Below are 72,089 nucleotides of genomic sequence, written 5' to 3' on the forward strand. Positions count from 1 at the left end.
AACACGATTTCAGAATGTGGAGATTCGCGGAGTATACCTGTCTTAGGGTGAAGACGAGTGTAGGAATCAGGTAGAGCTCGAAAAATCAAGTGGAATAGAGCCCAAAATTGTTCAAATCGGATGATTATAGAGAGAGAAAGGGGGGCGAATTATAGGGGAAATCGGAGGGGATGAGAGTTCTAAGGTTTAGATCCAAAAAAGGTCGGGTTTTGCCTTATAATTCTGTTTTCCGAACACGCATCGATCGATGCGTTTTTGTTCTATAACGCATCGATCGATCACATTCTTACGGCCCGGGCCATCTTGGTAATCGATCGATGCGTTTTTGTTCTATAACGCATCGATCGATGCGTTTTTAAAAAAACATACAAGATTTTCCGAGGAAATTCCGAGGAACAATTCAGATTGTCGATCGATCGATGGGATACTCTCATCGATCGATCACAATCTTACGGCCCGGTCCATCCTAGTAATCGATCGATGCGTTTTTGTTCTATAACGCATCGATCGATGCATTTTTAAAAAAACATACAAGATTTTCCGAGGAAATTCCGAGGAACAATTCAGATTGTCGATAGATCGATGGGATACTCTCATCGATCGATCACAATCTTACGGCCCGGTCCATCCTAGTAATCGATCGATTTGTTTTTGTTCAAAACGCATCGATCGATGCGTTTTTAAAAAAAATACAAGATTTTCCGAGGAAATTCCGAGGAACAATTCAGATTGTCGATAGATCGATGGGATACTCTCATCGATCGATCACAATCTTACGGCCCGGGCCATCTTAGTAATCGATCGATTTGTTTTTGTTCAAAAACGCATCGATCGATGCATTGTTTTAAAAAAAATTATATTTTGAAACCCCAAACACTAGTTCGTCGGAATTTCCTCGGAATATTCCGAGGAAATTCCGAGGAAGAAAAGGGTTTCGCCGTAAGATTGTGATCGATCGATTTGTTTTTGTTCAAAAACGCATCGATCGATGCGTTTTTTTAAAAAAAATTACGTTTTGAAACCCCAAACACTAGTTCGTCGGAATTTCCTCGGAATATTCCGAGGAAATTCCGAGGAAGAAGAGGGTTTCCTCGGAGTTCCCTCGGAATAATCCGAGGAAATTCCGAGGAAATAGGGTTTTTAAACCGAAAACAACGTTTTGCCGTTTGAATAACACCTATATAACCCTTATTAAGTGTCTTACGTTCATTATGAAGTCAAAAATTTGTTCCTTACCGTATAATTAACACTTTTCCGATTGTATGAACGAAATCTCGCAACATAAGAGAAACACTTATACCTTTTAATGAACGGTAAAGGGAATACTTTCAATTAGTTTTGAAATTTGTTATTTCATGGTTTATGCTCATGTATACAAAGAATCCTCAATGGTATGCATTACAATTGTATAAGAAATGAAATACGGCAAAAAAAATTGATGTTTTGAAACCCCAAACACTAGTTCCTCGGTATTTCCTCGGAATATTCCGAGGAAATTCCGACGGATATTATACTATCCGTCGGAATTTCCTCGGAATATTTTCATTTTACCGGGCAAATATTTCGCGAAAATTGAAATTAGAATTCCGACGGAATTCCGACGGATAATGTCCGTCGGACCCTAGGTTTTATAACCACGAGCCCCTTCTTCTTCCCCATTTCTCTCTTCTTCCTCTGCGCGACTCCTCTCTTTCTCTCCGGCGATTTCCCCCTGAAATCCGACGATATCTCCGGCGATCTCCCTCTTCTCTTACACAAATCATGTAAGGACCCTATCCCACTCTCTTAGGTTCTATTTGTTAGGTTTTTGTGTAGTTTTGATAGATTTTTGTTAGGGTGATTGGTTAGGATTGTGATTTGGTTGTATAATAGGTTTAGAATTGTGATTTGGTTGAATAATTTGTTTTGTTGAATTGATTTAGAATTTTTTTATAATTTTTTTATTTTTTGTATTTATAAAATCGATTTTTGTATATAAAATCGATTTTTGTATTTTACAAAACGATTTTTCTATATAAATTCGATTTTTTGGATTTTACAAAAAAAAATTTCTTTATAAATTCGATTTTTTGGATTTTACAAAACATTTTAAATATCTATAAAACTTTTTTTGTGATTAAATACTATTATTTGGGATTTAAAAATATTTTTCATATATATATATATTAAAACTATTTTTTTGTAATTATTAAACAATTTTTATTTATTAAAACTATTTTTTGTTTATTAGAACTATTTTTATATATTTATTAAAAAATTTAATATATATAAATTTTTTCTGTGATTAAATTATTTGGGATTTTTTTTTAATAAAAAAATTAATTTATATATTTCTGTATTTATTAAATATATTTTTTTAATTTACAGGTCTCATGATGATCAGACCCGGCCTCGACAGCGTCGTGGTCGTGGTGGTACGGGGAGCCAGTCTCGGGATTCCAGCCATTTTCAGGATTCCCCTTCGCCCCACAGCTCCAACCATACATCTCCCTCTGCTGCACCCGCTCATGCTCCTCTCGCTCCCGCTGCTGCATCCGCTCCTGTTCCTCCGGGTCCTCCGGGAGTGATGAGGGTTGCGGAGTTGGTTCAACAGCCCGGTCGTGACCATCTTCCGTATCTCACTCCGTATCCACATGGACGGGGTCAAACATGGTAATTAAACATTTTTTTTTCTTTAAATTTGGATTCATTATTAACCGTTTGTTCTTTTAATAAGGTTCAACCGATCCGGGAACGGGATCAGCGCATGGATCAACCGTATGATGTACTCGGCCCTCGACAGTGGACATCCGACTTTCACTCACTTCCCAACCGACAAGCAGGTTCTGTGGTTTCGTCAGTTTGCGGTAAGTATTCTAATTTTTTACTTATATTTTTAATCTTTAATATAAATTTTCTACTAATTGTGTTTTTTTTTCAGCAAGAGTTCAACTGGAATTCCGATGAGACGCTCTTTATCTATCACCACTTCGTCCATAAAGTAATGGACAACTATGGGAAGCAGATCCACGAGTGGAAGAAGAAGTGGGAAATCAATAAGGTTCGATTTAATTTATTAAACAATTTTTTAATTTATTAAACTATTTTTTAATTTATTAAACTTTTTCTTTTTTTTAAAAAGGTCCCAAAGTCGATGAACGACACGGTCTGGAAGGAGTTGTGTGCGCATTGGGATAAGGAGGAGACGAAAGAAACTTCTTCCACCAACTCCACCAACCGCAGGAGCGACCGTAAAGGGAAGGGCATCTACAAGCATAACTTGGGTGCTCAATCTATTGCCACTCTCGGAGATCGCATGGTAAGTTCAACCGCTTTTTCTTCAATTATTTGAGTTTCAGAATTTAAATTTATTGTGCATTTCTTCTAATTTCTAATGTTTCTTTAATTTTATGTTTTTTTTCAAGGCGGAAGAAAATGATGGCGAGCCGGTCGATGATCTCGCCCTAATGAGGAGGGCGTATACCAACAAGAAGACCGGCCAGATTGATGACGGTCTTGTGAGGGACGTGGTCGACCTGGTCCAAACTCAGGTGGTAGACGAAGTGTCTCAGCTTCAAACCGAGGATGACGCTTCGACGGCTTCGACCAACTTGTCCCGGTTTCGAATCAACGAAATCGTTGAATCCGTAAGTTCTTTTTTTTTTAAGTTCAATTCATTTATTTCTTGTTTTAAATTTCTAAATTTGGCTTTTTTCTATTCAGTCGGTTCCAAAGAAGAAGAGATGTTTGTTCGGTTTGGGTCGTCGCACCCGGTCGGTTCCTCCTTCTTCTGCACCACCGCCCTTTGTTGATCCAGAAGTACTTACGGCTCAGTTGAAGGACAAAGATGATCGAATATCTTTGTTGGAGACCCAGATGGCGGCTCAACAGGCGGGCTATGAGGCACAGAGGAGGCTGAACCAGCAAATGATGGAGATGATGCAGAGGATGTACCCGAACGAGGTGTTCCCGGACGTGCCAGACCCGTAGTTTTTTTTTTCCCCAATCTCGGAATGTTTTATTTTTATTTGTGAAACTTTGAATATTAATTAATATGATTTCAATTTTACTTTTAATTTCATATTTTCGAATTTAAATTTCAGAAATTTTATTTTTTCAAAAAAATTAATATTTTTTACATTCCGAGGAAATTAATTATATTTTTCACTAGATCGATCGATGCGTTTTTGAACAAAAACGCATCGATCGATCCGTTTTTTTTTTTAAATATAGCGAGGGACATTTCCCTCGGAATTTTCCGAGGGACAACTCCCTCGGAAAATTCCGAGGAACGGATCCCTCGGAATATACCGAGGGAACAGTTCCTCGGAATAAACCGAGGAAAAAGTCCGTCGGTATACTCCTATCGATCGATGTATATATGTCCAAACACGCATCGATCGATGAACTTCCGAGGAATTATCCCGACGAAGTTCTACCTCGGTATATTCCGAGGACTTTTCTGACAAACAAAGGATCCTCGGAATTTCCTCGGAAATTTATTTCCTCGGAATTCCGTCGGAAAATTCCGAGGGATTTCAGAGGAAAAAAGAAATTCCGAGGAATTATTTCCGACGACGTGTTTCGTCGGAATTTCGTCGGAATAACGATATTCCGACGAAATTCCGACGATTTTTTCCCTCAGAATCCTTGATGTTTTCTTGTAGTGTTCTTTTGTTGGACCAGTGCGTCACATCCGGCAACGATCGAAGTCTGGTAGTATCATTGGGCCATCCGCAACCCTTTGTGTCACCGTTCATCCCATCAGTTCTCTTTCCTTATGGATCGAGTCCATATCTTCCCTTACCGGTCGAGTGTTCGTTTCTTAGGGTTCTTCAAGGAGGCTCCTGAGCAAGTCACGCACCACCTCCGTGAAAACACGGCCATAGATTTGAAGAGAAAATAGATCTGGCGAGCCTTCAGTCCTAAACGCCGACTCTCTCAACACCCAGCGCTCCAACTACCTCGCCTCTACTCTATACCCGTCGGTCACTGGAGGCCTTGAATCCTCGCGAGCAAATCTCCGGCGTTAGGATTCTGGCGAAGACAGAGTAGAGAGCATATCGGAAGGAGAGAAAGAGGTGTATAAGAGAGCAAAAGAAAAAAAGAGGAAGGAATGGAGAGAGGGCCTCCGGCACCGGCAAAACGCCACCGAACCGGAGCGGATGATGATGGAGGCTAGGGTTTCTTCAAGAGAGGTAGAGAGAGTTTTGGAACGTTTTTTTTATTCCTTCAAAAAATCACTTCTTGAATCTCTTTTTAGACAGCGACAAAAAGAAAATCAATGGATATTAGAAAATAACAACTTACACCAGAACAAGAGATATTAGAAAATAACAACTTACTAGAACAAGAGAGAACCGGTAAAGTGTTTTTTTCATTTCACTTTCTATAAGAAGAAAGTAGGGTAACATAACTAATGAGTAGTTGGCCACTTGGCCTACTGGTTAACACTTTAACCTAATATTCTCTCCGTTTTATATTATTTGTCGTTTTAGAGTTAAAATTTTGTTTCATTTTAATGTTTTCATTGCAAAATTTAATAACAATATTCCTAATTTTATTTATCTATTGGTTGAAATATGGTTAGGTGTATATATAATGATGTTTTATTTTAGAAATATGCAAAATTAATTTTTTTTAAATCTGTGTGCATAAACCTAAAACGACAACTAAAATGAAAGAGAGGACCTAGAAATTTAAGATGTCACAAGTTTAAGTCTAGTTGGGAGGCATATTCTCTTCAAAGTAAATTTAATTTAACATGCTATGATCTCGCCCTATGAAATCTATTGATTAACGGAGTTAAAACCTCTTAGTCGTTAAAAAAAGTAGGATGAAATAATGTCCAGTCTACCTATTTTAGTTCTAAAGGTTTTATGAAGACATTTGTGTTTCTTAGCCCGCAAGTAAAGTGGCTTAGCTAGAACTCCACCACATTTTACTTCTTGAATCTCTCTTTAGACAGCGAGAAAAATAAAATCTTTGGATATTAGAAAATAACAACTTACTAAAACAAGAGGGAACTGGTAAAGTGTTTTTTTCTTTTCACTTTCTATTAGAAGAAAGTAGGGTAACATAAGTAATGAGTAGTTGGCATACTGGTTAAACTTTTAGACACCTAGTAGAAACTTAAGATGTCACAAGTTTAAGTCTAGTTGGGAGGCATATTCCCTTCAAAGTAAATTAACTTTAACATATTATGGATATAATCACCCAATGAAATGTATTGATTTATGGAGTTAAAACCTATTAGCCATTAAAAAGGTAAGAAAAAATAATGTCCCGTCTAGTTACTTTAACTTCCTCTTGATTCTCATTAGGTAGACCTAAACTAGTCTTACATTTCCCTAAGTTTGAGTAAACAGGGTAAAGGTTCATATGTTCAGTTTTGATTTGAATGTTTTTTGGTTTGGTAAAAGTTTTTTGTGTCGTTTGTTTTGGGCAGCACATTCGGATACAACCGTGGCTACGATGCTGGTGGGAAACAAGTGCGACCTAGAAAGCATGAGAGCGGTGAGCGTGGAAGAAGGCAAAGCCCTAGCAGAAACTCAAGGACTATTCTTCATGGAAACATCGGCTCTCGATTCAACAAACGTTAAAACTGCTTTTGAGATGGTGATCCGAGACATCTACACGAATGTTAGCCGGAAACAACTCAACTCCGACACATATAAAACCCAACTGAGTTCCAACAACAGAGAAAGTCTGGTGAAGGACGACAATAAGGGATCCAATCAAGTGTTCGGTTTCTCTTGTTGTTCTTCCTCATGATCTCATTTTGGTTCTATCTATTTATTTATTTGTTACTACTCTCTAAAAGTTTCATAATATTCTTATTCTGTTTTTTTTCTTTTCATAGAGAAAGCAAGGATCATACTCATGTAGATTCATATTTGTTATTTTCCTTCAACTTTGGATCATACGGTAAGACTTTAAAACGATACATAATCGTTGGTATTATACTATTATTTGATTACTTTTGGAGTGAATCGAGGAACAAAGAATTGTGTAGAAAAACGGAAAATGTATTTTTAACATTTCAAGCACACTAGTATTGTAAAACAAAGTCAACACAATCATTTTTAGACTTTTAGTCTTATACACTTGACTCAACCAGCAAATGCCATTTATGAGAGCAGAAAACGGAGGCAAGAAATCATCAGTGTACATCTACAAATCCTCAATAGAGGTTCATGTTCATAGCAAGAGATGCTAATGATGATGCACATAGTTTAGCAGTTACTGTAATTCTCAAAATATATGGTCGGTTTTAATAAATAGAAAACTTCTGATTGACAGTAAATTTCACTTTATGAAAGAATGGTCGTACAACCTGATGAATGACCTTTGCTGATCTATGGGGAAAAGTGTTTATTTTGACCTCAACAATTTTGGTTGTGCCAAATACGATCCGAACAATTGATCGGTGCCAAATACGATCTCAACTCAATTATAATTCAAAAAAATTACATGAACTTCTTAAAACGTGCATAAATCAACATTGACTCTGTCAGAAGTTAGTCAACCATTAACAAGATAAAACGACGTTGTTTTGATATACAAGGAAAAGTGCCAATTTGACCCCAACAATTTCAGTCGTGCCAAATAGGACCCGAACAAATAGTCAATGCCAAAAACGACCTCAACTCAATTATAATTTAAGAAAAACTATCCAAACTTCTTAAAATGTGCATAAATCTATATTGACTGTAACAGAAGTTAGTCAACAACTAACAAGAGAAAACGACGTCTTATATATATATCCCTGTTCGAGATCGCGCTAGGCGTAACGCGTGCGGCCGGTCCGGGTCTAGCGAGCTGAGATAAAATCGGAGATTAATCGTGGATTAATCGGGGAGTAATTTTAAGTGTTTTATAATATATATCGGTGTCTGCAATGACCTAACAGTTAACGTTGCGTAGTCTGGCGGTTAGTGCGCCTTTGTCTCCCTTAAAAGTTGCAGGTTCGAGCATCCAGAAGGTTGGTTTACCTGTTTCGTTTATTTTGTCTTTTATGAATACATAATTACCAAAATACCCTCGTCATCTTCTTCCCCAATTCCGACCTGCAAACCCTAATTTCCGACTTTCACCATTTTCTTCGCGTTTCATCACGATTTCAACCTATTTTCTTGTGTTTTTTAGTTCAATTGTGATAGGATTTCAACTATAAATAGAATTTTAGCCTAGAAATCGAAAGAAAATAATTTTTTTTCAAAAGTCCGAGTTCTTGAGCGAATTGATCCAATCCGCCACGGTTCACACCCGATCTACGTTTACTCGCCGATTAAACGCCCGAGTTGCCCGTGTTTTAGAACAGGGTTATATATATATATGTATATTTAAAAATTTGTTCATTCCGAAACTCAAACCCGTGTCAGGATACCCTTTTAAGGGGGGCACTAGCAACTAAACTAAATTAACTTTTTGAAATATTATTACAAATTAAAATTCCCCATTATATAAACTATTATTCTTCTTCATCTTATCCAATTTAAAACTTTGGTGATTGCTTTTATATATTTTAGTTATTGTTTAATATATCTAATATTTTGTACAAGATATCTTAGTGAAAGAAAGGTAAAAAACCTCTTAACATTTTTGAACAAAATATCAAAATATATAATATTAACCTTGAAAAAAAAAAATGTCCACTTAAGTTTTAAAAAGTTACTTATATAAGAAAAGTTTATAAATAATTTCAAAGTTTTAAGTATATTTAAGATCGTATAATAATAAAAATTTATTATTTATATTTTAGTAAGATATAATTTTATTACAGATATGATAAATAAAAAACATGTTAATGTATTTATATAAATCAGAAACAAATATCACCAAAATTTTAAATTGATAAGATGAAGAAGAATACTAGTTTATATAATTTTAAAATTTTAATAATATTTCAAAAAGTTACTTTTATCTAGTTGTTAGTGTGCCCCTTTAAAAGGGTACCACAACACGGTTTGAGTCCCGGAATGAACATATTTTTTTCTTTAAAATATATATATATATATATATATATATATATATATATCAAAACGACGTCGTCTTATCTTGTTAACGGTTGACTAACTTTTGTTGGAGTCAATGTAGATTTATGCACGTTTTAAGAAGTTCATGTAGTCTTTCTTATATTATAATTAAGTTGAGGTCGGTTTTGGCATTGACCATTTGTTCGGGTCCTATTTGGCACGACTGAGAGTGTTTGGGGTCAAAATTGGCACATTTCCTCGTATATCAAAACGACGTCGTTTTATCTTGTTAACGATTGACTAACTTTTGTTAGAGTCAATGTAGATTTGAGCATGTTTTAAGAAGTTTGGGTAGTTTTTTCGAATTATAATTGAGTTGAGGTCGTATTTGGCACTGATCAATTGTTCGGGTCGTTTTTGGCACGACCTAAATTGTTGGGGTCGAAATTGACACTTTTCCCGCTGATCTCTGTATGAGATCAAAAGTTCAATATAATTTTTCCTAAAAATCTAAAACATCCCAAAAAGACAAGACACAATGTGTGCAGTAATAAGTGTTGGTTTGTGTCATCTGATTTGAGAATGCCAAGTAAATGAAGACTCTCGTTCAAAGGAAAGGTTTCACTCAAGTTTCTAGTTGCCATGAGGAAGTCACGTGAGTTGGAGTCTTTGATTAAATGGAAGCAAGGTCAAAAGTGTAATTGATCTGGAGCTGAAGATATTAAAACTTCATCGTCATCATCTTTACGAATAGTTACAACGAGAAATCTGTAAGAGCATGTTTAATGGAGGTTCTTAGCGGAATATAAGAACCCGTCTCTTAACTTTTAACTAAAAAAGCTAAGAACCGGTTTAGTTTTTTTAGTTAAAAGTTAAGAGACGGGTTCTTATGTTCCGCAAAGAATCATATCCTAAGAACCCCGATTAAACATACTCTAACAGAATCTGAGAAGAGAGCTGAGAGAGCTCGAGACGGAGAGCGAGAGATATTAACTTCATCATCATCTTCATCTCCGTCCTCGATATCATCCATCCCCATTTCCCCATCAGACCCATCATCATCATCGTCTTCATTACTCTCGAGTCCATTCCACTCATTCTCATAATCTACTTCCGTCTCCTTTGCTGCTTTTGCGATAAATACGGGAAAGGGAATAATGGTATACGTTACTTGACCAAAAGGAGAGAAAATGGATCAAAACACAACATACCAGCTATCTGATTCTTATATGCTACTAGAAGATCAAGTGTTGCCCTGAAAACAAGCTGCCGCTCTTCCTCGGGGCATTGACCAGCCGGGAGAGCAAGTAACGAAGTCAAACCCAAGCAGCAAACCTTTTTACCGTGTTCCCTGGTATAAATAGAGCAACCTCTTATCAGCTAATCAAATCACAGTAAGAAAAAAAAAGTCCCACCATTACATTTATAAGCTTACCGTGAACAAGATGAGACATAATAAATAGCATCAAAGATACCTTTTGAAATTTGCTGGCAGGCCATTCTTTCTTTTTTGTTGCAACATCTGGAACCAAAGATCAAATACTGTTGAAGCAAGTCCCGTGTTGTGCAATACACCAAGCGTCAAACCTGGATTGTAGTAAAGCATGTTTGCCACCTGCGAATAGAAATCATAATTTTCTTTAAGAATTTGATAAAGATAGCAAAAAATTTAAAATGCAATAATGGTGGTTCACTAGCAAAGAAAGTTCCCATCGTAACCATCAATTCAATGCAATACCGACTGATTCATAATTTCATATAGTGATATTGAGATAGTTAAGTAAATAAAACTGTAAGTTAAATCATGCTAACAAATTCTGCAGACAGTTCTTACCACTTGAATAAGAAGAGATTTTACATACGAAGTCTCTGCTCGTTGTAACCGATCAATCGTGAGCCGCAGATGTAGACGCCGGAAAACCGGACTGATATAAACGATAAAATAAAAAGCGATGTTAAGGAAATAAACGAATGTAAAAGACGAATACAAGAACGATAAGAAATCATATTCGCGAAGAGACATGGAGTCGAGATATGATCTCTTTCCTTAACTCAAAATATTCGCTCCGTTAGTGAGACAGGACTGTACGAATATAGATTCCCAGGATACAACCATGGCAGACGAATCACGCCTCACTCGTGATCGTCCTATCGAACTATAAACTCTACGGAACACTCTCGTATTTAAGACTTATGCTAAGGAATTTTCGCTGTTGGTTTGATATGTAAAACAATCCAGAAATGAGAAGAGAGACGAGTTGTATTTAAAGAGATGGACGAGGAGCGACTTCCCGTAACTGTTGCATAAGGTGCGTTCGTTAGTGGGGATTTGGCAAAGATCTCGGGAAGTTCAAGTTACGAACTTATTCCCCAAGACTCGCTATCTCTCTCTTTCTTATCTCGTTTAAATATCTCGAGAGGATAAACAGCATGACGTTTTTATTTTCTAGACAAACTGCTTGTCGTTTCAAAATAAAATGCATGTTGTTTTTTGAGATTTTAAATGGCAAAATGTTGAGCTTAACTTGGTCCAAAAAGAATATTCTTATTGGGCCGGAGGCCCTCCACCAAGACCCAAGCCCCAAGCCCAAGCCCAAGCCGAGCCGAGCCGAGCCGGCCGGACGGCGACGGCGGCGCGGGCGTGGGGAGCCTTCCTCTCTCTCCAAGCTGTTTAACACATGATATCAAGTGACCATATATAAACACCTCTCTTCCTCTTGTTCCCACCGATGTGGGACAAGTCTTTTAGTCTCATTATTATTGTTTTGTGGGCTGTTAAACACACATGCCCAAATTATTTATTTTCACAATTTTCATTAAAGCCTAATGGCTATAAATGGATCCAACAATCCCCCACATGAATAGAAATGACTCTAGACATATGCAGACTATATGCAGACTCGATAGACTCTAAAAAAAAAACTATACTTATTCTAATCCTGACTAGACTAGACAGACTAATCGAGAGTGTTTGCAAAAAAAATCACTGTGTTTGAGTTGGTGGCATTTTTAAGCCTTGAACCACTCATAGTTAATATCAGTTGGGTTTACTTTACCAGATGGTGAACATGATGTCTTGAACCAACCGGTGTTTTATGTAGACCGAGACAACAGGCATAACGCAGCTTCATTTTCTCGTAGAACTTAGTTCTCTATTGTGTTCATTGTGGCCCTGAACTATTCCTGGTTTTCATGAGTGAACTTAGAGAATATAGTCTTGCATTCATTCTCCTAGAAACGGTCCCATTTCACACTCATTAGGTGATTGACCATGACCAGTATTGAGTAATACTCCGCTTTGGAAGCTATGGAATAATTAAAAGCTTATGCTTATCCTTATCATATTTGTTAGCACTTTTATCATCTTAGGAGGTGGGAAGAGACTACTTTGTCTCAAGTGCTTTGGTTAAATTCAGTTTGATTTTGTTTTCCCTTTGAACCTACGTCTTGGGATCTCCAGTCATGATAGGTAGGGTTGCAGTCAAGCATCCTCATTCTTTATAGGCTTTAAACCCATTCCTTTTGATGATTTAGCAACAACATCTCATGACAAACCTTTTATAAATGGATCCGCTAGGTTGTCAGCCGATTTGATGTAGTCTATTGTGATTACACCAGTTGACATAAGTTGTCTAATGGTTTTATGTCGTCTTCTGATGTGACGAGATTTACCATTGTAGAGATTACTCTGAGTCCGAGCTATAGCTGATTGACTATCACAATGTATGCGTATAGCTGGCACAAGTTTCTCCCACATAGGAATATCTTCCAAAAAATTTCTAAGCCATTCAGCTTCTTCTGCTGCTTTGTCTAAGGCTATGAACTCAGATTCCATGGTGGATCTGGCTAACACTGTTTGTTTGGTAGATTTCCATGATATTGCTGCTCCTCCTAATGTAAAGACATATCCACTTGTGGATTTTGAGTTTATAGAATCTGATATACAGTTAGCGTCACTGTATCCTTCTAAAACTGCTGGTTCTTTACCATAGTGAAGCCCAAAATCTTTGGTGTAGCGCAAGTAATTGAGTACTCTCGTTATAGCTTTCCAGTGTGTATGTCCTGGATTACTTGTATATCGACTAAGTACGTTTACTGCATGCGCTAGATCTGGTCTCGTACAATTAGTCAAGTACATGAGACTTCCGATCACACGTGCATACTCGTTTTGTGAACCCGCTTCACCTGAATTCTTTGTCAAGTGCATTTGGGGATCTAACGGTGTTTTTGCCGTACTCTAAGAGTAATTTTTAAATCTCTCTAGTATTGTTTGAGCATAATGAGATTGGGTTAAGATAATTCCGTTTGAATTTTTTGTGACTTTAACCCCGAGAATTACATCTGCTAATCCCAAGTCTTTCATCTCAAATGTCCCTTTGAGCATGTTTTTTGTTTGATTGATAATTTCTTTATTGCTTCCAATAATGAGCATATCATCTGCATATAGACATAGCAAAACATACGCATTTTTGGTAGTTTTGTAGTATATGCATTTGTCACATTCATTTATTTTGAAACCATTTGACATCATTGTATTGTCAAATTTTTGGTGCCATTGTTTAGGAGCTTGCTTAAGTCCATAAAGTGACTTTACAAGTCGACATACTTTGTCTTCCTGTCCGGGAACGACAAAACCTTCAGGTTGTTTCATGTAAATTTCCTCTTCTAAATCACCATTTAGAAAAGCGGTTTTTACATCCATTTGATGGATTTCTAGGTCTCTTAAGGCTGCGATTGCTATCATCAGTCTTATTGATGTTATTCTCGTTACTGGAGAATATGTATCAAAATAGTCCAAACCTTCCTTTTGTCGGAATCCTTGAACTACAAGCCTAGATTTGTATTTTCCACCAGGTTTTCGTGTCATTATCCATTTATTTCCTAATGAGCATATCATCTACATATAGACATAGCAAAACATACGCATTTTTGGTAGTTTTGTAGTATATGCATTTGTCACATTCATTTATTTTGAAACCATTTGACATCATTGTATTGTCTAATTTTTGGTGCCATTGTTTAGGAGCTTGCTTAAGTCCATAAAGTGACTTTACAAGTCGACATACTTTGTCTTCCTGTCCGGGAACGACAAAACCTTCAGGTTGTTTCATGTAAATTTCCTCTTCTAAATCACCATTTAGAAAAGCGGTTTTTACATCCATTTGATGGATTTCTAGGTCTCTTAAGGCTGCGATTGCTATCATCAGTCTTATTGATGTTATTCTCGTTACTGGAGAATATGTATCAAAATAGTCCAAACCTTCCTTTTGTCGGAATCCTTGAACTACAAGCCTATATTTGTATTTTCCACCAGGTTTTCGTGTCATTATCCATTTATTTCCTAATGAGCATATCATCTACATATAGACATAGCAAAACATACGCATTTTTGGTAGTTTTGTAGTATATGCATTTGTCACATTCATTTATTTTGAAACCATTTGACATCATTGTATTGTCTAATTTTTGGTGCCATTGTTTAGGAGCTTGCTTAAGTCCATAAAGTGACTTTACAAGTCGACATACTTTGTCTTCCTGTCCGGGAACGACAAAACCTTCAGGTTGTTTCATGTAAATTTCCTCTTCTAAATCACCATTTAGAAAAGCGGTTTTTACATCCATTTGATGGATTTCTAGGTCTCTTAAGGCTGTGATTGCTATCATCAGTCTTATTGATGTTATTCTCGTTACTGGAGAATATGTATCAAAATAGTCCAAACCTTCCTTTTGTCGGAATCCCTACAAGCGTAGATTTGTATTTTCCACCAGGTTTTCGTGTCATTATCCATTTATTTCCTAATGCTTTGCAGCCAGGTGGTAAATTTGTTATGTACCATGTATAATTTTGCATGATAGAATCAAATTCACTCCTGACAGCTTCGTTCCAAAATGAAGCTTCAGGTGAAGCCATGGCTTCTGCCAAAGTTTTTGGAACATTTTCTACTAAAAATGCCATTAGGAAATCTTCACCAAAAGATTTTTCCTTTCGAGCTCTTTTGCTTCTTCGAGGTTCATCTTTTTCTTCATTTTCTGAAATATCATTTATAGAAATCTCGACATTTGTCTCAGTTTCTGAGTTTTTGTCATTGTCTCTTTCTTCTCGAGTTCGTTTTGAACCTTGTTTTTCCTTATATGGAAAATTATTTTCGAAGAAAGATGCATTTCTTGATTCCATGACTGTATTTTCATGAATGTCTGATATTGCAGATTTATGTAACAGAAATCGATAAGCATTATTGTTATGTGCATATCCGATGAAGATGCAATCCACTGTTTTAGGTCCAATAGTGATCTTTTTTGGTGGCGGTACCGCAACTTTTGCCAAGCACCCCCACACTTTGAAGTATTTATACGAAGGTAAATTACCTTTCCATAATTCATATGGAGTTTTGCCAGTTACTTTGTGTGGAATTTTGTTGAGGATATAGTTAGTGGTAAGCAACGCTTCCCCCCACAAGTTCTGGGGTAACCCAGATTCCTGCAACATTGCATTCATCATCTCTTTTAGAGTTCGATTCTTGCGTTCAGCAACTCCATTAGATTCTGGTGAGTAAGGAGCTATAGTTTGATGGATTATTCCATGTTCTTTACAGAATGCATTGAATGGACCATCATACTCGCCTCCTCTGTCGCTTCTAACTACTTTAATAGTTGTTTTAAGCTAATTTTAGACCTCGAGTTTAAATTCTTTGAATTTTTCTAAGGTTTCATCTTTGCTATGTAACAAGTATACATAACAATATTTTGTGCAGTCATCTATGAAGGTCACAAAGTACTTTTTCCCACCTCTAGTTTGTATGTATTTTAATCACATAAGTCGGTGTGAATTAAATCTAGAGGTTTGTTAGTTCTTTCAACACGAGGTGATGGCGTTTTTGTGAGCTTAGCCTGTACGCATACTTCACATTTTTGTTTACTTGTTTTGCATTTAGGAATTAGATTTAAATTCATTAATCTTTGTATAGATTTGTAGTTCACATGGCCTAATCTTTCATGCCATAGATTAAAAGACTCAACCAAATAAGCAACTGGCTCTTTCTTATTCATTAAAACTTTTGGAGCTACAACTTTCGGAAGGACTGTCATTGCATTCAACTTGACAAGTCCACCCTTAACATACCCCTTTCCCAAATACATCTCATTCTTCCTAATCACGAGCTTGTCCGCCTCAAAACTTGTGGCGAATCCATTCTTGTTGAGCAAGGTTCCCGAGACCAGGTTCTTCCTCATGTCAGGCACATGCTTCACATTTGTCAGAGCGACCTCACGTCCATATGTCATCTTCAAAATCACATTGCCACGTCCTTCAATCCTAGAGACTGCAGTGTTTCCCATCTTGAACTTCTCCTGAGTCTTGCTTTTCTCATAGGTGCTGAACATCGCTCTATCGGTGCAAATGTGGGTGGTTGCACCAGTGTCATACCACCATTCCTTGGGGTTGTTGCTTTCAACCATGTTGGCTTCAGTTACCACAGCAACGAGATCCTCCTCAGTGAGATTTGCCTGAGCCTTCTCATCCTTGATCTTTTTGCGACATTCAACAGTCTTGTGCCCCACTTTGTGGCAGTAGTGGCATTTCCCCCTGAACTTCTCCACATTCGCATTCGCATTGATTTCAATGCCTTTGTTCTTGAAGTTTTTTCCAGAAGCCTTCAGGGCTGCAGCAGTTTTGGAAGGCTTGGCAGGAGAATGGGCTTGTGCCTTTCCTTTGCCTTTATGCTCAGCCATGTTGACATTGTGCTCCTTAGTAGTGACATTGTCAGCAATTCGGTTTCTGGATTCCATCTGAAGCCTCATGATGAGCTCCTCGAGCCCCATCTTCTTCTTTTTGTGCTTCAAGTAGTTCTTGAAATCCGCATAGCTTGGAGGAAGCTTTTCAATGAAGCTGAGAGTTGTGAATGTCTCGCAGATGGACATTCCTTCAGCAGCGATTTCATGCCAAATGAGCTGAAGCGCTTCCACCTGATCCATGATGGGTTTTGAATCCACCATTTTGAAGTCGTGGAACTTTGAGACCACATACTTCTGTCAATAGTTGCGAGACTGTGAACATCATCAATCCCGTAAGGCATAAGGGGATTATCCTCCTGGATGAACTTGTCCAGCTTCATCGCTGTCAGGAAGAACATCATCCTTTTCTGCCACGTTTTGAAGCCTTTGCCATCAAACTTGTCTGACATCAGTCCTTGAGTGAACACACTAGGGACAGCTGGAGGAGTTTGAATTGCCACCGGACGACTTGCAGTTGCTGAAACTGAACCCGTCTGATAAAGACCAGCACCGAATAGACTCCGGCGAGTGGTTTCGTCAGCAGCATTTCCCGCAGGGAGGATAGTGCTTGTTGTTGCTGCAGCGGTTGATGCTGTGATATTTCCAACGGTTGAATCAGTGGCTGCAACGTTGAGTGGAGTTGTTGTGACATCACTGGGGGTGTTGTTATCGTTCGTCATTTTCTGTAGAGAAAACATGAAGACGGATTAGTACTCCAATCAGCAAAGAACATATTATTTTTAAGCAAAATATAATAGTCTAAAATTGATTTTCATTTTTGGTGTTTGAACCAAATCATATCGATATAAGTCTTGAGAAAAACGTTTTGCAATCTCGCTTAAAAGCGTTTGCAGAAATCGTTTTGTATAGACTTAGAATGTTTCACAAACTCGCTTAAGAAATTGGTTATTGAAACGATTCATGTAAATAACGTTTTAAGAATGTATCAAAAACGTTTTGCAAAAATGCTAGAAAGCAATCTGCAAAGCGTAATGAAATAAAACAGAAACGTTTCGCGGAAGTGTTATAAAGCAAATCGCAAACACGTTTACAGAATAGCGCAAAAACGTTTCGCGGATAAGCGTATAGCAAATCGCAAACATCGTTATGAGATAAGAACAAACATTTCGCGGAAGTGCTAGAAAGCAAATCGCAAACACGGTTCGAAAACTCGTTTTTATTAATCGTTTTTCAACCCGATTAAAGCTCTAAACATAAAGCGATTTTGAGTTAAGATTGTAGACGCCGGAAAACCGGACTGACATAAACGATAAAATAAAAAGCGATGTTAAGGAAATAAACGAATGTAAAAGACGAATACAAGAACGATAAGAAATTGTATTCGCGAAGAGACATGGAGTCGAGATATGATCTCTTTCCTTAACTCAAAATATTCTCTCCGTTAGTGAGACGGGACTGTACGAATATAGAGTCTCAGGATACAACCATGGCAGACGAATCACGCATCACTCGTGATCGCCCTATCGAACTATAAACTCTACGAAACACTCTCGTATTTAAGACTTACGCTAAGGGATTTTCGCTGTTGGTTTGATATGTAAAACGTTCCAGAAATGAGAAGAGAGACGATTTGTATTTAAAGAGATGGACGAGGAGCGACTTCCCATAACTGTTGCATAACGTGCGCTCGTTAGTGGGGATTTGGCAAAGATTTCGGGAAGTTCAAGTTACGAACTTATTCCCCAAGACTCGCTATCTCTCTCTTTCTTATCTCGTTTAAATATCTCGAGAGGATAAACAGCTTGACGTTTTTATTTTCTAGACAAACTGCTTGTTGTTTCAAAATAAAATGCATGTCGTTTTTTGAGATTTTAAATGGCAAAATGTTGAGCATAACTTGGTGCAAAAAATAATATTCTTATTGGGCCGGAGGCCCTCCACCAAGACCCAAGACCCAAGCCGAGCCGAGCCGAGCCGGCCGGACGGTGGCACGCGCGTGGGGAGCCTTCCTCTCTCCAAGCTGTTTAACACATGATATCAAGTGACCATATATAAACACTTCTCTTCCTCTTGTTCCCACCTATGTGGGATAAGTTTTTTAGTCTCATTATTATTGTTTTTTGGGCTGTTAAACACACAGGCCCAAATTATTTATTTTCACAATTTTCATTAAAGCCTAATGGCTATAAATGGATCCAACAGCAGATATGGTTCAACCCATTGATCCACCTGCCCTTTGCAATTCTGGAAAACAACTTCAATAAGCTTTCGAGCAGATTCAATATCACTGTCTTCTATGTTTCTGTCGGTCATAAGCTGTAGAAACATACAAGTATGTCTCCATCTTTAAGGTTTCTTCTTAGAATTGTTGCATGATCTTTACTTCCAACCATTTCCTGAACAAATTTCCATTATTTTTTCATGACATTTAAATAAAGTTCCTTTTAAAATAACCATACTAGAATTACTAGTTTGTACTCTTTTTTTAAATTACTAATTCTATGTCAATAACAAAATCAGTTACTATATATATATATATATATATATATACATACTAGGGCCGGCCCGCCCTACGGGCAGGATGATAATTTGAAAATAATGTAAGCCAGATTTTGCGTTTTGCAAGCGCTGAATATTTTATGATGACAAATTCTACATCTTAATAAATATTTTATTAATTTTTAAGAATTTTTGTATTTAAAATATTTTTGCATTTAAATCAGTGTTTTTAAATTTGATCCGAACCCACGGTCAAACCGATTAATCCGGTGGTTCGATAATTCAATTTAGGTTTCTAAAAATATCCATATTTAAAAAATCACGAAAACCCGAAACTAAATCGATTGAACCGATAGATGGCCAATATGTAATATAATTTGATTTAAATTGTTATAGTTTCATAATTTGTCATCTTTTAATCCAAAAGATTATATATATTTTCGTTTTTTTATAAATTATTTGAATTTTTCCATTATTTAATTTATCTAAATAATTTGAGAGAAAATTGTTAGATATTATAAAAAAAAGATGAAATAATAGTAAAACATAAATATTAACATCTAATTAACACACTAAATACATATTAGGGACTCTGTATTTGAAACCAACTATTAAATAACAGAGTAAAGGGTCTCAAACTATTAGTATTTGTATTTCTGAAAACGATGTCTTCGTATAAAGCTCAGAAGGGTTGGACATCAGATTGGCTGTTGTTCCTGCGATGAAAGTGATTTAGTCAATGTATTTTTTTTTAAATCGGACCAGAGATAGCAGAAGAACGTATCCAAATTGATACTAACCCTATGTGTCTCCGCGGCCCTGTATATACGCTGGTTGCTGTCACTGTGAGTCATAAGGTGTTCTAAGTCAGCAGTGCAGAGCAATGGTGTGGTTAGTTTCTGTAAACGAAATCAGAATGATATTTAGTGAATTTATGACTGATATCTAACTCTGAAACTCCGCATGAAGCATTAGCAGATGCTGCATATCCTAACTTCCTCCAGAACTATCGAAGCAAGTAGTACTTAAAAGAGAGAGTTGTCTTGACACCTACAAATAATATTGTGCATGAGGTGAACGCCTATCTCCTCTCCAAAGTCCCATCAAATGCTAAAGTGTATTTAAGCTCTGATTCCATTGAGTTAGAAGCTACACCAGATGATGACAAAATACTAAAGATGATGAATCTTGAAATCTCAGTTAAAAATATAACTCACTAATCAGTGTCATGTTGCTCATATATCCTATAAAACTGGTACCCGAAGCAAAAGCCTTGGGTAACCAAATAAAAAACTGTTAAAAATAAATTAAGTCGTAAATTACATTTAAAATGTTTAGTTTATTATATCTATAATGAAAGTTAGACTACATTGACTACTTTGTTACTCCATTACGTCTTTTCTTTTGTTTTTGAATGAATTGAGACTTTTAGTTTCTCGTATAGATTTTCTTTTAAACATATTGATTCAAGACTAACCAATCTCATTGTGCTAAACTTTAAACAAACCATTTAATCTATAATATATTTTTTGTCATATAAACATATGGTATACATGAAAAATTTGTATTATACGTATATATTAAATAGCACAACAAATTTCTTCCTGCTTACTTTTTTTTGTTAAAGTACTTTTTATTCCTTTTGTGTTTTTAATAACTAGTTAGATTTCGGTATGCCACATACCTTAGCGAATAGTGAGTTTCCTACAAGCTAAAATAAAATGAATTGGTTTACAAAATATTTGGTATTAGTATAGATTATATTATTACATTTCATTATTTAGATGTGATAAAATCATAATGAAAACATTTATAAATTTATAGATCTTATGTTATACTGCTATATAAAAATTTATAACGGTTATAAGATATATTATGTGTTATACTACTAATTCATTTTAAAAGTTAATATTATTCTCTTAGCAAAGATTACTATTTGTATGTGTTAGTTAGAGACTTTTATTGGGCCACTGAGACAATATTCACTGAGACGATATTTGTTCACCAATCCCTCGACATACAAAACTTATAAAAGATGACACGTAGTTCGTTTCATAAAATACTCGATTTAATATTTTCTTATAAAATATTATTAGTTTTATAAAATATTTGTTATAAAGTGGTTTTATTGTATGATAAATTTATTCCAGTTACCAAAAAAAGGAAAAGATAGATTTATTCATCAAATCGTTCTTCTTCCTTAATTTGTTTTTATTTTCTTCTTCGCTTTCTTTTCGACTCCTGCAATTTTATTTTTTCAATTTCTTCAGATCTTTTCTTAACTTCTTCAGATCTTTTTTTTTTGAAAAAAATTCAAATTTTTCTTTATGCTTTGAAGTTTACTTTAACTTCTTTTAATATATTGTTTCTTTTCTTTCATTGATCATACATCCTTTGCTTTTAAATCTAATAGTTGCGTTAACTTCTGGGATCTTTGACTTCTTTTCTTCCCAACACACTCATTTTCTTGTCTTCGCCTTTTTTCTATCCTTGACTTATTTTTTCCTTTTCATTTGCATGTTTCAGATCTGACTTCTTGGAGAAGAACGTGGAGAACCATTTACACATCACCACCGACGCTGTTTACATTTACCATATTTGCAACTGAGCACTGTCATTTGTTCCGGCCACCACCGTTGTCATTTCTTCCACCATCGCCATTATTGTCATATCTTCTTTTACCGACATAAGTATTCTATATTTAGATTTATTATAATTTCTGTTTATTTTCGTCTGTAATATTTTAATGATTTAAAATCGTTTTATATTTTCTACTTTATTATTTTGTTAAGATTAGAATTTGACCCAATTTAACAAAGTAGCCCAATATGTATAAGTCTCGAATATACATTTGGAGTTAACTCTTAGTGGACTGGACTTTATAAACTAAAATAATGACAACAGAAAAAACGAAAACACAGACGGAACACAAACAAAAATAAATGAAACGCATCGTTTTTGTGAAAGGGGATATGTGTCGCTTCTAGGATGCACGACTTTCCACGTGGCATCACAGGAGGGTCACCAACATCTTTATATATATATAGATATATTTGTTTTCTTTCCGAGAAAAATATCACGGAAATTGGATACCGTTACAAAAGTTTGTTGACTTATATTTATGGGCTTTTTGCAAAATTGACCTAGAACTCAAAGTCAAACACAAAACTAACCTCCTTTTTTTTTGGAAATTGTTTTTTCCCTATTCACCCCACAAGTTCATATAATTCACGAAAATGCCATCAAATTTTTTAATTTTTTTTCAAAAATGACATTTTTACTCTCTCACACTCATCATCTTCGAGTAATTACAAGATTGCCATTGTCATCAATTCCTCAACCACCATGAACAACCAATTTGAAGCTCTTAATGCACCTAAAATCGATTTACACTCTCTCTTTCTCACTTGTTATGAACTAAAAACAACATCTCTTTCACTTTGCCTCCATATTCATCCAAAAAAAACTCAAGCTTTTGATTCAAAATTTTTTATGTTTGATAGAGTCATTCAAGCATATTATTCTTGGTGGGTTACTTTCGTTTGAGGTTCTGGGTGGTTGGAGAAGACTTTGTGTGCTAAGGAAGTCATCTCACTAGTTTAAGGTATGAAATTGAAATTTTTTCCAGATCTGTTCGCGTAGAAGACTTACCCGTAAGTAGTCTGGTTGTAGAAGACTTACGGGTAAGTCTTCTGGTCAAACGGACGACTTACATGTAAGTCGTCATCTTTGTTTGTTAAAAAAAATCTAGAGAATAGACGACTTACTGGTAAGTCGTGTGGGATAAAAAGGGTTAGTTTTCCATTTGACCGAATTGTGTCAGATATTTGACTTTTCCTGGACGACTTACCAGTAAGTCGTCTCCGGGAAAACAAAAATTTCAATATTTTATTAAAGCTAGACGACTTATATGTAAGTCGTCTCAGATTACTTTTGCAATTGGAAAATAAAACTTAAATATTTAACTTTTTCCAGACAACTTACGCGGAAGTCGTCAAGTAAGACGACTTACTTGAAAGTCGTCAAGTAGGACGGCTTACTTGAAAGTCGTCAAGTAAGACGACTTACTTGAAAGTCGTCCGACGTACTTGAAAGTCGTCCGACATACTTGAAAGTCGTCCAGGATAAGCAAAGTCGTTCAGATTTATTTCCTAGATTATGGTCAAACCATGCTTATCTCGGACGACGTTCTCGTAAGTCGTCTATCTGGACGACTTTCAAGTAAGTCGTCTGGGTAAAGTTAAATATTTAAGTTTCTTTTTCGAATTACAAACTAACCTGAGAAGATTTACAAATAAGTCGTCTAGCTTTAATAAAATATTAAAATTTTTGTTTACCCAGAGAAGACTTACTGGTAAGTCGTCTAGGAAAAGTCAAATATTTGACACAATTCGGTCAAATGCAAAACTAACCTGTTTTATCCCAGAAGACTTACTGGTAAGTCGTCCAGGAAAAGTCAAATATCTGACACAATTTGGTCAAATGCAAAACTAACCCGTTTTATCCCAGATGTTTTATCTAGAGTTTTTTTTTAACAAACAAAGCTGGACGACTTACTTGTACGTCGTCCTATTTAAAATTCAATTGCAAAAATGACATGTTTGGACGACTTACTGGTATGTCGTCTGCGTCAATGTTTAGTAAACTTTCATTTTCTCTATGTTTACTAATGAGTTTTATTTTGAAGTTGATGATGCGTCAGTTACATGCAGTGTATGAAGAATGGTTGTTGAAAGATTGATGTTGGGATTTTGTGGTTGATAATGTTAAAGGAGCGAGAATGTTTTTTTGAGTGAAGGTTCGACACATGCTGAACTTCTTGCAATGGCTCAAGAAGATTATAACATGGACATGAGCACGAAATCTGTGGAGATAACCTACTCATTACCAGCAGAAATGATGCTGGCTCCAGACACCCCTCCTATTCATGTTACAAGTGATAGACAAGTTCGAAACTTTCTCGAGATAACCAAAACGCATGGAGTACGGCTTTGTGTATCAAGTCGTAGCAAGTTGGAAATGGTTTCAGAGTTCAGGAAAGAAGATGATGAAGCTGATGAATGTTTTGAAGATGATGATGATTATTTGGTTGAAGATGAAAATCATGATGGGGAGGAGGATGATGGGGAGGAGGACGATGGGGAGGAGGATGATGGGGAGGAGGATGCTGATATCTCTATTGTTGCTGAAGCGGACGAGAATGGTGAGGATTACAGTGTTTATGGAAAGGTTGAAGATGAGGATGTGGAAGATGATGATATGTGTTTTGAAGATTTCAAAAAGATTTAAGGAGGAAGATCGAATGGTAACAGTATCTATGTCAACCAGAGTTTTGTTAGCAAGGATGCACTGCTTTCAGAGCTGCGGTTGACAGCAGTGAGGCTTAGGTTCTCCTTCAGAATATACAAGTCAACGAAAACTCTCATTGTGACAACATGTACAGTAAGTGGTTGTGAATGGAAGATCAGAGCGAGTGCGAAACATGGAACAAACACGTTTTGGGTAACAAAGTATGTGGAAAAACATACATGCTCAGTGGGAGACCGAATCGCTCAGCGGAGACACTGTACTCTGAAGTATGTTGGTAGGCTTTTCATTGATCGTATTGGAATCATTGATGGGTTGAATCCGCAACATATCACTGATGCAATGAAGAACATGTTTGGCATGAAGCTTGATTACACCACTTCATACAGAGCACTTTTATATGCACAAACATTGGTGAGAGAATCAGCAGAAGATGGGCATTCGCGTCTGCCATCATATCTCGAGCAAATCTCCTTAGAAAATCCCGATTCTATCAAGGCTATAGAACTTGATTATATCAATATATTTAAGTATTTATTTCTATCTTTTGGAGCTTCTATCAAAGGTTTTAAGTATCAGAGAAGGGTCATTGTGGTGGATGGGACTCACCTAAGTGGGAAGTATGGAGGTGTTATGTTAGTTGCAGCCGCACAAGATGGGAATTTTCAGATATTTCCATTGGCCTTTGGGATCATAGATGCTGAAGATGAACATTCTTGGGAACAAATGCTGTCTCAGGCGACTATGTGCCTCTTAGGGATCGATATCAACATAGCAATCTAATGACTGTCGGTGTAGTTCACTGGCGCATAGACATCATCAATATTCGTCCCCCAAACCTTGTTCAATTGGCAAAATGATGGTATAGTGCCTGCATAATAATTCCACACCCCACCAGGGAGTCTTCTTCGTAAATCGTTCTGATCGGGCACCGAGTCCTTAAAATCCTTGTAGTTGAATCTCCATTGCTGAGCAAAGAGATGATCAAGGAAGCACATTCTCTCGCTCCTGAAATGGTGTGGGTTAGTGTCGTACCTCTTCATCAGCACATTAATCCAAGCATCAATATGCTGCATATAAAATAGGGTACAAGTCAGAAGATATCAGCACATTAATCCAAGCATCAATATGCTGCATAAACATTTACGGACAAGTTTTCAACCAATTAGCGAGCTCCTTCAACTTCTTCTTGTCAATTGGTGCAAAAGGATTATAGCCTGGATAAAGCTTTTTGTTTGGAATGATCACTTTGGCCGTGCTGTTTGCCGTATAAGGAGATTGCTGTGAGGCAGCAAGTTTCCTTGTTCGATCACTCTTTGCACGGCAAAGTGCCAAAGCAACATCCCTCTTTTCCTGATATCTAGCATCCTCCTTCTGTAAATCCAAAACAGTGGGTTGATTTTTATCCAATAGAATAAGGCTCGGTTCTGGAGGTTTATCTTTCGAGGAACTAGCATCTACGGGCACATCTGGACCTTTATCCTTCGGCAAGCTCTTCCTTCCCGCTTCGTCTCATTAACACTTTCACTCTGCAATATACAAGATGGGTTTATACAATAATAACCAACGATCCATTTCAAAAAATAATAACCAATGAGTGTCTTCAAACATGAAACAAAATACATATACAAAATCCATACACTATAAACAACGCACACATGTTCTGACATACAAGAGACAAACCAAATGCAAATTTTCAGTTCTTATTCTTAAGACTTTGTCTAGTCAATCTCTTGTTGGGAGAGGATTCGTTACTAACCCCGGGTTCGAGCGTCGGTTTAGGTGGAGAGGTAGTGTTTTGAGATGATGTCCCTTTTTGTTTTGTGGTGATACCAACCTTCTTCTCCACAGCTTCCACCCTTTCCGACAGATACTTGATCTCCTTAAGGCACGTCCCAAACCCTTCCCTCATGGCATCAACTATGTTCTTGAACATGGTTTTAATATCCTCTTTGCCACCAACAGTCGTAATCACCTCTGAACGAGCCACTGTATGAACCTTTTCACTAGCCTCTGCAGGTTCCTCTTCACTAGGCTCTGCAGGTGCCTCTTTACGAGCTTTCTTCCGAGGTCTTGGAATGTCTTCCTTCACTACCTTTTTCTTTGCTGGACTCACAACCGCCGGCTTTGTATTGACCCAAGTACCGGTGACTTCCCAGCAATCCATGGTCCACTTCCATGGTCTCTTCCCAAACATGAGTTTAATTATGTTCTTCGCGGGCGTGTCCTCAACATCAAACTCCATTTTGGAAACATTTCCCCAATGTCCTTCTGAACAAAGTTGATCACCCTAGTCTGCAGTAAATAGAAGATATGAACTTAGATATTTGACGGATTAAGAAAGATGGAAAGAAAAGACTTCGCAGATGACTTATAATTAAGTCGTTTGGAAAGTCTTCCAGCTGGATGACTTAATAGACGACTTATAATTAAGTCGTCTGGAAAGTCTTCCAGCTGGAAGACTTAGTAGAAGACTTATAATTAAGTAGTCTAGATAGTCTTCCCAGACAACTTAATTATAAGTCTTCTACTAAGTCATCCAGCTGGAAGAGTTTCCAGACGGCTTAATTATAAGTCTTCTACTAAGTCGTCCAGTTGGAAGACTTATCAGACGACTTAATTATAAGTTTTCTGCGAAGTCGTTCAGATTGAAGTAAATGCCTGACTGAGTATAGCCTCTTTAAACTGTATGCGTCCTTTGCGACCCTTGTAAGCCAGTATCGGTGGAGACGGATTGTTTGGGAGAGGATTACCATAATTAGCACAATTCCGGCAGAGCTGTGTACACCCAGACCTGGAGAGCTTGCGCAAACCCATTAACAGTGTAACAACCTGAAATATCTTTGCCCTTCACAGAGTCCATCAGCACCTTAAACGCGACTCTCCCCCATGGATAATTCTCAAACCGTTCTAGCTCCATCACTAGCCTTGCAAGACTAACCTGTGTAGGAGTTGAATACATTCTCCCTTCAATGTATCCAGTGAAGATGGCAAGGTACGCGAGCCGCTTGCGATCATCCCGAGACCACCCTTCGCATCTTTCAAACGCTGCTATTATCTCCTGAGTAGATGGCCCAGCTTCGACATGAACTCCCAACATCTCCCAAAAAGAAATCAACTCCTTTGTAACAACACAGTGAGGTCTCTCAAGGTCCCCGATGTACTCGCAGTTTAGACCAGTGAGGTTTTCATACTCTAACAGTGAAAACCTCACAGGTTGTGGACCAACGAGACTCCACAGCTCATAATTCTTCTTTATGTCCAGCTGGAAACCGAGCATGTAGTGAACCAACCTTGAAGCCCAATCAAATCCCAGCTCTTGGAACTTGATGAAAACTCCCAACTTCGACTCCTTCAGCTCTTCATATTCGTCATCATGAAGAGCTTTCTTTAAAGCAGCATGCAACGTCCAACAAGTATGATACGAAATGCTATGCATTGCGGGGGAATCTTCCCCTAATGTATGTATCCTACGGGGAGTTCTGGTATATCCATTTGTTTTGCTTGCAAAACAATCAAAGACAACCATCTCAAAACAATCAAAGACTTATAATTAAGTCGTCTGGCAAGTTTTTCCAGACGACTTAATTATAAGTCTTCCAAGACTTCCAGTAGAACATTTTAAAGCCGACCTGAAAATTCGGAGAAGATATAGTCGCCTTCGACACAGCGGTTATATATCTGCAAAAATAGACGTGAAAAAAGAACGAGTGTATAAATTGATAGAGACAACGTTTTACGTTCATCTTTTCCTCAATAAATCACTCGACAATAAGAGATATAACTTACCAGCGGCGGAGTTCAACGAGACGCCTCTGAGAGAATGCGCGCTAGGGTTTCCTCTAAGATTTTAAAAAGAAGAAGCGGCTGTGAGAACGGTGGTGAGAATGACGGTGATAACGGCGGAGAGATAACCGGCGGTGAGAACAATGGATTAGAGAGAATCGACGGAAATCGCCTTCGAAATCGCCTTTGAGAGAAACGGCGTTAGGGTTTTCTGAATTTCGCGAAATAGTGAATAAAAAAAACACCTTATATATGGCCAGTAAATAATCCGGTTAGGTTTAAAAGTACATTGTAAAATTAAAGGTTCGGTCCGGTTTGGTCTGTTGAATACTGTACATCAGACGACTTACTAGTAAGTCGTCCCAGACCCTAAATTTAACCCATAAACTAAATTGACTAAATTAACTAACTAACCACGTTATAAAGCCGTAGTTATACTTAAATAGTGTTTACTATACACAAAAATAAACACACTTAGGTAAATTTTAAAGTTTTCAAAAAAAACATTTATGCATTGCAAAATCTAACCCTAAGAACACATACAATACTACAACATATGTTGGCAAAACCTAAACCAAAGAATATCATGACTCACTACTTTCACTTATCTATGTTGAAAACAATTAACTTTTATTATATCTTAATTTATATCTCTCAAAACATATGTTAACTAGTATTACCTCCCATGCTATATGCATGGGTCAATTTCATTGTTTTCTAAATTATCTGATCAAAACTTAATAACTATAAAACATCAAAACAAATTATTATTTTAGTTACCTATTCACTGTAATGGACACCCACGTGGCTAGTCTGTGCTCTCGATGTACGGGTGCCAATGTACGGGTTATATCGCCCTGTTGGTCGTCGCCATGTCGATGAGTGGCAGGAAACCTGAGTTATCAAAAAAAAAAAAAAGTCAATATCAACATGATTGTATTTTACTTTAAAAGTTATATGAATTAGAATCTGCTCTCATTTTTTTCTCAACATTTCTAGTAAAAAAACCACGAAATATATACTTCCTATTCAAATGGTCTTTCAACAAATCTAAGAAGTTGTCGTATATCAGTGTCATGGAAACCATGCAAAATATGATCATTCATTAGGATAAAAAAGTTAGTAAATACTATAATATACCTGTAATTTTAGTTTGCTGATAGTTTTCTCAATAAAGCGTTGAAGTTTCGCTCTTTTTACATTTTTCAGTTTCTGCATCAATCAATCATTACTAATTAGTAATGGGATACGATTTCTTCAAGCATATAAATGTTAGAAAAAAAAAACAGAATAGAGATTTTTGAAAGGGAGCAAAATTGAAAGTAATTTTTTTTTCATATTTTCAGAATATAAGCTTGATCTTTTGAAGAAAACCTTGAATGCGAAGAGTGACGCTTGATTAAAGGCCGTAGAAGAAAATAGATGAAGCAAGAGCAAAAAAATGACACAAATTAACTATTTACCTCTGGGAAGAATCAATCCATGCCCACATCAGATTTGTGATTAGAGAAAGAGACAAAATGTGTCAGTTAACAATCGGTCATTGGATAACTTCAAAAAGTATTTAACGATATAAGTAGCTAGAATAAAGGAAATAGAGATAGTTATTAGAAGAGTGAGTGGTGATCATGGAGTTTAGAAAGAGGAACTGCTCCGCAAAATGGAATGATAATATTTTTGATTTTTGTCTCTTGCGTAAATATTTTTTGTTTTGCATCTTTTCATTTTTTTTTTGTATTTCAAACTTTTTTATTTCTTGATCTACGTGGCAAAATATTATTGGTGTAGTGACTTGTGATTCAATCAGTTGACAGTAAGAGATATAACTTACCAGCGGCGGAGTTCAACGAGACGCCTCTGAGAGAATATGCGCTAGGGTTTCCTCTAAGATTTTAAATAGAAGAAGCGGCTGTGAGAACGGTGGTGAGAACGACGGTGATAACGGCGGAGAGATAACCGGCGGTAAGAACGATGGATTAGAGAGAATCAACGGAAATCGCCTTCGAAATCGCCTTTGAGAGAAACGGCTTTAGGGTTTTTTGAATTTCGTGAAAAAGTGAATAAAAAAACACCTTATATATGGCCTGTAAATAATCCGGTTAGGTTTATAAGTACATTGTAAAATTAAAGGTTCGGTCCGGTTTGGTCTGTTGAATACTGTACATCAGACGACTTACTAGTAAGTCATCCCAGACCCTAAATTTAACCCATAAACTAAATTGCCTAATTAACTAACTAACAACGTTATAAAGCCGTAGTTATACTTAAATAGTGTTTACTATACACAAAAATAAACACACTTAGGTAAATTTTAAAGTTTTCAAAAAAAACATTTATGCATTGCAAAATCTAACCCTAAGAACACATACAATACTACAACATATGTTGGCAAAACCTAAACCAAAGAATATCATGACTCACTACTTTCACTCATCTATGTTGAAAACAATTAACTTTTATTATATCTTAATTTATATCTCTCAAAACATATGTTAACTAGTATTACCTCCCATGCTATATGCATGGGTCAATTTCATTGTTTTCTAAATTAGCTGATCAAAATTTAATAACTATAAAACATCAAAACAAATTATTATTTTAGTTACCTATTCACTGTAATGGACACCCAGGTAGCTAGTTTGTGCTCTCAATGTACGGGTGCCAATGTACGGGTTATATCGCCCTGTTAGCCGTTGCCATGTCGATGAGTGGCGGGAAACCTGAGTTATCAAAAAAAAAAAAAAGTCAATATCAACCTGATTGTATTTTACTTTAAAAGTTATATGAATTAGAATCTGCTCTCATTTTTTTCTCAACATTTCTAGTAAAAAAACCACGAAATATATACTTCCTATTCAAATGGTCTTTCAACAAATCTAAGAAGTTGTCGTATATCAGTGTCATGGAAACCATGCAAAATATGATCATTCATTAGGATAAAAAAGTTAGTAAATACTATAATATACTTGTAATTTTAGTTTGCTGATACTTTTCTCAATAAAGCGTTGAAGTTTCGCTCTTTTTACATTTTTCAGTTTCTGCATCAATCAATCATTACTAATTAGTAATGGGATACGATTTCTTCAAGCATATAAATGTTAGAAGAAAAAAACAGAATAGAGATTTTTGAAAGGGAGCAAAATTGAAAGTAATTTTTTTTTTCATATTTTCAGAATATAAGCTTATCTTTTAAAGAAAACCTTGAATGCGAAGAGTGACGCTTGATTAAAGGCCATAGAAGAAAATAGATGAAGCAAGAGCAAAAAAATGACACAAATTAACTATTTACCTCTGGGAAGAATCAATCCATGCCCACATCAGATTTGTGATTAGAGAAAGAGACAAAATGTGTCAGTTAACAATCGGTCATTGGATAACTTCAAAAAGTATTTAACGATATAAGTGGCTAGAATAAAGGAAATAGAGATAGTTCTTAGGAGAGTGAGTGGTGATCATGGAATTTAGAAAGAGGAACTGCTCCGCAAAATGGGATGATAATATTTTTGATTTTTGTCTCTTGCGTAAATATTTTTTGTTTTGCATTTTTTCATTTTTGTTTTTGTATTTCAAACTTTTTTATTTCTTGATCTACGTGGCAAAATATTATTGGTGTAGTGACTTGTGATTTAGTATATAGGAGATTATATGATTTCAATTTTTCGCTTATCAAAATATTTTTTACAAAATTTTTAAATTATATCTAAGTAGAACTAGAGTAGACGACTTTCTAGTAACGTAAAAACGTAAAAAAATTTCGGGGTTAGAAACGTAAAAAAAATTCGGTTTTTTTGTTTGTTCACAAGGGGCTGGTTGTAATTTCAATAGCATTTTAGGTTACTTTTGTATTTGATTCAAGTTTGGGTTTACTTTTGCATTTAAAATCAAGTTGTAAGTCATATTTGGTAATTTTTCCTATATTTATAGGTCTCCTCTCAGTTGTATGCCATCTAAATTTGTCTAATTCACAGTAACTAGAAGGAAACGATTGTAGTTTTGGTAAATGTATGTTACATGGATCAAGCGTGTGTTCATAATCATGTATATGCGCACGGTCTGTTAGGAACACCGTAACCGTTGTTGCGTAAAGGTTCTGGAAATTAAAAATGTTTCTTTCAATACATTACGAACACACACTTGAATGTTCTCAATAGATTAATGCACGAATAATGGGAAAAGGGCTTTTTCAGACCCCAACAATTTGCGTCGTGTCTTTTTAAACCCAAACAAAACATAAGTGCGAAATCATTCATGAACTGAGATTTTTTTAAAAAAATTCAGCCCAAACTTGACTCCATAACATGAAATCCTACCTTGACTAACGATCCATGCTTAGTCGGATAAGGGAAAGTGATGATTTCAACATGAACAATTTTGGTCGTGCCTTTTCAGACCTGAACAATGAGTAAGTGTGATTTCATACCCAAACTAAACAATAATTTGAATTTCATACCTGAACTTTAGATTTAACATAAAAACTGAACTTTAGATTTAACATAAAAACTACTTTGACTAATGTTTGGTTAGTCAACCTTTAACTAAACTAATTAAAAAACTCAATATGACTCGAACCCACGCCTAGAAAAGCCCTAAACTAAGCATTAAACCACTGGACTAAGACAAATTTTGTAAAATCTACATATATACTAAATTATATAGGTACCAAAACGAGTAAAGAAATCACTAGTTTCCTCTCCCTGTGGCCATATCTCTCTATCAGTTTCCAATTTCAGAGGTTTCAGTCTTTAGGAAGTTCTATTTTAGATAGTAATGAACATTTTAAAATCGCATGAGAATGTAGCGTTGGGAGCCAAAAAGATTATCTCCGGCTATAACATGTAGACAAGAGCGGAGATTAGTTTCTTCGTCTAAAATGGATTAGCATGAACATAGGCATTATCAAGCCCAAGAAATCGAATTCATTTGATCAGGGATCTATCCGCGATGAATCCGTGAGCAAACCTAGTATCGAGAAGAAGTAAAAAAATGGTGTAACATGAAAGTAGATATAAATTAATATATATGTGTAAATATGACAAAAGTTACTGACCTGATGGTAAAGTGTTCGTTTAATTCACTTGTCTGTGTCTGGCGTGGGTTCGGCCCTCCAAGTGATAAATTTTTACTATTTTAGCTAAAACGACGTCGTTTTAACTCCCCCTCGACATGTTATCTCTGCCTAGAGACTGACATGCTCAAAAATAACAGTTAGTCAGAGTAGTTGTTTATGAAGTTCAAACTCACTACAAGAATTCATTAAATTAGCTACGGGTTGGCAAAGACATTTTTGTAGCCAAATTTTTTACCTACAGATATAGTGACAAAACACATAATTTTAACTTTTTAGCTAAATATGTGGCTAACTGTACCAATCTGTAGCTATATACCTATAGACGGATTCCATTGGTGGTCTATAGCTAAATAGCTACATATTGGTCAGAGATAAGTGGTTGCTATAATTGTTCTATTTAGCAACGACTAGCATCAATTTTTTTTTATTTCTATAGCTACGACTTAGCTAAAGAAACATAGTAGCTAAACTCTATAGCTATTTAGCAATAGAGCACTCTGCAGCTATGTCGTTGCTATTAAGCAACAAACCACTTTGTAGCCATGCAGTCGCCAATAGCTACAACTAGTTTTCTCGCAAAATTTGTCGCTAGCAAGCTACAGAATGGTGGCGGATCGGGTTTAGCATCGACGATCCGTAGCAATTTGTCGCCTTTTGCATTGTAGCTACAGATTTTTCTTTCTAGTTACGAAAAAATCAGTAGCTATATGATTGATTTCTTATAGTGACTATCGTTCATTTCGGGTATGAAATTAAAATTATTATTCAGTTTGGGTATGAAATCGCACTTACTCATTTTTCAGGTCTAAAAAGGCACGACCGAAATTGTACGGGTTGAAATCGGCACTTTTTCTTTATCCGACTAAGAATGGTTTAACGGTTGAGTAAAGGTAGGATTTTATGTAACGGAGTCAAGTTTGGGTCGAAATTTTTTAAAAAATCTTAGTTCAAGAATAATTTTGCACTTATATTTTGTTTGGGTCTAAAAAGGCACACTCAAATTGTTGGGTTCGAAAAAGTCCATTTTCTCCACGAATAATATGCTTTGTATATTCAAGAATTTTAGTGACATGTGCATGCGTGAGATAGAATATTATAGATTCTGCGTTTAAGTTGACTGTTAAGTTGTTAGTATGAAAAGTCACCAATCCTTGATACTAATGTGTGTATGCATAAATAATTCTGAGAAATTGAATGATATGATTGCGGTTGACTTTTGTGACTGTTGCGATTTGAAAAGTCACAAATAAAAGTTGGGAGTACCAAGAGTTAGTCGGTGAATTGATCCAACATCAAAACAAATCAAACATGGATCACGATTGCTATCTTTTTTTAAAAAACTAAAATAAAGTGTTAGGGTTGAATTAGAACAAGTCTAAATTAATGTCTTGGCTTGATTTCATCACATGAATCATAAAGTATAATCATCATATCCTTTCTTATGCAGTCGAAGTAATATTGAGATATAAATACTCTTAAATGTTATCGGTTTTCAAAAAAAAAAATACATGTTTAGGTTAGGTTAAGATATAAGCATAACAAAAAGAGTTCATGTTTATATTTGTTTTTGAAGATCTTTAATGATCATTAACAATGATCATCAATATTTTTATATTGAGAAGACACACAATTCTTTAACCTAATAGTTATAAAAAGACACTTACTGAGATATTTTAACTATTTAAAAAAAAATTCAAAAAATGTATATTAAAACATAGAAATTCTATATGATAGATCTAAAAAAAAATTTTTATCACAAATATAGACCCCAAATATCAAAATGACCCAAATGTTTTATTAAGGGATGTATTTTTGGGTTTAGGATTTAGAATTTAGGGTTTATAATTTATGATTTAAAGTTTAGAGTTAAGGGGTGAGGTTTTGGGGGTATGATTTCAAATTTTAAAAACTAAAAAAAATATTAAAATTTTCAAAATAAAAAAATCTATTTTGGTCATTTTGTTTTTTGAAGTCTATTTGTGTGACATAAACTTATAAAAGGTCTATTTAAGAGAATTGCCCTATTAGAAAAACAAAATTATTTTCAGTTTTTTTTAGAAAAGACATAACCTTTGGAAAAAAAAATTAGCAATATTTTATATATAACAAACTGACAACATCGTGTACAAACAATTGTTAAAAGACACTAGGGGCTTGCCCGGATTTTTTCCTATAATATTAGTTTAATTTTTATATTTATATTTTAAAAACAAACAAACATGATATAAACTGAAACTTGTTATAGAATTATAAACATAAATGCAAATTTAAAACTATTTGAAATAATTTGTTGTGTTTTATTGGAGTTTTATGTAGGATATTAGAAAGATTAACAAAAAGTTAACTAAATTATAAGTTAAAATCTATATATATTCTTTATCTTGGTTATTTATTTTTATGTAAAACAATTGTAAAGCTTATAATTAGTACTGTATAAATTTTTATTGGTTCTAAAATTATTAAGTTTCATTTTTGTATTTGTCTTTAAAAGAAAGTACCACCGGTTCTTTATTTGTTGTTTTCAATTTATCGTTTTAACCATAATAATTTTGTCAACCTTTTTAACCAAAATTTAAATTTAACATTTATTGTTGCTATTTAATTTATGTGTTTTTTTTAAAGTTTATCTGTGATAGAAAGAAAATTTTGCTTCATGATTTGAAATATGATTAGCTGTAAATTTATAGAAGGTTTACTTTCTTACTGTTGTTGATGTGATAATTTACAGTTTTTTATTTTAATTATTTAATTAATCTGATTTTTTAGAAATAATTTTGAATATTAATACTATTATTTGATGATCTAGCTTTTTTTCTGTTTGCTGGGTAGTGTTTGTGTGTTCGGTCATCCCTTTATGCAAGATTGAGATATTTACTCAAACATGGTCTTGAATGACCTCTCGAAAACATGTATGAGTGAGGACTTCAAACCCAGCTTAAAGCTTTCTGAAAATTTATAAAAGGTAGATATATACAAAAATTATCACTGTCTGAGGTCTGGAATTAGTTTCTTAATCAAAAATTCTAAAGAACTCTTAACTTAAATCTGATTAAACACATTGCATAGACGTTTTGTGTGTTTCTGAAAATAATTTATATACAAAAACGGTTTAAGAATTCTAACTCCTACGGTTTGATCCTGCCCTACAATCTGAGTTGCAAACCTACAAACTGCATTATTATTATTCTCGCATTTGCCTCACTTCTTTTTTTGTGTTTCATGACCTTTTTTTAAGGTTCCATAATCTTTTTCTATGATGTTCTGATAGTATTGTGTACAAACTCAATATTAAATTTTACTTTAGTTATTCTAAGTTATTATCCAGGCTACACATGTTTATATAAATAATTTGTTTTATATTTATAATAATTTTAAAATTATCAAAATAGAAGATCGTTTTTAAAATTGTAACTTTTTAATTAACTACCATTTTCTATTTTTGGATTTATATATACATAAATTATGTTTTAAATGTACTTTTCATATGTAGTACACATTATGTAAATATTTTTTTTTATATGTAATCTTATGATATAATATTTTATAATCACATTTAATATGAGTAACATATACTAATTATTGAATAAAATTAGATTGCATATTTTTCCCCAAAAAAAAATCATTATTTAAATAAAATATGTTCTATAAATATTGAAGCTAACTTAGGGTACATGAAGCTAAGCTGATCACCACCGCGCTTGAATTCCTCCAACATCTGAGGATGATACTTCAATATCTAATGTTTTTTTCCCAAAGATAGGTGACTGTTAAAACCATTGAAGAGCAGAGAAAAGCAAGATGTGTAGAAGAAGAAATGTTTTTTTGTGTTACCTCTCGGTAGATTAATTCTCTGACATCATCTTTTGTTAACTTCTTTCTCTCGAAATCAAACTCAAGCTTTGAGATTGGCTGTGTTGATGTTTCACGCTCTGAGTTTGACAGACCACTGAAGTATGGATCAGATAGTGCCTGTAAATAACTAAAATCAGAACAATGAAAGAGAAGAGTTCAAATCTGTGTAAGAAAATGGGAAAGAAAAACAAAAAGGTACATCTTCAGCAGATGCACGGTCTTTGGGATCAAAGGCAAGCAGGCGTTCAAGAAGGCGGAGAGCCAAAGGATCAGCTTTAGGGAACTTATGAGAGAAAGGGACTGTGTTTTTTCTTCATGCTGCTAAGATACCTACTCACCTTTTCATTTCTAATCTTTCATCATTTCAAGATTGCAACATCATATTATAAAAAATTAACTCACTCTCAAATGACGATGGTATGTAACACATTAATCTGCTAGAGAAAAAATTGAACAAGTTTTTCTTAAAATTATTGAGTGACTAACCTTGATATAGACTCAGGAGGTGGAGTGCCAACGAAGTCAGTCATAAGATCCAATTGGTGCACCAAGTTTTTCCCGGGAAACAAAGGCTTACCCAAAAGCATTTCCGCAAAAAAGCAACCAACACTCTAGATATCAATCGCAGGTGTATACTGTAATATGAAAAAGAAGTACATTTAGAATGAGAGGTAACTATAGAAGTTGGGTTCAGTGAAAAAAGAATCTTGTGGTCATGTAGTTTCTCCTGAAAAGTTAGTCATCTCCTCAACCAACTTTTCCTGGTCATGTAGTGTATGTTGTTGAGAAGAAAGATGTGCCTCAGAGATACGTCTCTGTACAGCTTCGACTTCATTTGAAGGTTAGCTTCAAGAACCGAAGCTATAGAGCAGAAATGTCGCTTCATCGCCACAAACTTCTCTGGCGAATCGTAGGTAAACTCTTCTTCCTCTGGATTAATAGCATCTGGCGGCGAAGGAGGTATTGTGAGATCCTCTACATCCTCGTGCTCCATGAGAAGCGAGCCGAGGGTTTGGCTAAAGTCCGTCAACGCCATGAGGTAGTTCATCACATAGTTCGTAAGCGGGTGAACCGCTCCTCCAGGGAAAGGATGAGAGGAGACATCAGAAGCAATAGCACTCTTGAACTCAAGAAACGTCGCTCTCGCGCAGTCCCTGAGCCTCCTCATCACTTCTCTGTACTCTGTTCTAACCAATAAACCAAGATGATGATCAGAGAAGATGTTTTAATTGAGAAAAACCTTTTTAATTAAAATTAGTACTTTTCACTTCCTGCCTTGGATTGACTTGTTTGACAAATAGTTGACAGACCTTCACAGAAGAAACAACAAATAAGAAGAGTCAGACCAAGCTACGAGATTACATATCACTCAAAGTGAAGGGAGACAACAACACTTCAGAGAAGAAAAAAGGGGCAAGCTTTGTCTATACAAAGAGATGATGAAACGCAAACAATAGCTACGGTTAACAATTTCTAGCTTCAACAAACGAAACAGATAATAATCAACATGCAAATTTTCATCGGAACAGAAACACCATTCACCTTGAGAAGATCGATGGCGTCGGCGGCCATGCGTCCTTTGATAGGAAGACCAAGACGAATCTGCTCTCTCTCCACGACAACAGGAGCTGGGGCGGAACCATTAGCGATGGTGCTTTGTACGGAGGCGACGCATGAAGTAACCAATCTGAGGCATCTCAGGCGAGTTCTGCCGAAGGAGAAGCCGAAGGAGAAAGCGGTGGAAGGAGACGGGGAGAAGAGTGGGGTTGACGGCGTGATGGAGGGAGAAGGGCATTGTTGTAAATTGGCAGGGAGAAGGATAGAAAGCGAGAGAAGACGCCGTAACGTGCATTTGACAATTAATCGGGAGATAAATGATGTGATGACATGGCATAAAATTCGTGTATGATTGGGTGATTTTTTAGTCCTACGTGGACATCTTCGAATGCTCTTATATCGGGCTTTTTAGTATTGTTTGATTAACTTGGATGTCCTCTGAATTAGGAAGTTGCCATCAATAATGAAAATGGACCAATAACCAGAACGAACACATAACTTCGAACAGAATATGAAGATAGCTGATGTGTAGGTAATAGCAGTTTGAATGAATACCTGGCTATGCCAGCTTGTTCGAAATCTAATAAGTGGAGACCTGTTTTAATTTTGAAAATGCACTTCTAATAGAGATGGAAACTGAATGAGTAACCCTGCCGTCGCCGAGATAATCCCATCAAACCATCTCTTTGATTCTTTCACATGAATGAGCTACAAGTATAAAAGAAAACTTTCATTCCATCACAAGAACATTTGATTTGCATGGAAACAAAATCACAGCGAGTGTAAAGAAAAGGGTATGATCACTTGGTCGAAGAGAAGCGCGTACCCTTGAGAAGCAGAGGGAACGAAAAGGAGAACTGATGGAGAAAGGGATCGTCTCATATCCGCAGCTTCTTAGTGAGAGACAGTGGGGGCCTTCAGACCCAAGCCACAAATGAATACAAGACACCCTCAAGCCTTCTTCAATATAGTAACAACACAATCACATGTTTTAAAGCAAACTATACAGCCAATCTGACTCTCATACATGTATTGGCCCATAAACCACAAAGATCAGACTAACAAATAATAATAACTCAGATGGATTCTAATTATGATGTGCCAATGTACATAGCTAAGTCCAATATCAAACTAGAACAATTTGTAGCTATAGTAGAAAACAAGAAGATATATGGTACATTGTATCTAGAACAATCATTGATAACCACTGAAACAATAGGATATATGGTACCATTGTATCTAGCAAAGATGAAAACCATGGTAGACAACTGAGAATATTCATTCCAAGAACTGAAAAAAGTTATAGCAAAAACTCAAAAGCAAGTGAAAGATAAAGTCTCTAATCAAGACCACATGATCAACAAGATAATAACTTAAGAGCCAGCATCCGTTACAAAGTCCTAAAACAACTACATAAGCTTCACGTCTGCTACATGGTTCAGAAATATGTCAACTCTAGAACGCCGCCTCTCAAAAGCTCCCATTCCTTGGATTTCAACTTTGGTTACAGTTTTCTTGACAAAATTGTAGTAGTAAACATGTAAAGGTTTGGATGGAAAGAACGGAGAAAAAACAAATTCATTTGTAGCAGTCACTCCATCAAAGTAACAGTGCTCCCTTGCATGAGCACCCTTCCACATAGGAGGTAAGCTGAAAATACGTTGAGACCATTCATGTTTTTCAGGGTCTTCTAGAATACACATCTCTAAACTTACCTTGACAACCTTACAGAAGCCAATTTACCTTGGAAGTTTATCAGAGTTACAGGAAGCATTCGTCTTTCAATGAAATTAACAAAGCTGTACTTCTCAGATCTGACATCAAAGCGAACTACCATATCATCACCATTGGAATCGCGAGCATTGTAATACAAAACACCATTGATGCATATAGACTTTGTCCCCGGATAAGAATGGGGTACGTCACATTCAATCAATCTCCATGTCATGTTCCCAATTCCTAATGGTCCACAACACTGTTATCATCTAGCATTGTCACTGACAACGCCTTGTGTTGTATCTCAACTGGATCGTACCCAAAAAATCTTCTCATATCAGCCATCTCTCTTGTCTTCTTCATTTTGGGTAGAGGGAAGGATTGTTTTGTGCTAGGGTTGAATTTTCTTCCCTCTAAGACCCGATAATGGCTTATACAGAAAAATCCATTGATAATATTCGATAAATAGTAGCCGTGCTCAAGAGACACATTCTCACCCAAATTTTGAGGCTGAGGTGTGGAGAAGAAGATCACCTCTTCCTCTTTAATGCGGGCCAACAATAGCAGCGTGCGAGCCAGGGATCTGGTGAAGAACAGCTCCGTGAAGTCAGGACGGCGGAGTACGAAGGCCCACCGCTTTGAGACGGAACACCTCGCGATAGACTTGAGCGGCATATCCTAGAGAATATCTCGATGACGAGCTCGACTGGGATATTCACTTATTCAGTAGTATTTCTTCAGCTTTGTCTTGTGATATCATGGCGGCGGAGGGAGACTTGCTTCTTCGTCAAAACCTAAACAGTTAGGGGAAATGCAAAATTATCATCAATTAATTGCTCGGTAAACTTTGAGTCGTTTTGGCTGGATTGAAACGACACCTCACATGACGTGCTATCAGTTAGCGTGTCGTTTGTTCTTCCAATTTACAAACGGTGCAGCGTTTTTTGACTTTTCAGAATTTGATGATTTTCTCAAAACAAATTGTTTGGCTTTTTTTCTTTTCTTTTTTATTGGAGTTTTCTTGTGGAAAATGTCGTTTAAGATGTTTATTGTGTAGAGATTTTGAAAAATCTGGAAGATGTGTAATCCTCCGAAAATAAATTATTAATCTCGTGTTAATTAGTTTTTGGTATAGGCTAACATTGATTGGCTTTACTCTTCTCAGATCGATGGGTCAATATGGAACGTACTCTTCAGTCACAAATGTTGCTTGACATGTTAAATAATGTGCGTGCAAATCAAGACATTTATTGTGTATTTCAGCATCATTCCACCGTTTCTTTTACTAGTGATAAACTGATCTTAATTATCCTATGTGTTATATATGTACTGGATCGATATATTGTCATGAACTTTTTGTTTTCAAGTCCTCTTTCTTTCTGAGAGTGTTGATAAAGCGTTGGTTATGACACAACAACCTAAAGGTATTTTTCTGCAGATGATAAATCAGCTTGATTCTCTTTCTTTCGTATAACTGAACATTTACATCCTCTTGTTCAACTTAATTAGATATAACTACTTTTAAAAAAGATTTGGCACACCGATTGCTTGTGTATTTTTACATGCTTATCCAAGTACACAAGGAAAAAAAATATCCAAGAAAATTCAGTGTAGTAAAGAAACAACAGTTAATATAACTTCAGAAAAGAGTGTAACTTTTACTCAATAGGTAGCAGAGAGTGAGGTTATATCTAATAAGCCAAGAAAAGAAGTCAAGCCTCTCTCACGAATACTCTTGTATTGTCTTTTACGATTTATATTGTGTTTCTATCTTTTTCAAACAAGTACTTCCCGTTAGGTTTATAATTTGCACTAATTTGAAAATTGGTTTTTCTGGACCCAACCTCTCTATTGACGTGCCACGCAAGTAGTTTTTAAGTCATCCAAAGGATTTTTTTTGTCCATTATTCTCGAGTGTTAGCTTACTTAAATGGTTGATGATAATGTTTAATTTTAGGATATTTATATTTCGGGAAAAGTGTCAATTTCATTCTCAACTATTTCAGTCATGTCAAATACAATCCGAACAAATAGTTAGTGGCAAAAATGATCTCAACTCAATTAAAATTAAAAAAAAAACTACTCGAGCTTCTTAAAACGTGCATAAATCAACGTTGAGTCTAACAGAAGTTAGTCAACCGTTAACAAGCTAAAACGACGTTGTTTTGATATATATATATATTTAAAATATGTTCATTCCTGGGCACACTAACCTCTAATCTAAAGTAACTTTTTGAAATATTATTACAAATTAGAAAATATATAACTATGCGAAATTATAAAACTTTACTAAAATATAAATAATAAAATATTTATAATTATACAAAATTAAATATACTTAAAACTTTGAAGCTATTTATAAAACTTTCTTATATACATTATTTTTAATTAGTGAATTTTTTTTCCGAAGTAAATATTATATATTTGTGATATTTTGTTCAAAATGTTAAGAGGCCTTTTACCTTTCTTTCACTAAGATATTTTGCTCAAAATATTAGAATTATTAAAGAATAACTAAAATTTATAAAAACATAAAATATATAGTATATTTTATTAATTTTGAAGAAAAAATTGACCATTCAAGGTTTAAAAAATTAAATAAATTAAATAAATTAAATAAATTTTTATAAATAGTTTCGGAGTTTCAAGTATATTTAATTTCATATAAGTATAAATATTTATTATTTATATTTTAGTAAGATGTATGTTTATTAAATATATGATAGTTAAAAAAACATGTTAATGTATTTATATAAATCAGAAACAATCATTACCAAAGTTTTAATCGGATCAGATGAAGAAGTATAGTAGTTTATATAATTTCAAATTTGTAGTAATATTCAAAAGTTACTTTAGTCTAGTGGTTTGTGTTCACAAAAAAAACTTCAGTCTAGTGGTTAGTGTTATTCTTTATACGTGTATCGAGGCACGGGTTCGTTCGTATCCTGGAGTGAATTTTTGAAAAAGAAATTAGATAAAACGACGTCGTTTTATCTCGTTAATCAGTTGACTAACTTTTGTTAGAGTCAATGTAGATTTAGGCACATTTAAGAAGTTTAGGTAATTTTTTTAAATTATAATTGAGTTGAAGCGTATTTGGTACTGACTATTTGTTCGGATTGTATTTAGCACGACTGAAATTGTTGGAGGCTAAAATTGACACTTTTCCTTTTATATTTCACACTGGTGTGAATGTGATTTTGTTCTTTCAGTTTATGCTGTAAGCATCCAAAAGATGAGAAACTTAATTTTTTATTTATTTTAGACCGAAATTTAATCGTATTATTATTTCACCTTTAAGAAAAAAAAAATTCTTAACTCTTCTTAAACCCTTGAAAACATAAATACAACACGGATTGGACATAGACTTTAAGAACTCAATCAACTCAATTTCAAAAAGTATATATTTTTGTTAATGGGGAAAAATAACCGATAGGAGTAAAATATACATATTGATCAAAAAAGGAAACAGAGGTTGTTATTACAGATTTCAGATTAACTTCACTAAGTAAAAATAACTTCACTAAAAATACAACGCCACCCAAATTAATTAATATGATTGGTTCTCCAAGAATCTCTTAAGATTAATTTGATTACGTTGAAAATTATATATTTTTGTTAGCGATAATAGACACTAATCATGTGGAAAAAGATGCAACTTGTAACAGATTTGAGATTGTCTTCACCTAAACACAAAGGACAAAGGAAACTAAACTTTATATAAGTCCGCTTAGGAAAAGGTCTTCTTTAGTCTATCAAAAATCACTATATAAGCAAAGCATTGCTACTACTTAAACCCTCCCTCTCTCATATTGTTGTTAATTATCTCAGAGAGATTGCCAAAAGCTACTTTAGTTTTTGATGAAGATGGTGACAGATGGTGATGATGATCAACGCTCCGAGGAGGGTTTCAGAGGTGAGAAGAGATGTCTTGAACTTCTGGCGACGTCGCTTGGCTCTTACGGTGAGGAAGAAACAAGAAGTGTACGAGTAAGAGACGAAGAGGATAGTGTATCTACGGAGCTTGGCAGGCGAAAGATTGATGATGAATGCAAGAATCAACAAAACCCTACTACTTACGGTCATGATTATGCTTCTTCTTCTTCTTCCTGGAGTTTGTCCTCCGTGGAGTCCAAGAAGCGTCGTGTAGTGTCCCAAGAACCCATCAACGCAGAGCCTCTTAGGGAAGTTAAGCCTTCGGTCAGAGGAAAAAAGCCGGTCAAAAGAGAGAGAGGAGTTACACCGGAATGGCTGGATAATCTGATGATAACAGAAAAGGGTGTGGACGCGAAGCTGGTGATTGATAAGATGATTCAGACGAGTGATGTTAACCCAAACCAAGGACGTCTCTTGATTCCATTTAACCAGATAGTGGAGATGGACTTCTTGAACGAGGCAGAGTTGCACCTCATAGATGAACATCAAAGAGATAATAGTAGTAACAAAGGTGTTTCTGTGATCATGGTCGCATCGGATGGTAAAAAACGGAATGCTAAACTAAGGAGATGGAATATGAACTGTCCCAATTACGCCTTATGTTCTGGATGGAACCACGTCGTCCGCGAGAACAACCTCAAGGAAAAGGTAGGGCAGATATTTCGACTATGGTCATTCCACTCCCAAGATGGGACGAAGCTCTATCTTGCCTTCTTTCATCAGCCTCCAGCTCTGGATATGGCTCAACCTCAAGCTCAAGCTCAACATCTAGATCAGGCTATGCATGCAGATTCATCTTCATCCATGACTCCTCTTGAGGCTGAACAAGAGAGGCGTGATAGGAGGACTTCACTTGAATCAGTCATAGAGACCACGACAACGGTAGATCTCGAGCTCCGGCTAGGGCCGTCTGTGGACCTAAATATACCATTGGCTCCAGTACCCACGGAGATGGCTGCTCTCGAAGCTGTACAAGACACCTCACTGGAATCAGTCACAGAGACGACGACGGTGGACCTCGAGCTCAGGCTGTGGTTTTAACGAGAGATTCCTTGGGAAACAGCTTTGTTATGTGACTTAACCTTTGTTTATTCTAGCCCTCTATTGCCGTGTCATGCAAGTAGTTTGTTTTTATTTTAGGCTTTCAAATGGATGATTGAATTTTAGGAAAATGATATTTCAAAAAACTGGTTTTGGTTATGTGTTTGAGTAAATGTTTTAAGCATATAGGATCCGAAGAAACCACAAGGATCTCGATATTTTGAACATCACAAGCAAATAATGATTTTTAAGTAATGATCAAATGCTCACTCTAGTTTCACCACAATGACACTCAAAAAAGAAAGAAAGTAGAGCTGTTTAAAACAATTGAATGTGCATACACTTGTATAAGATACAGAGATGAGACGCATGTAAGGAAATGGATTTACACAAAAATCCGATCACCATACACATTCGTTGAAGGTCTTGTGTTAACAGAAGGTGGTCAAACTTACTAGAGATGAAGACAGACTGAGGCAGAAACCCTCAAGAAGCGACGGAAAATCAGAGACAGCGTGTAGTCTGTACACCGTGTTTAGAAAACGGCAGGCCAGTTTGTTTTCAACGGGACCGCATATACCGGTTATTTCCGGTTTGACATGTGGTTTTAGTAAAATCACTCACTCAACCAAACCAAAATCTAGACATTTGCAAATTTTCATTCGACACCGAGATCTTGAGAGAGTCGAAGACCGAGTTAACTCGTCAGATTCAACGTAAGCTTTTCTTACTCTGTGGTGTTGAATTTGATTTGTTGGAGAGATTGCAGATACGTTTGTCTAACCTTCGCGATTCATGCTGGTTTTGATGATATAGATTGTTGATGGTAGATTGGCATGGGAGGAGTTATGCAGAAGTTCCTAGTTGCATCAATGTTCATGGGGATTCTTCCCATTGCGATATTATACGGTTTCAACAACGATTTGCTTCCTGGTGGGTTTTGACCACAGTTGAAGATATTTGAACTTCCCTTAGTTATTTATAATCATTGGTGAAATAAAGTTTCGGTTTAGTTTATGCAAGCCCCCTTGATGATGCATCTATAGAGTTTAGGAGGGCCAAATTATTCTCTCATGGAAACATAGATTTTTTAAAGAGTTGATGAGTTTCCACAAACCAGAGAGCATTCTTTTGATTCAGAATCACATTTACTATCAAGTCTGTCCTACAACAGTCTCTGGTCTTTAGATCTATAAAAATCCTGATCATAAGTTTAGTCTTGTTGATTACTAGGTTTTACACTTAAATTTATGAGAATTGGGATCTGATGGCATATTAGAGAATTCCGATTGTAAAATCTTTTAGAAACTTCAAACTTTGTATATGATTAACTTAGGTTTTACGTACATTGATTCTTGTAACAAAGACATTCTAGTCTTTGACGCTTAGTTCATTAATGTAATCAAGTTTGATTATCTGTGATGGGCTTTATTGGGTTATTGTACTGTTGCCATAATGTATCTCTCTCATAAGCCGGTTTCCCTGCTTTAGATTTGTAATAATATACGTTATAGAAATCGTTCAACTTGCAGGCATAGTAGGTGTCTGAAAGCTTTTACCATCTCTTACACTGCTCTGTTTGAATATCTCTGACAGGTTCAGCAACACTGTCTCCGCATTCTCTAACACTACTGAGTGGATTTCTTGCGGTGGTATCAGTCAACGTAGTGATTGTGTTCTACATCTGTCTGGCGCTGAAGGAACCTGTAGATAAACACAACTCAGACGCTTCTTTTGTCGCAGAGGCCAAAGATAGTGTGAAGAAATTCACATCAGGAGGAGTCCCAAGTACCGATCCGGCGCTTAAGAAACAAGAGTAAGAGCTACGCAGTTCCCGTTTTTTGATACTAGGAATAGTGCTGAGATTGAATCAGAGAGCAGAGCTCAGGTTGTTGCAATGTGTTGTTATAATTGTAGAAATTCTTGCCTGGTAGATCATCCTCTTTGTGACATTTGAGGGGTTTTGGGGTTGGTTTCAGCAACAGGAACAGCAATGCTTATGTTGAACAGAGACAATAGCTATTGCTTTAGGGACAAAACTCACAAATACCATGTCCATAGTTGCTGTTCCTTCATTGCAAAGATACTAAGTGAATTATAGGTGAAATCTGTTTAATTGTTTGATTTTGGCTTTAAGTCGCTTCAACGAAATATATCTCCATCCATAGAAGTCAAAGCAACGTGGACATGATGGGAAGAAAAAGGCTCCAAAGACATGCATGGAAGCGCCATTAACAAAGCCAATTACAGTGTGCTGATTTGTAGATCCTTCATGAGTCTCCTCAAAACAAGCACAATTAAGGCTGGAATTGGCTGGTATTGAAATATTGATGGATCCTGGAGAGGCAGCTAGAACATTAAAGTTTCAGCCTACTGAAATTCCCCTAGATGCAGAGGGCATATACACTGTGAGAAGCAGTGAGTATCATGTAACCTTCTGATGCGAAAGTATTATCCAATTGACTCAACCAGCAAATGTCATTTCTCAGAGAGCAGAAAGCGGAGGCAAAAAACCATCACAGTGTAGATCAACAAACCATCAATAAAGGTTCATGTTTCATAGCAAGAGATGCTAATGGTGAGGCAGATAGTTTAGCAAATACTCTGCTTCTCTAAATATACGGTCTCTTGGATTAATGTTCACTAATGTTATACTACTTGCTAAACTATTATATACATTTATATTCTTGTTGGCGGGAAACTTCATGTGTCTGTAATCAATCTAAGTGTAGAACTACACAATCCTTTTACTAAATTCTACAAAATTTTGTAAAATACTGTAATTCTCTCTGCCTGCTTTTGACTCAAGGCGTGCAAGCGGCAAATGCAAAAATTGTCCGTTTATATAGATTAAGCTACCAATGTTTTTAAAACCGGACTGGATACCGATTCGGTAAAGCTACTGGTTAAGTGGTTGGATCGGTTCAACCGGTCGAACCGGGTTTTCTATTTAAAAATAAATAAATCTAAATAATCATATATTTACACTATATAGACCTACCGTTCTATGTTCTCTTTTATTAATTAGATAATAAACAATAACCATAAGTTTAGTTATATATACAACTGAATACTATATCAACTAAAATTAATAAAAAAAAATTAATGACCGTTTAAATTACATATTTATTTATTTTTACAACTAAAAGTATTAAATTTCATGAATATAGAAAAACGAGAATAAAATATGAGAGTCGAAAAGAGATATTAAAAAAGAAAATTCTTAAAAAAAAGAATCAATTAGAAAACTAATTAAATAGTAAAAATTAAACATTAATTATGAAATATTATATTTTAATAACAATTGAAAATACATTAATTATATGTTGATTTCTATTGAATTGGGTTTCGAAGTTGAACCGGGTCACTGGTTTTACCGGTTTTTAGCCGGTTTCACCAGTTTTTCTTAAATCCGAGTTTTAAACCGAACCGGACTCGGCTTCTTTAACGAGTCACGGTCGGACCGGTTCGACCGGCCGGTCCGGTCCGGTTTTCAAAACCTTGGCTACAACACATTTTTAGTTTACAATTCATAATGTATTTCACTAATTTAGGATCTAATTATACTTTCCTAACTCACCCGATTGATTTGAACTTTGTTAGTAATAACTTCTGTTTATATCTTAAAATTATAATTTTTGAGAGCTTGGTTGATTTTTTTTAGAAGTTGTTAACTCTCTTTTTTGCAGGCTAAACAGTTCATTTGACACTTATCCATGAATACATTGGCTTAAAAGGAAGCTGAGTGGATCTTTTATGCCACGTAGTAAGGGGTCAAATAACGAACAATACCGACCTTTTCAGTTTACTTCTTGCTGACGTGTCAAATTCAAATACACCTCCGTGTATTCTTGTCCGAACATATTTTTTTGTCGAACTTGTCCGAACATAAAAGTGTGAAGATTACGAATGTTCTACGTCTAGTCATGTTTTTAGTGTTTTCTTAAATATTGTTTATAAAAGTGAAATACAAGAAACCAAGTAGTTTTTGGTGTTTTGGTTAGGATTTCAATCAAACTGATTACGGTATATAATCGCTTATTTCATATCGCTAAAAAATACCAACCGAATCCAAAAACAATATTCGTAAAATATTAAAACTAGTAATCAAGCAATAACTAGGCGTGGGACTTTTATCCGAGATCCGGATTCGATCCGAGATTCGATCCGGATCCGATCCAAAAATCCAGATATTCGGAGGGACCGAATCCGGATCCAGATAGTAAAATGTTGGATCCGTTAAAACCGGATCCGGATCCGGATACCTTAATTTTTTAGTCCGGATATCCGGATCCGTAAGTTTTATTAACAACTATTTACAAAATAGTAATATCTATATATAAAAATTAATTTATTTAATATATTTTTATTTTTATAATAGTATATATAAATTTTATGTAAATTTTGTAATATTATACATAGAAATAATTAAAAACATTATATATTTTTTTATTTTTAAATTCTTTTTAATATTTTTTATATATTAATATTTTTTATTTATTTATTTTAAGGATCTAAATCCGGATCCGGATATCCGCCGGATATTATAATTTTTAGAAGGATATCCGACACCCGGATATCTGAGAACCCCGGTTCCGGATAAGGATAGTAAAATTATGGATCCGCCGGATAAGGATCCGGATCCGGATACCTTAAAATTATCCGGATATCCGATCCGTCTCAGGCCTAGTTACTGGTGGTAGCCTGGTGGCAATATTTTGAGCCTTGGTGTGCATCAATATCAGGTATGAGTTTGATTTCCGTGGGAACTAAATTATCACCACTTGGTCAGTCTGAGCTTGGGTTTCGGCTCAAGTGATTTACATGGTGGACCGTAACAGATGATCAGTCCACCCACTGGCATTAGTCGGAAGGTATTCCAAACTCGGGTTGCATGTAGTGCACTTTCGGGCTAATTCACTTTGTAGGACTAAGTGCGTTCCTCCCGAGGCCGACCGTATCAATCGATAGGGTTTATCAAAAAAAAAAACTATCAATATTAGCCAAGAAAATTTGACCTCGATATCCAACAGTTCTTTAATTACCGTGTGACATGATTCAGGAGAATGCGCCATTTTTCCAAAATTTTTGCTTTCTTTTGACTTCAGGTTCTGTTAGAAAAAGGTATAGTGTATATATATATGCTCTCAGGGCGTTGGTCTGCAGTTTAAATGTAATGAAATATATAAAAAAGTGTATGGGTTCATGAACATGTATGTAACTCGTTGGTCGTGAGTCTCGTGACCTCGTTAACACTCGCACTTATTATTCACACTTATTTTTTTAAATAAAGAAGAGATTTATCATACAAAGATGATTTACGTAAAAAGAAAGAAAGATGATTTACGTGCATAAGATAATTTATTATTTGGAGAATGTAACACGTCGAAGGATAACTTCAGTATAATATTAATAATCGTATGCAGAGTTGTCTATTGCAGTTATAATTACAGTCCACCGTACGAGAGACTACGAGGTCAAAACGTACGTATGGCAGTCTGATGGAATGTAACGTACGTATGTTATTATCCACTAACAAAAAAAAAAAAAAAGAGATTGCTATTATTTTTGTTCATACTTGGGAAAGGTCCCTCATGCTGACGGCAAATGAAATCATATTTCCTCGGGTTTTTGTAAAATGTATAAGAGACTTTTTGTTATTTTAATTATTTTTAAAATAAATACAGTATAACACAAAATTATCCATTTGATATAATGTAACCACATGTTTTGTTGAGATGATTTTAGTTAATTATTAATGAGATGTGTATATATATATATAGAAAAGAAAAGTTATGGAATAGTATAACTTTCTAGTGTTCTTACGTTTAAGTAAAACATCCTATATCATGGCACTACAAGAAAACATCAAGGATTCTGAGGGAAAAAATCGTCGGAATTTCGTCGGAATATCGTTATTCCGACGAAATTCCGACGAAACACGTCGTCGGAAATAATTCCTCGGAATTTCTTTTTTCCTCTGAAATCCCTCGGAATTTTCCGACGGAATTCCGAGGAAATAAATTTCCGAGGAAATTCCGAGGATCCCTTGTTTGTCGGAAAAGTCCTCGGAATATACCGAGGTAGAACTTCGTCGGGATAATTCCTCGGAAGTTCATCGATCGATGCGTGTTTGGACATATATACATCGATCGATAGGAGTATACCGATGGACTTTTTCCTCGGTTTATTCCGAGGAACTGTTCCCTCGGTATATTCCGAGGGATCCGTTCCTCGGAATTTTCCGAGGGAGTTGTCCCTCGGAAAATTCCGAGGGAAATGTCCCTCGCTATATTTTAAAAAAAAAACGGATCGATCGATGCGTTTTTGTTCAAAAACGCATCGATCGATCTAGTGAAAAATATAATTAATTTCCTCGGAATGTAAAAAATATTAATTTTTTTGAAAAAATAAAATTTCTGAAATTTAAATTCGAAAATATGAAATTAAAAGTAAAATTGAAATCATATTAATTAATATTCAAAGTTTCACAAATAAAAATAAAACATTCCGAGATTGGGGAAAAAAAAACTACGGGTCTGGCACGTCCGGGAACACCTCGTTCGGGTACATCCTCTGCATCATCTCCATCATTTGCTGGTTCAGCCTCCTCTGTGCCTCATAGCCCGCCTGTTGAGCCGCCATCTGGGTCTCCAACAAAGATATTCGATCATCTTTGTCCTTCAACTGAGCCGTAAGTACTTCTGGATCAACAAAGGGCGGTGGTGCAGAAGAAGGAGGAACCGACCGGGTGCGACGACCCAAACCGAACAAACGTCCCTTCTTCTTTGGAACCGACTGAATAGAAAAAAGCCAAATTTAGAAATTTAAACCAAGAAATAAATGAATTGAACTTTAAAAAAAAAAGAACTTACGGATTCAACGATTTCGTTGATTCGAAACCGGGACAAGTTGGTCGAAGCCGTCGAAGCGTCATCCTCGGTTTGAAGCTGAGACACTTCGTCTACCACCTGAGTTTGGACCAGGTCGACCACGTCCCTCACAAGACCGTCATCAATCTGGCCGGTCTTCTTGTTGGTATACGCCCTCCTCATTAGGGCGAGATCATCGACCGGCTCGCCATCATTTTCTTCCGCCTTGAAAAAAACATAAAATTAAAGAAACATTAGAAATTAGAAGAAATGCACAATAAATTTAAATTCTGAAACTCAAATAATTGAAGAAAAAGCGGTTGAACTTACCATGCGATCTCCGAGAGTGGCAATAGATTGAGCACCCAAGTTATGCTTGTAGATGCCCTTCCCTTTACGGTCGCTCCTGCGGTTGGTGGAGTTGGTGGAAGAAGTTTCTTTCGTCTCCTCCTTATCCCAATGCGCACACAACTCCTTCCAGACCGTGTCGTTCATCGACTTTGGGACCTTTTAATTAAAAAAAAAGAAAAAGTTTAATAAATTAAAAAATAGTTTAATAAATTAAATCGAACCTTATTGATTTCCCACTTCTTCTTCCACTCGTGGATCTGCTTCCCATAGTTGTCCATTACTTTATGGACGAAGTGGTGATAGATAAAGAGCGTCTCATCGGAATTCCAGTTGAACTCTTGCTGAAAAAAAAACACAATTAGTAGAAAATTTATATTAAAGATTAAAAATATAAGTAAAAAATTAGAATACTTACCGCAAACTGACGAAACCACAGAACCTGCTTGTCGGTTGGGAAGTGAGTGAAAGTCGGATGTCCACTGTCGAGGGCCGAGTACATCATACGGTTGATCCATGCGCTGATCCCGTTCCCGGATCGGTTGAACCTTATTAAAAGAACAAACGGTTAATAATGAATCCAAATTTAAAGAAAAAAAAATGTTTAATTACCATGTTTGACCCCGTCCATGTGGATACGGAGTGAGATACGGAAGATGGTCACGACCGGGCTGTTGAACCAACTCCGCAACCCTCATCACTCCCGGAGGACCCGGAGGAACAGGAGCGGATGCAGCAGCGGGAGCGAGAGGAGCATGAGCGGGTGCAGCAGAGGGAGATGTATGGTTGGAGCTGTGGGGCGAAGGGGAATCCTGAAAATGGCTGGAATCCCGAGACTGGCTCCCCGTACCACCACGACCACGACGCTGTCGAGGCCGGGTCTGATCATCATGAGACCTGTAAATTAAAAAAATATATTTAATAAATACAGAAATATATAAATTAATTTTTTTATTAAAAAAAAATCCCAAATAATTTAATCACAGAAAAAGATTTATATATATTAAAATTTTTTAATAAATATATAAAAATAGTTCTAATAAACAAAAAATAGTTTTAATAAATAAAAATTGTTTAATAATTACAAAAAAATAGTTTTAATAATATATATATATGAAAAATATTTTTAAATCCCAAATAATAGTATTTAATCACAAAAAAAGTTTTATAGATATTTAAAATGTTTTGTAAAATCCAAAAAATCGAATTTATATAGAAATTTTTTTTTGTAAAATCCAAAAAATCGAATTTATATAGAAAAATCGTTTTGTAAAATACAAAAATCGATTTTATATACAAAAATCGATTTTATAAATAAAAAAAATAAAAAAATTATAAAAAAATTCTAAATCAATTCAACAAAACAAATTATTCAACCAAATCACAATTCTAAACCTATTATACAACCAAATCACAATCCTAACCAATCACCCTAACAAAAATCTATCAAAACTACACAAAAACCTAACAAATAGAACCTAAGAGAGTGGGATAGGGTCCTTACATGATTTGTGTAAGAGAAGAGGGAGATCGCCGGAGATATCGTCGGATTTCAGGGGGAAATCGCCGGAGAGAAAGAGAGGAGTCGCGCAGAGGAAGAAGAGAGAAATGGGGAAGAAGAAGGGGCTCGTGGTTATAAAACCTAGGGTCCGACGGACATTATCCGTCGGAATTCTAATTTCAATTTTCGCGAAATATTTGCCCGGTAAAATGAAAATATTCCGAGGAAATTCCGACAGATAGTAAAATATCCGTCGGAATTTCCTCGGAATATTCCGAGGAAATACCGAGGAACTAGTGTTTGGGGTTTCAAAACATCAATTTTTTTTGCCGTATTTCATTTCTTATACAATTGTAATGCATACCATTGAGGATTCTTTGTATACATGAGCATAAACCATGAAATAACAAATTTCAAAACTAATTGAAAGTATTCCCTTTACCGTTCATTAAAAGGTATAAGTGTTTCTCTTATGTTGCGAGATTTCGTTCATACAATCGGAAAAGTGTTAATTATACGGTAAGGAACAAATTTTTGACTTCATAATGAACGTAAGACACTTAATAAGGGTTATATAGGTGTTATTCAAACGGCAAAACGTTGTTTTCGGTTTAAAAACCCTATTTCCTCAGAATTTCCTCGGATTATTCCGAGGGAACTCCGAGGAAACCCTCTTCTTCCTCGGAATTTCCTCGGAATATTCCGAGGAAATTCCGACGAACTAGTGTTTGGGGTTTCAAAACGTAATTTTTTTTTAAAAACGCATCGATCGATGCGTTTTTGAACAAAAACAAATCGATCGATTACTAAGATGGCCCGGGCCGTAAGATTGTGATCGATCGATGAGAGTATCCCATCGATCTATCGACAATCTGAATTGTTCCTCGGAATTTCCTCGGAAAATCTTGTATGTTTTTTTAAAAACGCATCGATCGATGCGTTTTTGAACAAAAACAAATCGATCGATTACTAGGATGGACCGGGCCGTAAGATTGTGATCGATCGATGAGAGTATCCCATCGATCTATCGACAATCTGAATTGTTCCTCGGAATTTCCTCGGAAAATCTTGTATGTTTTTTTAAAAATGCATCGATCGATGCGTTATAGAACAAAAACGCATCGATCGATTACTAGGATGGACCGGGCCGTAAGATTGTGATCGATCGATGAGAGTATCCCATCGATCGATCGACAATCTGAATTGTTCCTCGGAATTTCCTCGGAAAATCTTGTATGTTTTTTTAAAAACGCATCGATCGATGCGTTATAGAACAAAAACGCATCGATCGATTACCAAGATGGCCCGGGCCGTAAGAATGTGATCGATCGATGCGTTATAGAACAAAAACGCATCGATCGATGCGTGTTCGGAAAACAGAATTATAAGGCAAAACCCGACCTTTTTTGGATCTAAACCTTAGAACTCTCATCCCCTCCGATTTCCCCTATAATTCGCCCCCCTTTCTCTCTCTATAATCATCCGATTTGAACAATTTTGGGCTCTATTCCACTTGATTTTTCGAGCTCTACCTGATTCCTACACTCGTCTTCACCCTAAGACAGGTATACTCCGCGAATCTCCACATTCTGAAATCGTGTTCTTGAGCAATTTTTTGGGTTTTGTGAATTTCTTATTTCCGTGTTGATTCCTTGATCAAATATGCATGAAACAGATGTTTAAACATGGAATAGAACACAATTGTCTGTGATCAACGAGTTTGGAACATGATTTGAGATGATTTAGGGATAGAGAATTTTTTTCAATTTCGTTTTTTTTATCACAACTCGATTTCGCTTTTCATTTTCATGTTGCTTTGAGTTCTTAATTGATTATAACCATGTTGAGAGCAATGATTCTATTTTGTAGAGAATGAAGCGCACGAAAACATCAGCAAAGAAAAACACACAAGAAGAGGGTTCGTCACAGCTGGAGAAGCAAAGGCCAAAGAAGTGGGATAAGTCTGATACCACCCACTACAACAACATGAAGAAGGTAGCCGTTCCGGCTACACAACTAGCATGTCCTGAGACGATGACAATATTGGGAATCAAAGCAGACATTGAAGGACTGTTCCAGAACATGGGTCTAGGCCAACTATGCAACCTCAAGGAACCCACTTATCCGGAGTTGGTACGCCAGTTCATAGCATCCGCATACGTCACCCGTCCCGATGATAGCCATCAGGAAGGTTTTCTGGCATTCGTAGTGCAGAAAGTATACTATGAGGTATCTTTCACAGACCTCTGCGGACTATTTGGATTGAGTGCGGGGGAGAGGACATCTGGTCTTTATTGGACTTCAGAGCTGTTGAACTTCTGGGAAACGATTGGCACAGGGGTTTATAGATCTTCTCAGGCAAAGGAGTCACTTATCCGGAGCCCAGTACTGAGATATGCGACACGCCTCATTGGCTCATTGCTATACGGGACAACCACAGCCGCATCAGTCACGCAATGGGAGTTGTGCCTCCTGTACCAAGGTGTGAGGCATTTGCTACCGGCATTTGGAAACTCTACATTCCCACCTGCTACTGCCTTCAACATGGGAGCGGTGCTGGCCGCAAACTTAGCAGGATACAAGGGGAAAGTAACCAAATCCAAGAGCAATGCATGTGGATTTGGTGCAGTGATTACTCGGATCCTTAGACATGTGGGTGTAGACTGCGAGAACCAGCAGGTAGCACTGGACAGATCGAACAACATTGCTTGGAACTACCTGGATGTCATTTCTCTAGTAAGTAAGGAGTTCATAGCTGGTCCCCACTCGAGGATCCATCGGGATGGTCCTTACGTCTACGTATTCCAGGACCGAGCGAAGAAAACACTCTACTGCCACCTGCCTCAGATCGGCCTGACTGCTCTACTTTCAGAGGCTGCAGTTGAGTTCCTACCCCCTGCTACCGCACTAGTAGACAAGCCATCCTTCTTCACGCCAAAATATCAGACCAAAGGCAAGGGCGTGGTTGATGAAGAAGGACAAGATGAGGCTGCACAAGCCATTCCAGATGATTCACAACCCCATCAGCTACTCCCATCAGACTCCAGCCAGTACAAGCTGCAAGAGCTTCCACCGAACGCCACTTCGCGCCAGCAACAACATTGGAGAGATCAGAGCATAAAGACAAACAACGACATGCTACACAAGATCTGGGCTGCCATTTCACGTATCAGGCCGTGTCGTTGCCAAAAGGATGATGTAGTTCATCGGGACAACTCTCCATCCAGCTCTGGTTCGGGTTCGAGTGGTACACACAGGGTAAGAAAGAGGTCCAAGAGACCCAACGATGCAGGAACATCTGGAGCAGGAGACGAGGAGTAGGAGCTATCACCGGCTATTTTATTTTCTTTTCTATTCTAACGTTTTATGGTCTTATTTTCTGTTAATTTTGAACTGAGTTTTTTTTTAGGTTTCTTAATTATGAGTTCGTATTTCTTTTACATGGTTTCTTTGTTTTATTTGGTTGTGTTTTGTGTAGCTTTTAATTCGTATTCAGCTTTGCCTTGCTAGATAAACCAAATAACTATTATCCGAGGAAAGAGGTTATATCAAGTGTTCCTCGGAATTTCCTCGGTATTTCTTAAAAAAAAAAAATAATAAGTTCAATGGTAGTCTGTTTCCGAGTCATCATCACCAGATGAATCTGAATCTGGATCTTGGTGAAACTCTCCAATCACTGGTTCATCCTCTACGTGAACGACGGCTTCCTCTCCAAAGTCGGTTAAATCGACTACAAGGCCAACTCCAGCTAAATCTTCTGCTGCACTACAGTTGCCGGATGTGCTTGGTTGTAGTGGGTCTTCCAGCTCAGAACTTCCCTGAACTCGGCCTCTCGGGTTGAGTCTTGTAACAGTAACCCATGGATCATCTCTGTTCCTTACCCGGGGGTACTTGATATAACAAACCTGTAACATTTAGAAAAATTATAAATTAATACACATGATGATGAATCATTCTGAATAATTAACATTTAATTACCTGATCGGCCTGGGAAGCAAGAATGAAAGGATCATAATATTGCAGCTTTCGCCTCGAATTTACTGATGTAACACCAAATGCATCTGTTCTCACACCTCGATCTGGGGTGTTGTCGTGCCAATCACAATAGAAAACAGTACAGCGCAATCCAACCATGCCCAAATACTTGATTTCCAAAATCTCATGTATGTGTCCGTAGTATACATCATCTCCTGATGCAGAACAAACGCCAGCATCATAAGTCGTACTCGAACGTCTCCTCTTCTGAGTTGTGAATGCATATCCTCGAGTACAAAATCTCGGATATGACTTCACAACAAAGTTTGGTCCAACGACCATCTCACGTATCCAATCGTCAAATGTTTCACCTCTGGCCAAACCAGCAGACACCTATTAATAGCACATATATATATATATATTATATCAATAAATGTGAATTAGTATAAATATGTGATAAAATATATTTTAATTTGTTTAAAGCACTCACATAAGTAAACATCCATCCAGTAAATTCTCTCTGCTTCATTTCTTCTAGTTCGTCCTCTGTGGCGTATCTATACTCGAACCGCTTTTCTGCCATGAAAATCCTGTATATGATGACAATAATGTAATTAATTAAGATTTAAATTTCAACTTGTTAAAATAAAATTTGTAAGCTCATTTATTTACCTCTCATATTGAAGAACGTCTTCGCAGTTGGTGAGCAAATATGTTTGCAAATGACTGCGCTCCTGCTCAGTAAGTCGACGGTCCTTTGGTTTTCCGCTAAGTCGTCCAACGTCTGTGAAAATGTCTGGAACCGTAACATGATATGTTGCCCGTTCGCCTCTATCATCATGCCGAGCAGGTCTTCTGTTTTTGGTCTGAACTTCTGCTGGAAAGTAGTACTCGGCAAAGTTTGAAGTTTCTTCATTGATCATCTGTGCGACTATAGAACCTTCCACCCTACTTAAATTTTTCACCATCTTCTTCAAATGGAACATATACCGCTCATACAGATACATCCATCTATACTGCACAGGACCACCAAGTTCCAATTCTCTTGCCAGGTGAATAACAAGATGCTCCATAACATCAAAAAATGAGGGAGGAAATATCTTCTCAAGGTTGCACTGAATCACGGCTATGTTAGTCTTCAAATTTTCAATACCTTCAAGAGTCACTGATCTCGTGCATAAATCGCGGAAGAAACCACTTATCCCTGCAATTGCTTCATGAACATTTCGTGGTAATAGTTCCTTGAAGGCGAACGGAAGGAGGCGCTGCATCATTACATGGCAATCGTGGCTTTTCAAGCCAGTAAACTTTCCTTCCTTTCTGTCGATACAGTTACGCAAATTTGATGCGTAACCGTCTGGAAATTCCACATCGTTTGAAATCCAATCAAAGAACGCATCTTTTCCCGCTGCATCAAGTTGGTATATGGGAAAAAGCCCTCATTCTCATCAACATGAAGTTCTGAACGAGCACATATATCGACTAAATCCAGTCTTGACTTCGAATTATCCTTTGTTTTACCTTGAACATTAAGGATCGTGTTCATGAGATTGTCAAAAAAGTTCTTCTCAATATGCATGACATCTAAATTATGCCTTAGCAGATGATCCTCCCAGTATGGCAGATCCCAGAAAATACTTTTTTGTGCCAGTTATGTAGTTCTCCAACAGCATCTACCGGAAAACGCTCATGTCCACCGACTTCTGGCGTCCTTTCTGCACCAAAATCTCTTAGTTGTATCTTCAAATCTTTCCCACAAATTTCCGGAGGTGGACTGTCAAACACCCTCTTGTTCTTCGTAAACAAATTCCTACTCCTACGATATGGATGATCAGGTGGTAGGAATCTCCTGTGACAGTCAAACCAACACGTTTTCCTTCCGTGCTTTAGTTGGAAAGCATCAGTGTTATCTTGACAATATGGACATGATAGCCTTCCATGCGTTGTCCATCCAGACAACATACCATATGCTGGAAAATCACTTATTGTCCACATTAGTACTGCCCGCATTTGAAAGTTTTCTTTACACGAAACATCGTATGTTTCAGCACCTTGAGCCCATAGTTGTTGCAACTCATATATTAGTGGCTGAAGAAACACATCAAGTGATCTCTTAGGATGCTCTGGTCCGGGAACGAGAATCGAGAGAAACAAAAACTCTCGTCGCAAGCACAAGTTTGGGGGGAGGTTGTATGGTGTAAGAATGACGGGCCATAGAGAATACTGTCTTCCACTCTTGCCAAACGGACTGAAACCATCAGTACATAATCCAAGGTAGACATTTCTTCTCTCATACGCAAAGTCTTCCACTCTTGCCAAACGGACTGAAACCATCAGTACATAATCCAAGGTAGACATTTCTTCTCTCATACGCAAAGTCGGGATACTTTGATTGGAAATGCTTCCACGCTTTTGCATCTGAAGGATGTCTGATCTCACCATCTGTTGAGTGCTCCGCATGCCATCTCATTGGTTGCGCTGTGCGTTCAGACAGATACAACCTCTGCAACCTTTCCGTCAAAGGTAAATACCACATCCTTTTATATGGCACTGGAACTCTTCCACTCGTATCTTTATAACGAGGCTTTCCACAAAATTTGCATGTAACCCGCTGTTCATCCGCCCTCCAATAAATCATGCAGTTGTCGCTGCATACATCTATTACCTGATACGATAAACCAAGACCAGCTACGAGTTTCTGAACCTCGTAGTATGAACCAGGAGCTACATTATCCTCGGGTAGAATACCTTTTACAAAATCAGCAATCGCATCCACACAGTCTTCAGCCAAATTATAATCTGTTTTAATGCCCATCAATCTTGTAGCAGATGATAAAGCTGAATGACCATCTCTGCAACCTTCGTACAATGGTTGCTTTCCAGCATCCAACATATCATAAAATCTCCTAGCTTCTGCATTGGGTAAATCTTCCCCTCTAAAATGATCATTTACCATCTGCTCAGTACCTACACCATAATCTACATCCGTTCTAATTGGTTCTTCTAATCTAACCGCTGGCTGAGGTTCACTAGTACTACCATGTTCATAATCAGTTTCCCCATGATGATACCAAATTTTGTAACTTCGTGTAAACCCACTCAAATATAGATGAGTCCAAACATCCCACTCTTTAATAACCTTTCTATTTTTACAATTAGAGCAAGGACATCTTAACATACCTGTTTTTGCTTCCGGTTGTCGGTGAACTAACCCCATGAATTCAGTTATACCTCGTTGGTATTCTTCCGTAAGCAATCTCGTGTTCGGATCCAAATGAGGTCGATCGATCCAAGAACGAAAATAATTTGAAGAAGACATATTTTTTATGAATCAAATTCGTGTGTAAATAGAGTAAGAGGGAGGATGAAGATATGAAGTGAATGAAGAGGAAGAGGAGTGCTTGTATTTATAGTTTAAATCCTGCCGACATACCGAGGAAATTCTGACGGAATTCCGACGGACAAAACTAGTTCGTCGGAATTTCCTCGGAATTTTGTAAAATCCCCCAACGGCTCTCCAACGGCTATAATATTTCCTCGGAATTCATCGGTTTTTTCCGAGGAACACAGTTTTCCTCGGAATTTCCTCGGAATATTCCGACGGACTGTAGTTTCCTCGGATTTCCGTCGGTATATTCCGAGGAAATTCCGAGGATTTCATTTTCCGTCGGAATGTCCGTCAGAATATCGCTGTTTTCTTGTAGTGAGGTTTCGACACCTCAATGGTAATCCCTCACCAACTAGAAGACGGAGACCATCAGACAGCTGTCCTTTCTCTAATAATTTTTTCTGAACCTCCAACTGCTACATTCGTTCCTTCAATCGGAGCATGAGCCAAGCCTCTCGCTTTTGAGCCGTCAGCAACTCCTCCAACACCGTCAACACCAATTGGCTTTAATCCACAGGTTCTGAACAATCTCCTTGATTCTTTTTGGCCAACACTAGGTGATGGAATTGAGAAAACCCAGAAGAAAAAACAACATCCAACTACTGCTAGAGAATTTTCTCATATGCCGGTCCAGAAAATTCCGGTTCCTGAGCTCAAGAATGATGGAACTCTAAGATTTCCATGGGCGGCTAGAATGGATCCTACTGCAAGAAACCTTTTTCGAGCAGCCAAGCCAACATTTCGGCTTGATGGAACTCTGGAGGTAACCATCCCTTCTCAGGTACTTCGCTTAGGACCAGAAAATAAGAGAGAGTATATCATTGGTCATTTCCATCGTTTCTCTCTTCCACCTGGGGGTCTGATCCACGCGGTAGTGAATAGACTATGGGGAAGAACTTGTAGAATAGGTTGTCGTAAGTTGAGTGACTCTTCTTATATGTTTCACATACCTCATGATTTAACTCGGCAATGGGTAATTCAGAGAGGTGTATGGCATGTTGATGACTACTTGTTATTTGTCTCGTCTTGGAAACCAGTAAACTCTTTTAAAGTCCCTGAAGTATCTACCATACCGGTATGGGTAACCCTAAAAAATGTCCCAGATTGTTGCTATTCAAGACTTGGTCTCAGTCACGTTGCATCAGGACTTGGCGAACCTATGCAAACGCATAAACCTCGACTTGATCCGACTTGTTTGGGAGAAGCAAAGCTGTTGGTTGAAGTAGAATTTGACAAACCTTTCCCTAAGCAAATTGCCTTAGATGACAAACAAGGTAATATATTCTTGGTGGATGTTGAGTACACATGGATTCCAAGTGTATGTGGCAGGTGTGGACACTTAGGACACAAGGAAAAAAGATGTCTCCTCCCAGCTGCCCCTCCGATTGTTGAAACAGATGCCAAAAAGGAACTGCCTATGGAAATACTAAGGGGTGAAGAGGAAATGGTCCAAGCTCGGTTAACTGCCCCATCAGACCAAGTTGTGTTACTACTTGAAAATTCAGCAGAGAATTTGCTCACACCTAAAAAATCTGAACCCACAGCCCAGACTTTGGAAATCACTAACAAGACAGTGAACGAAAATTTGCAGTCACTAGAGGATGTTGACCCATAGGATCTTTCAACACCAGTTAACAACTCTACTCATTCTAAGGTAACTATAGCCACTGGCTCCAGCTCTCATTTCACTTCATCACCATTAGCAGTTACTCATTCTGCCCCAACTCATACCACTATTATGGAAGAAATTCCATCACCTATTATTGTCTTTGAGGCCAAGTCGGCTTTAGCGGACAATTTATTGGCCTCTTCGCACTCTCTTATACATGGCAGCCCGTCTTACAATCAAATTGATCAACCACTTGAACAAGATGATGAAAATGGGTCTATGGGTGAAGCTACGGCAAACCTCAACATGTCAAGAGGTGGAAGGCCAATCAAACCAGTACAAAAGTTTCAAGATATGGAATGGAAAACGGTACGAGGAAGGGGTAAACGTGGTCGTCGAGGCCGTGGGAACCATCTTCCAACTACCTAGGTCTTTCATCTCGCTCTTGTATTACTAAGCTTATTTTCATAAGTTTCTATTTTCTAAGATATTTCTTAGCTAAATATGAGGTTTGTCTCATCGTACTTTCTCAAACTTATGGTTTTTTTGTATGTTCCTATGTTTTTAAATTTGAATGCCCTTTTACAAAAAAAAATCAGCAGTTCTCGTTTGCTCGGGTCTAAACTTGTGCAGAGTTCTCGTTTGCTCGGGTCTAAACTTGTGCAGCTAATGTATATACTTATTCTTTATTAAAAAAAACTATCGTCAAATAAAAGACATTCTACAAAATGGAAAGTAGTATTATAGACATATTTGTATTAGACAATCCACATGCAATATTGGATAATGTAAACATACACACTTACGTATTAACAAAAATACGCGTGCTTATACTTATATACAAACTTATATAATAGCTCTTTTGACACCTTTTTGACTACTCGATCAGGTGTGAGGATTTTCATATAATGCAGGGCTGGTTTTCTCTCGTCAACCGTTTCTTACGTTTGTTGAAATAATCAAACTATAAATATAATTTTTAAAACACTCCGACTATCTACAGATAATAAGCATTCTATACCAGTTTATTATTGTATGTGGCTTTTCATTTCGTACACTGGCCATTGGCCAGTGCGTTTGTTTTTCAAAATCTCAAAATTTATTTATTGATCTTGGAATCATCATATGATAATTTTCTGTATTTTGGTTTCACTCGCACGGTATCATGCATCATTTTTTGTTAGATCACTCCCTATCTTTTCAATGTTTATGATAAAATACATTTAATTTTAAAATTGTTTTATGTATGATAAAAAAACTAAATGTAGTTTAATCATACGTAGACAAATCAATTTTTTAAAATTTTCAACATATACCACAAAAAAAATCTTTACATAATATATATATATATAACATAGTAAACACTAAACATATATTCTGCTGTAGATATTTAGTTATTGACAGAAAGTAATTAAAATATATAATAAGTAGTCTCCGGTAAAAACAACGATGTTTCGTAATCTTATGGATCCATAATATGGAATCCTTAACAAATAAAGCAAAGAATTAAACTCAACAAACCAAAACGTCCCAATAAAAAACGATAAACCGAATTAGTTCTTGGAAACAACCTAGAAGAAAAGCCCTTTATCAAAAGAAGAGATTGTTTTTTCCTCGAACTCTACTTCATTACTCTAACCAACAAAAAAAATTCGAAACCAAAACATAAACCCCAAGATAAAGAACCAGTACCACAAAAGAGCCAAAAAACAGCCAACCAACGAAGAGAGTTTGGCTGTTGATAAAGTTATATAATATATTTCAATTTGATTTTGTCGGTATAAAAGTATATAAGGGGAAATAATTTAGATAGCTGAAAAAAGGATTTTTAATCAAATATTACACAAAGGAAAAAATCTCTAATTAAATGGTAATATAGTGGTGGTAGTAAGAAGAGAACTTAGACGAAGATTAACCCGGACTCTTAAGGTTCTTAGTTTCGGCTAATAACCGTTGTTAAGAATCATCTATTAAATAAAAGATATAAACGCCGAATTTTAGCTGAAAAGTGTAAAAAAAAATGTCAAATCATAAATTAAGAATCTCAAATTAAAAGTCCGGATTAATAATGGTCTTAGATAACATTATAAACCCATCAGTCCTAAGTTCGGTTCCTGTCAGAAACTAGTTTGCCGTTTACCTTAGCCATGTAACATAAGACCATGTTTCGCACTTATTTAGTTCCAAGATTGGACTATTAACATTTATTAAAATTTAAAAAAAAACTAAATTAGTTCAATCTCCAAACTTTGCTCTAATCTTCATTTTCTAATTAGTAAACTCTAAATCTAAATATAGAAAAAACAGTGTTTTTAGAATTTTTATGTACTATTTTTAAACAAGAAGATGATTTAGTGCTATTATAAAGTATTTCTCAGTATATGACATGGTAATCTAGCATCAGCTTTTAACTTTTAAACGAAAACTTTTATATGCTTTGGATAAAAGTTTGTTTGAACAGGAAATATGACTTAATTACCCCCTTGAGTTATTTTCAGCGGAATAGGAAGTTTCGGAAATCTTTTATCAATTTTTTTCACGTTCCCACCTAAATCAGTTGACTACATTATCTAATCAGCACTCCAACTATATAATCCTGAATTGTAATTAGTTTTCTCAAATTATACGTATACGAGGTTGGTAACTTTTGTGGCTGATAACTTGGGATATTATATACTTCATAATTATTTTATAATACTCAATTTTGCACTCACACACACACATATGGTAACGCGTATAAACGACTGAACTAGGGAGAATCAAGAACTACAAGACGAAATTATAGAATTGAATGCTAGAAGGCCGACCACATAAAATATTATTATTTGTCACAAAACGATCGTAATTCAAATATTTTAACCTCATTTCTTAGTCAAATACACGCCAAAACATGTGAAACTCTTTACCACTGCTCGCTATAAGTAAACCTATACATACTTTTGTCTCTCTTAACACTAACCTGAAACTCTCTCTCTCTCTCTCTCTCTCTCTCTCTCTCTCTCTCTCTGTAAGCTGTCTTCTAACAATGGCGGTTAGATCTCTTGTCCAAAACCCTAATTTGAAACATGTTTCAATTCTAAGATCAGACAAAAATCTACAACAAACATTTCCTGATCTTCCTTATCTTGTCTCTCTCCGCTATTCCAACTGTCACACTTCCAAAAGACTTGTAGTTTCTTCTTCTTCAGTATTATCAACACACATTCCAACTTCTCGGGTTGCTTCTGGTCCTGTATCTCGTGCTCAGGCACCGTCCTCCGGTGCAGAAGCGACGGTGCCTTTGTCTCGGGTCTGGAGAGAGATACAAGGATGTAACAACTGGCAAGATCTTATCGAACCTTTAAATCCTCTTCTCCAACAAGAGATCACTCGCTACGGAAACTTAGTTTCCACTTGTTACAAAGCCTTCGATCTAAACCCGAATTCTAAACGTTACTTGAACTGCAAGTATGGCAGAAAAACCTTACTTAGAGAAACCGGAATCGACCAACCTGAAGATTACCAAGTCACTAAATACATCTACGCAACGCCGGACATAAACATCAACATCCGTCCAATTCAAAACGTGGCCAATAAGGGCGCACGTTGGGTAGGTTACGTTGCAGTTTCATCTGATGACTCGGTAAAACGTTTAGGGAGGAGAGACGTCGTGGTTACATTTCGTGGAACGGTAACTAACCCTGAATGGTTGGCTAACTTCATGAGCTCTTTGACTCCGGCTAGGTTCCATCCTCATAACATGCGGCCTGATGTGAAGGTCGAATCAGGGTTCTTGAGTTTATACACATCCGATGAGAGTGAGAGCAAGTTCGGACTAGTGAGCTGTAGACAACAGCTTCTGTCCGAAATATCAAGATTGATGAATAAGTACAAAGGAGAAGATATGAGTATCACACTCGCTGGACATAGCATGGGAAGCTCATTAGCTCATCTTCTTGCTTACGACATTGCGGAACTCGGTTTAAACAAGAAGATAGGCGAGAGAGATGTTCCCGTGACTGTATTCTCTTTTGCCGGTCCTAGGGTTGGTAACTTGGAGTTCAAGAAACGTTGCGAGGAGCTAGGAGTGAAGGTTTTGAGGATCACTAACGTTAATGATCCGATCACTAAACTTCCTGGCTTTTTATTTAATGAGAATTTTAGGGTTTTAGGTGGTTTTTATGAGCTTCCATGGAGTTGTTCATGTTATGCTCATGTTGGGGTCCAACTAACACTAGATTTTTTTGATGTTCAAAACATGTCTTGCGTTCATGATCTCGAGACTTATATCGATCTTATTAATTGTCGGAGATTAAACTCGAGATCAGCCGAGACCGATGGGGAAAAGAGCAGTGAAAATGTTGCCTGGGAGTATTTGAAGCAAAAGGGCGAGAAGCTGATGTTCTTCAAGGGACAACGAATTATGCATTGGAGCAACGTCGTAAATCTACTTTCTTCTCTCTCTTATCATATGTTGTATTGTAATATATTCTAGGACTAAATGTTCCGATCTTTTCTTTTTTTTTTAAGATTGAACAATTAGTTATTAGTTTATCTGTACAAAGTATATATAAGGTATTGTCCTAATGGTTGTAAGAATCTCCTTAGATAATAAGAAACTGTAGGCTGTCTTTTTTTTAGCAATTATCTTTATGCATATGCTAACTTGTACTTCTTCTGTTTCACAAAAACTAAAAGTCATTTTAAACTTATTGTTAAGTTACAGAAATTTCTTTAGATCACAAAAAGTCTAGACTGTTTTATGTTTGTTTTTTCTGCATTAACGTTAACAGATAACTAAATTGTACTTCTTCAATTCCATAAAAAGTCTTATAAAGTTGTTTTCTGTTAATAAAAACAAAAGAAAATGTCGTTTTACTTTTTTTCAGTATAGCCTTTCAATCATAATTATTATTTTCTCATTTATCAAAAAAATCAATTTTTCATTTAATATTTAATACATTTAATAAGAGGTATATTTAATAATTATAAATTTAAAATGTAGCATTATTAATTCTAAAAATACAAATGTTTTTCTAGTTAACGTTATTGTATCAAAGTTTCAAACGAAAATGGAGACAAATGTTTATTTTGTGAATCTAACATATATCTGCAGTTACAATTTTCAGATAATTAGAACAGTGTGTATTTTAAATATAAAATATATAAACAAGTAATCATAAAATAAATTAGTTAATTTTGTTTTTCATTGTCTCACTTTCTCTTCCTTCTTTTGCCTCGAGAGAGATGGCATATGACTTGACCAATATTTTCCTTTTTTTTTTTTACGACACCGGTCTCACTTCTCAAAAGAAATCATAAAATAAATTAGTGTACGAGAAACATTAAAACAATCTAGTTCAAAATTATTTTGGTTATAATTTCTCATAAATATGTTACTGCCTGTAGTTTTTTTCGCACATCGTCCTTTAACATAATTATATGTTTTCATGCAAACTAGTTTTAATAGGGCTAATTGGCGTAATAGCCACATTTCGGTGAGAAATCAAGAAAATAAATATGATTTTGACATAATTTATTCACTGATTTTTTGTTTTCATTTCACCCGGTTATACCATTCTAAATAATAGGTTACCGATTCCAACACATAAAGCAAACAAAGTGGTGGTTTTGTGTCTCATATTAACAATGAGAGAATTTAGGAAACGCGTCGAAGAACCGTTGTCAAAATCAAAGGAAGAAAAAGATGCAGAGAGAGGAGTAGATGAAAATCGTAAGTGTAAAAGAAACAACATTAAACAAACGGAGAATCCAAGAATTGTAGTTCCATACTATGTATTTTAGATAGAATAATATAAATACAAATATAGTTCCAATTGAAAGAGCATCTACATAATATAGCGATAGTTGAAATGTGCATGATACAAGCAAAGTATGTAATACTTTACCCAAAATGAAGTCAAATATTGCAAAAATAAATTGGTGCACTTACTCACTAACCCAACTTGGAAGTAGAACACAAGGTTAGAATCATGACTTGTTGAAGTTAAAGAAGTCGATAGTATACCATCTTATGTTTCGTAAGTCTGCAAAGAACACAAGGTTACAATCAGAAGGTTACCATCTTATGTTCCCTTAATAAGACTGTAAAAAAGTTTAATTTCCATTTAACAACTATTAATACACATAATAGAAGATACTATTTTATATAGCGTAGAACTATTCCATATGGTAACATATCCATATCATTTATACAATTGTACGCAAATCAAACACAACGTACTGGTGGTTGGGTTATAGAACACAAGATAGAAACGGAGAATAAGAACAACAAGGTACAATCTATCAGTATGGAACAAAACATGTCCAAATATGTAGTCATTTTGTATTGGTTTGTTCTATGAAATATATGCGAAGACATGAGGCAGTAGGAAAAATATAGGTTTGGGCATGTGTAATAGACGTGGACGTGGAAGTCGGGCAGGGACAATCAAAAACTTTGAATGAAACAGCATGTTATAAAACATCCATTTTATACGAGGGTAGTTTCCATTCGACATGACCAAAATAGAATAGAATCCCTGTTTGTAATTTACTAATATAATCACAAACAAAGATGGTGAAGTGTGCGGTTGGAGAGAGGCGATGATGTATTTAGTGCAATAAATTTGCAATTGTGGATTACAGCTCTTCCGTATTAAAGAGTAGGAGAAAGCCACGTACAAAGGTAGATTTACTGAAGATATACCATGTTAATTATATACTAGCTGCATAATATATGCTGTATATATTTAAGTAATCTAATGGGAAATTGGAGTCATGTATTTACATTCCTAATGAGCCACATGAAATACAAAACTAATGGGGATGGTAATAAAACAGTTGATAGTAATCACTAAACCTAAGTTAGGGAAATATAAACTCCAATACATAGGCAACCGAACCCATATCTTTTTGAAATTAAATCCACCTGCCATAGTAGTGGAGAAATGTATTTACATTCTTCATGAGAAACATGAAATACAAAGCTAATGGGTATGATAATAGAACACTTGACATCAAACACTAAACCCAAGATAGGGAAATATAAACCCCAATCCATCATAGGCAACTGAAATCTTCGGTAAACTAAATCCACGTGCAATAATACAAGGGACATGTATTTACATACTTCATTAGCCACATGAAATACAAAGCAATAGGAATGGTAATAGAACATTTGAGAGTAAACACTAAACCCAAGTTAAGGAAATATAAACTCCAATACATAGGTAACCAAAATCTTTGTGAAATTAAATCCACATGTCATACTATTGGGAACATGTATTTATATTCCTCATGACCAACATGAAATACAAAGCTAATGGGATTGGTAATAGAACACTTGATAGTAAACACTAAACCCAAGTTAGGGAAATATAAACCCCAATACATAGGGAACCCAAATCTTATGGAAATATAAACCTCATGAGCCACATGGAATATGCAGTGGGAAACGTAGGTAAAATCTTATGTGATTATGCTATTCCATATAATTGTGCTATGCATTTATTATTTTTAATGTTCCATTCCATATACCATATACTATGTTACTTGGAAACAAATCTAATGGGGGAGTGGTAAAACTACACTTGACATTAAACACCTAACACAAGTTGATGACAGCTATTACATATGAAAGAGTAGGAGGATGCCACGTACACCTCCCGATTTACCAAGATATTTTCACCGTGTAAATTTAAACAAGGGGTATAAGGTAATGATTACGAGACGGGGTATGTGTGTTATAGGGTTACGAGAAGACTTTTATTCCATTGGAACAGTACTATTTAAAATGGTATTATGTGTATAGTAGATCAAGGATTGAGCACCATGATATATAAAGATAATTGGGATGGTAACCAACCAATTGATAATAAACACTAAACTCAAGTTAGAAAAATATAAACCCTAATCCCTAGACAACCCAAATTTTACTGAAATTAAATCATTGTAAATACTTCATATATGAACATCAAACGTACAAACTTACACAACCCAACTCCAAATTTAAACATAAAGGGACTGCAAATAAGATCATTTCCATTTCATATACACTGAATAAAATAGAAATAGAGAATCACTAAAGTGATCTACTACCCGTGTTATCTAGAAGCTTGACGTGTGTGGTAGGTGAGGTAACGACACAGCCTGTCCCAAACAATCTACTTGGAAGCTCTAACTCGTCCATACCAAACCTGAAGAATGAAAAGTAAGAGAGGCAAAGAGTGAAGATGGTTCACAATGTCATATGCAATATAGAAATGAATAATGAGTTAAACAGAGTAAGAACCGGCAACTGAATGGAACAGCATATCATGTGAATGTATGATTCCATGTGAAATGGAATAATATGAACCACATATACTATTTCACTTGTTATGACACATAGCAATGAAATATACAGATACAGTCATAGACGTAACATATATGTGTTGCAGATTGCATTCCACAAAATAATCGATATTTCTACACCATGAACTATGGACCACAGAGACAAAAACCCCAAATCAAGCATAACTTAGATTAAGAACATCAGACTGAACCACACCTAAACACAAAATGCAGCAAATCAAACATTATCGCAAGTGATACTATCCTACATGGAATGGTTGAATGGGATACGAATACTATTACATTCCAAATGGAAACCAGATCTGAAATTTCATACTATGTGTACTGACAAGCCAATTCTAAGTAATGATATTCTACACATAGTTTGCATCATCGATATGAAACAATTCAAATTTAAGAAACCCTCACACAACCTGGGAAATCTTGAACCCTAAATCAATTTGAGAAAGTCCGATCTGCGACAACGGAATTCCGTAACCGGAACAATGGTTTCCAACAGGAACGATGATACATACTTAACAATTAAAAACCCTAATTTTGACAAGATCAAAAATAAAATCAGAGAAACAGAGACGAAGCAGAAAGTGAAAGAACTTACGGCGTTGTCTAAGA

At 36.2% G+C, this 72,089-nt stretch overlaps 7 protein-coding genes across 7 annotated transcripts; 3 read left to right on the forward strand and 4 right to left on the reverse strand.

Moving 5' to 3' along the window:
• Nucleotides 1-9,191: 9,191 nt before the first annotated feature.
• On the reverse strand, nt 9,192-22,383 carry LOC125585498 (importin beta-like SAD2). Its single transcript, XM_048754683.1, has 5 exons — nt 18,896-22,383; nt 10,792-10,862; nt 10,433-10,572; nt 10,169-10,308; nt 9,192-10,085 (listed from the first exon to the last, which is right to left on the reverse strand). The coding sequence occupies exons 1-5, from the start codon at nt 19,014-19,016 to the stop codon at nt 9,862-9,864; spliced, it is 696 nt and encodes a 231-aa protein (XP_048610640.1). The 5' UTR covers nt 19,017-22,383; the 3' UTR covers nt 9,192-9,861.
• A 14,522-nt stretch (nt 22,384-36,905) lies between these two features.
• On the reverse strand, nt 36,906-39,074 carry LOC106411051 (exocyst complex component EXO70E2-like). The gene is made up of 6 exons (XM_048754684.1): nt 38,743-39,074; nt 38,462-38,510; nt 37,687-38,382; nt 37,400-37,548; nt 37,180-37,317; nt 36,906-37,084 (listed from the first exon to the last, which is right to left on the reverse strand). The coding sequence occupies exons 1-3, from the start codon at nt 38,770-38,772 to the stop codon at nt 37,940-37,942; spliced, it is 522 nt and encodes a 173-aa protein (XP_048610641.1). The 5' UTR covers nt 38,773-39,074; the 3' UTR covers nt 36,906-37,084; nt 37,180-37,317; nt 37,400-37,548; nt 37,687-37,939.
• Nucleotides 39,075-40,166: 1,092 nt separating this feature from the next.
• Nucleotides 40,167-40,705, reverse strand: LOC106407755 (F-box protein DOR-like). Its single transcript, XM_013848624.1, has 2 exons — nt 40,473-40,705; nt 40,167-40,407 (listed from the first exon to the last, which is right to left on the reverse strand). Exons 1-2 carry the CDS (start codon nt 40,703-40,705, stop codon nt 40,167-40,169), a joined length of 474 nt encoding a protein of 157 aa, XP_013704078.1.
• Nucleotides 40,706-40,716: 11 nt separating this feature from the next.
• Nucleotides 40,717-41,148, reverse strand: LOC106407754 (putative F-box protein At3g23960). Its single transcript, XM_013848623.1, has one exon. The coding sequence runs from the start codon at nt 41,146-41,148 to the stop codon at nt 40,717-40,719; it is 432 nt and encodes a 143-aa protein (XP_013704077.1).
• Nucleotides 41,149-44,112: 2,964 nt separating this feature from the next.
• On the forward strand, nt 44,113-45,872 carry LOC106407751 (B3 domain-containing protein At2g31720-like). The gene has a single exon (XM_013848619.2). It carries the CDS (start codon nt 44,335-44,337, stop codon nt 45,448-45,450), a length of 1,116 nt encoding a protein of 371 aa, XP_013704073.2. The 5' UTR covers nt 44,113-44,334; the 3' UTR covers nt 45,451-45,872.
• Nucleotides 45,873-46,081: 209 nt separating this feature from the next.
• Nucleotides 46,082-48,298, forward strand: BNAUNNG01240D. Its single transcript, XM_013850222.3, has 3 exons — nt 46,082-46,166; nt 46,267-46,383; nt 47,047-48,298. Exons 2-3 carry the CDS (start codon nt 46,287-46,289, stop codon nt 47,268-47,270), a joined length of 321 nt encoding a protein of 106 aa, XP_013705676.1. The 5' UTR covers nt 46,082-46,166; nt 46,267-46,286; the 3' UTR covers nt 47,271-48,298.
• A 15,673-nt stretch (nt 48,299-63,971) lies between these two features.
• LOC111210856 (phospholipase A1-Ialpha2, chloroplastic-like) lies at nt 63,972-67,617 on the forward strand. Its single transcript, XM_022711564.2, has one exon. The coding sequence runs from the start codon at nt 66,169-66,171 to the stop codon at nt 67,615-67,617; it is 1,449 nt and encodes a 482-aa protein (XP_022567285.1). The 5' UTR covers nt 63,972-66,168.
• The last annotated feature ends 4,472 nt before the right edge of the window (nt 67,618-72,089 follow it).

This window comes from Brassica napus, chromosome C4 (assembly GCF_020379485.1).
Source record: "Brassica napus cultivar Da-Ae chromosome C4, Da-Ae, whole genome shotgun sequence".
Lineage (NCBI taxonomy): Eukaryota > Viridiplantae > Streptophyta > Magnoliopsida > Brassicales > Brassicaceae > Brassica > Brassica napus.

Bases quoted from the DNA above. Each gene is read 5' to 3' on its own strand.
- LOC106407754 (XM_013848623.1), bottom strand. From the start codon at position 41,148: ATGCCGCTCAAGTCTATCGCGAGGTGTTCCGTCTCAAAGCGGTGGGCC.
- BNAUNNG01240D (XM_013850222.3), top strand. From the start codon at position 46,287: ATGGGAGGAGTTATGCAGAAGTTCCTAGTTGCATCAATGTTCATGGGG. The intron at 46,384-47,046 runs GTGGGTTTTGAC...TATCTCTGACAG, and splicing joins CAACAACGATTTGCTTCCTG to GTTCAGCAACACTGTCTCCG.
- LOC106407751 (XM_013848619.2), top strand. From the start codon at position 44,335: ATGAAGATGGTGACAGATGGTGATGATGATCAACGCTCCGAGGAGGGT.
- LOC106411051 (XM_048754684.1), bottom strand. From the start codon at position 38,772: ATGGCCGCCGACGCCATCGATCTTCTCAAG. The intron at 38,511-38,742 runs GTGAATGGTGTT...TCTTCTGTGAAG, and splicing joins ACGCCATCGATCTTCTCAAG to GTCTGTCAACTATTTGTCAA. The intron at 38,383-38,461 runs GTACTAATTTTA...TGGTTAGAACAG, and splicing joins TCCAAGGCAGGAAGTGAAAA to AGTACAGAGAAGTGATGAGG.
- LOC125585498 (XM_048754683.1), bottom strand. From the start codon at position 19,016: ATGTTTCTACAGCTTATGACCGACAGAAACATAGAAGACAGTGATATT. The intron at 10,573-10,791 runs GTAAGAACTGTC...TTCTATTCGCAG, and splicing joins AATCTCTTCTTATTCAAGTG to GTGGCAAACATGCTTTACTA. The intron at 10,086-10,168 runs GTATGTTGTGTT...TTATCGCAAAAG, and splicing joins ATATAAGAATCAGATAGCTG to CAGCAAAGGAGACGGAAGTA.
- LOC106407755 (XM_013848624.1), bottom strand. From the start codon at position 40,705: ATGACATGGAGATTGATTGAATGTGACGTACCCCATTCTTATCCGGGG. The intron at 40,408-40,472 runs GTAAGTTTAGAG...ACGTATTTTCAG, and splicing joins GCTTCTGTAAGGTTGTCAAG to CTTACCTCCTATGTGGAAGG.
- LOC111210856 (XM_022711564.2), top strand. From the start codon at position 66,169: ATGGCGGTTAGATCTCTTGTCCAAAACCCTAATTTGAAACATGTTTCA.